Source organism: Aotus nancymaae, unplaced genomic scaffold (assembly GCF_030222135.1).
Source record: "Aotus nancymaae isolate 86718 unplaced genomic scaffold, 86718_ANA_hifiasm-v0.15.2.pri h1tg000046l, whole genome shotgun sequence".
In the NCBI taxonomy this organism is placed as follows: domain Eukaryota; kingdom Metazoa; phylum Chordata; class Mammalia; order Primates; family Aotidae; genus Aotus; species Aotus nancymaae.
Window position 1 is genome coordinate 20,238,666 of NW_026988460.1, and position 68,811 is coordinate 20,307,476.

The window sequence follows — 68,811 nt, forward strand, 5'->3', positions numbered from 1 at the left end:
ATCAGATCTTGTGAGATTTACTCACTACACAAGAACAGCATTCGGGGGAACCACCCCCATAATTCAATTATCTCCTACTGGGTCCCTCCCACAACAGGTGGAAATTATGGGAGTATAATTCAAGATGAGATTTGGATGGGGACACAGAGCCAAACCATATCAGGGGATATATCATTCTGCATTCTCATCAGAACATAGAAGTGGTCAATTGCCCCATATACTCATTAGAACTTGGAACTGTTGATTTTCTGTTTTTCACTTTTAGCCATTTTGATGAGTATCGCATTGTGATTAATTTGCAATTCTCTAATGACTACTGATATTCAGCATCTTTTCATGTGCTTATTGACCATTTGTCTATAGAGAAATATCTATTCGAGCTCTTTACATATTTTTTATTTTATTTTATTTTTGAGACAAGGTCTCACTGTGTCACCTGGGCTGGAATGTGGTGGTGTGATCTTAACTCACTATAACCTCAACCTCCCTGGCTCAAGCTATTCTCCTGTCTCAGCCTCCCAAGTAAATGGGACTACAGGAGAGTGCCACCATGCCTAGCTAATTTTTATCTTTTTGTAGTGACAGAGTTTTGCCATGTTGCCAGGACTGGTCTCAAACTCCTGAGCTCAAGTGATCCACTCACCTTAGCTTTTCAAAGTGCTGGGACTATGGGCATGAGCCACCACTCCTAGCCCCTTTGCACATTTATAAATTGTGGTTTTTTTTTGGTTTTGTTTTGTTTTAAATTCAGTTTATCTTTTTTGTTGTTGAGTTGTAAGTTTCCTTTCACAGTAATTTAACTTTTTTTGAGAAATAAAACTCTACACCCCTAAACTGATTGAACAGGCCCTCTTTTGGCCAAGAGGACCCCAGAAAAACCTTGGAGGCTAAGTTCCTGGTCATGACAGGATGGTAGGTTAGACACACCACTTTATAACCCCTCCCTCTATAATCACCATTAGTTTTTATTTTCTAAGGGTTAAACAGAAACCAGCCCTTTTGGAAGATTCACTCCACCAGCGTGATGCTGACCCTCCCATTTGCAGTTTCAACAGAACAACTGACCAGCATTCCTTCCTGATAAGAGACCACCCACCATCCAGGTAGTGGTTCTGGCCAGTCTACATAGTGCAGTGAGGGTTTTCACATCCCCTGTTTCACCTTTTGAAGTCTGAGGGCACAAAACTCCACCCCTGGATCATGCTATGGCCACCATTTTTTAAACATGGGATCCATGGAGAGGCATGAAGCTCAAATGCACATGCATAGGTTGCTCCTTTCATAAATATTCATGACCCCTCCTACAGTTTATTTAATATGTACATTTGGCTACTGTCCTTGGCATAAATCCTTGTCTTATTCTTCTGACTCTGGAAGTACCTGTGTTTGGCTTCTGACTGAAGGCTAGGCTTCCCAGTTTGTCAATATGGCTACCATACCCCGCCTCCAACCCTTTTTTTTTTTTTTTTTTTTTTTTTTTGAGACGGTATCTCGCTCCCAAACTAGAGTGCAGTGGCACGATCTTGGCTCCCTGCAACCTCTGCCTCCAGGGTTCAAGCAATTCTCCTGCCTCATCTTCCCAAGTAGCTGGGACTACAGGCATGGGCCACCACATTCTGCTAATTTTTGTATTTTTAGTAGAGATGGGGTTTTACCATGTTGGCCAAGCTGGTCTCAAACTCCTGACTTCAAGTGATCCACCCACCTCTGCCTCCCAAAGTGCTAGTATTACAGGCGTGAGCCACTGGGTCTGGGTAGATTCAACGCTTTATGAGAAACAAAGTTCGTCTGATTGGGCACAGTGGCTCATGCCTGTAATCCCATCACTTTGGGAGACCTAGACAGGAGGATCACTTGAGCCCAGGAGTTTAAGGCCACCTTAGGCAACATAGTAAGCCCCCTATTTCTATTTAAAAAAAATTTTTTTTAAACTAAAGAAAAATATTAAGTAAACAATACTAAAATAGTGATGGCAATACAGAAATCAGGAACTAGTGGCATGTCATTTTGGTAAAGATATTTAACTGAGCTGGAGAGACTCAGTTTCTCCAGCTTTAAAACAGAAATCAGCCTCTGCCAGTTCATAGGTGCTGGAACAAAACAGACTTGTTCCAAACGAGATGATGCATGTGAAGCGCTTACCCAGTGCTTGGCAACGGGCAGCACTCTCTAAACGTTAGCAAATACCACGATAGGGCACAAGGCCCTTGACTCTCCGCGTTCAGCTTGCAGAGGATCCTCAAGGCCAAGAGCACAGAGCTTCAAGCGCATGCTCCTTTCCTCACGACCTTGTGCGAGCGCCCGCCCCCTAGCGCGGAGCCACGGTGACCCGTAGCCTGACTTCCGCTTCCGGCGGCAGCTTCCGGCAGCGTGACCTGAGCGAGAGACGCCAATGGAGTGCAGGGGCTGAAAGAGTCTTCGCAGACGGCCGGTAACTGGCGGCGGTTGGGAATGGCTGAGTGTGGCTCCTCTAGTGTTTCAGCTTGGGGAGAGAGGGGTGGCCCTCCTCTTGCAGCCGAGGCCGGAGCCGGGCGGGACTTCAACCCAGTATCGTGGCGGAGCCCATCTTGCTGCCCCTCCCAGGCCTTTACCCGCTCCCTAGGATTCCCGGGGCTCAGTGGGTGTGAGGCGGCAGACGTGAGTTCTCTTCCATTCTGCGCCTCTCATTGGCTGTCTGACCTTGGGCGGAACGCGTCCTTTACCTGACCTCAGCTGCCTTTTTTAGAAGATGGAGATTGTATTCACAGTGACTGTGAGCTTCTTAACGGCGGGAACTGACTTAGTGGTAAACACTATCTTGTATCGCTGGCACAGCACAAGAACAGTATAGGTCTTCTCTATCCACTTAAGTTATTTGGAGTCACAGATCCTTTGAAAATCTGGTGTGAGCTACGGATCCTCCACCTCTCTAATACTTCCCCTGGCCCCCGCCCCAAACACAAATGCTCATGTATAGGAAGTTTGTTTTACTATTTCAGATTGCTTCCAAGATCTCTTTTCTGATGCCCATCTGTGGATCCTAGAGCCTGGCAAGTAGACAGAGTAGGCGTTTTAATATTTGTAATCATTAGATAGTAAGTGTTCAATCATTTTTATTTTTAATTATTATTATTTTTTTAGACCGGGTCTCACTGTGTCGCCCAGGCTGGAGTGTAGTGATAATATTCACTGCAGCCTTGACCTCTGGGCACAAGCAATACTCCCACCTCAGCCTCCCAAGTAGCTAAAATTACAGGTGCTCACCACCATGCCCAGCTAATTTTTGTATTTTTGGTAGAAATGAGATTTTGCCATGTTGCCCAGACTGGTCTCCAATTCTTGGCCTGAAGTGATCAACTTGCCTCAGCTCCCCAAGGTGCTGGGATTACAGGCATGAACCACTGTGCTTAGCCCAGTTAATCATTTTTTAATGCATGAATCTACTTCACAGGAGGGAAGCAGATAGATAACCTGTTAGTAAGGTTTAATTGTTGGCCTGGCCATGTGCTACTCTCACTTGTCTCCTGACAACTCTAGGAGAGAGGTTTACTTAATTCTCATTTGGAGGCTTGGGAGAATTAATTTGCCATAAGTCATTCAACCTATTATGGTGGAGGCAAGAATTCAAACATGTATCTATCTGAAACTCCAAAAGCTCCCCCCGCCTTTTTTTTTTTTGAGATGGAGTCTTGCTCTGTCACCCAGGCTGGAGTGCAGTGGGATGATCTCGGCTAGCTACAGTCACTGCCTCCTGGGTTCAATCAATTCTCCTCCCTCAGCCTCCCAAGTAGCTGGGATTACAGGCGCCCACCACCATGCCCAGCTAATTTTTGTATTTTTCATAGAGACAGGGTTTCACCGTGTTGCCCAGGCTGGTCTTGAACTCCTGACCTCTGGCGATCTGGCCACCTCAAAGTGCCAGGATTACAGGCAAAAGGCACCAAACCCAGCCAAGCCCTATATTCTTAACTAACGATGTTCTTAACATCTAGATGCAGCACTGTATTTGAATGTGATCTGCAGTCTCTATTGTAGTTGTGAAATGGCTTTTGTCAACGTGGGTGACCCCAAAGCAAACACTGCCTGCTATGGAAATACTTTTTGTCTCTTTTTCTCCCATGGTATCTGTATGCCTTGTTTAATAATAACATCATGTTTTACAACCTGCACTCTGTGCCCATGTTATTCAACCCTTTTTACTTTGGTGATTGCTTATCAGGTGTATTGACCTTTTATGGCTATCATTTGTGTTGCCTTGTTCTTCTTGACCTCCAGAGCCCATGTTTTTGATTATAACTGAAATATGAGATGACAATATTTGGACTTTATTTCTTTTTCTTTTAAAGGGACAGTACTGCTTTTAAAGGGACAGTGTTAGGAACCTCGGAAGCACAGCCAACATGTGTGACATTGAAGAAGCCACTAACCAACTCCTAGATGTGAACCTTCATGAGAACCAGAGGTCTGTACAAGTGACAGAAAGTGACCTCACAAGTGAATCTGAGCTTCTAGTCACTATTGGAGCCACTGTACCTACTGGCTTTGAACAAACAGCTGCAGATGAAGTGAGAGAGAAACTTGGGTCACCATGCAAAATAAGCAGAGACCGCGGCAAGATATATTTTGTCATTTCACTGGAAAGTCTGGCACAGGTTTGAATGGAGCAATATTTAAAGTAGTTTTCTAAGTTGATCATTTTATGATTACTTTTCATTTTATAGACCCCTTTGGAATCCTTTCTGATTTTCATTGCTTTGCCCCAAATCAGGTGATTTTAAAATATTACTGCATTTTCTATTGAATACTGATTTGTAATTTTGACTGTAGTTTCAGTATCCCTTTTCTGGAGTGCTTAGGACCAGAAATGTTTCAGATTTCAGATTTTTGGGGCATGGGGGAATTTTGGAGTATTGCCAATTGAGCGTTTCTTTTTTTTTTTTTTTTTTTTTTTTTGAGATGGAGTTTTGCTCTTGTTACCCAGGCTGGAGTGCAATGGTGCGACCTCGGCTCACCGGAACCTCCGCCTCCTGGGTTCAAGCAATTCTCCTGCCTCAGCTTCCCGAGTAGCTGGGACTACAGACGTGCGCCACCATGCCCAGCTAATTTTTGTATTTATTTAGTAGAGACAGGGTTTCACCTTGTTGACCAGGATAGTCTTGATCTCTTGACCTCGTGATCCACCTGCCTCGGCCTCCCAAAGTGCTGAGATTATAGGCATGAGCCACCGCATCTGGCCCCAGTTGAGCATTTCTAATCTGAAAATCTGAAATGCTGCATTGAGCATTTCCTTTGAGCATTGTGTTGGGGCTGAAAAAGTTTCAGATTTTTAGAATTGGGATGCTCAACCTGTAGTAGGATTGCTACATTTTTAGAGGTGATCCTAGTATTTCTTGAGGATTGAATTCACCAGAAAGAATACTGTTTAACTTAAGAAATTCTCTGAGTAGCACAGTATTTATTTATTTCAGCATCTAGCAGATGCTTAAACTTTGGTGATGAAACATAAAAGAGATTTTCCTTTTAATCTGTGTAGAAAATTCTTGCTCAGAAATAATTACCACTGAAGGTAAAAAGCGAAGATCACCAAACTTCAGTCTTGCTGCGATAAAGCTAAGATATATCTCATTACCACAAAAGCAGCAAGAGGGCAGAGACTGTTGTCTATTTTTTCTTTTCCACCAATATATCCCAAGCTCTTAGTGTCTGGCATATAGTAGGTACCCAGAAAATATCTGTGGGATGAATTGGTAAGCAAATATTTTCCATCCAGTATTTTAGCCAATACCCTCAGCAGCTTTGTGAAGATAAGACACTATTATTATCCTCATTAATCATTAGGCTTAGGACAAATAAATAATTTTCCCGGGATCACTTAGCTGGTAATCACAGAACTGGAGCTCAAATCCTCTGCCTTTAACCATTGCAGCATACAGTGTACCGTAAAAAGCCATCGGGGAAGTATGATAGAGCCTACTTGAGTGGCTTCACATTTCCCTTCTCCCCCAAAAGACATGTTGCCCACAAAACACTTCAAACTTCTCTCTTTCCATTGCCCTTTTTCCCTTTCTCTAGGGGAAAGCTGATTGGTAACCAAAGAGATGAGAAACTGGGGAAATGGGACATTTAAAAAATATAAAATATAGTTAGTAGCTGCTTTAAAACTATTATTCCTAGTTTTTTAAATACTTACTTATTGATAGCTTGTGCTGTTCAAAAGCTTTCTCAGAAATGTGTTTCTTTTTTTTTCTCCCAGGTTCATTGTCTGAGATCAGTTGATAACTTATTTGTGGTGGTTCAGGAGTTCCAAGATTACCAGTTCAAAAAAACAAAGGTGAGCTGTTCCAAACATGGTGGCTGATTTTTGGCCGTCTTCCCCAAAGAGATTATTTCCACTTTTCACAGTCTGAAAATTTAGCATTTGTAATAGAGAATACTGGGAGGCTTTTACAGTAAAATCCAGAATTCTGCTCACAGTCTATCCCAAAAGATGTTTTTTAAAAAATTAGTATTGAAAACCATTGAAGTTTTTGAGAAAGAAAACATTGTTTTACTTACAAAAGATATAAAGCTTAGATTAGCTTGCTCATATATATATATAGTTCCAAAATAGAATTGCTTGCAGAACATGAACTAAAGAACCAGCGACAGTTTGTGTCTTCTACAAATAACACTTCCTCACCGTCCTGATTTTGGTCTGCTTTCTTCTCTTTCTTCATTTTTTGAAATAACGCCAAAGTAATATCTAAATACTCCTTCAGTTGTTAGGACAACAGCTTTGTCTCCAATATGTATTTAGCGTCTGAATTCTAAATATTCAGCTGCTGCCTAAGCTGAAGGTTGAAAATAGATTGCCGCAAGGCTTTAGGTTTTTTCCACACTGCTTTTTGGTTAGGTTTCTAGAGTTAACTGCTTGCTTAAAAACATTTTTCTATCAGTTTTACCTATCTTAGAAATAATCTTTTTAAAAACAACTGTGATATGCTACCAGTTGTCTAACTTTTATTTATTGGCAACATGTTGACTTCCAAAACATTATTCAAAAACCGATCAAAGTTGTATGAACCCACAGGCTAGAAAAAAATAAGACCAGACCTAAAAGAAGTCAGACTGAAGATAGATAAAAATTTTATTAACTAAAAATCTTAACTTTTAAAAAAGTTTAAAGCATTCTAATGAGTTCTCTTATTTTTAAGTATTCAGATAATAATCATGAATTTATTAGCCCCCACCCCGCTCTTTAAAAAAAATACTGAGACAGGGTCTCACTATGTTGCCCAGGCTGGTCTCAAACTTCTGGGCTCAAGTGATCCTCCCACCTAGGCCTCCCAGAGTGCTGGTATTACAGGTGTGAGCCATTGCACCTGGCCCCCGTACCCTCCCACCCCTTTTTTTTTTGAGACAGAGTCTTGTTCTGTTGCCAAGCTGGAGTGCAGTCTTGGCTCACTACCACCTCTGCCACCGGGGTTCAAGTGATTCTCCTGCCTCATCCTCCCCAGTAGCTGGAACCACAGGAGCATGCCACCACACCTGGCCAATTTTTGCATTTTTAGTAGAGATGGGGTTTCAGCATGTTGGCCAGGCTGGTCTTGAACTCCTGACCTCGTGATCCATCCTTCTTGGCCTCCCAAAGTGCTGGGCTTACAGGCGTGAGCCACTGTGCCCAGCCTCCATCCCCCTTTTTAAAAGTGTGAACAAATCTGTGATTTATATGGGTTTTTAAAAACTGGTTAATACATGTATTTGGTGGAGCAAACTTGTAAAGACTAAAAGGATAAAGAGTGAAAAGTAAGTCTTTCTTCCTATATCCCCATGCTATGCAGCTCCCTCCCTGGAGGCAACAATTTCTACCAATTTCTTGGGTATTCTTGTAGAGATATTTTACGAATAAATGTATTTTATATACACAAATGAAAGCATGGCATACATACTGTTCTGTGCTGTGCTTTTTACATATACGAGTTGAGTATCCCTTGACTGAAATACTCGGGACCAAAAGTGCTTTGGATTTGTTTTGTTTTGTTTTTTGAAATATTCTGGGCCCGGCGCAGTGGCCCACGCCTGTAATCCCAGCACTTTGGGAGGCCGAGGCGGGTAGATCATGAGGTCAGGAGTTTGAGACCAATGTGCAAAATGGTGAAACCCTGTCTCTACTAAAAATAGAAAAAACAGCCAGTCGTGGTGACGGGCATCTGTAATCCCAGCTACTTGGGAGGCTGAGGCAGGAGAGTTGCTTGAACCTGGGAGGCAGAGGTTGCAGTGAGCTGAGATCATGCCACTGCACTCTAGCCTGAGCAACAGAGCAAGTAACTGTCTCAAAAAAAAAAAAAAAGAAAAATATTCTGAGGATGGAACCCATGTCTAAACACGATTCATTTGTTTCATATATACCTTACACGTATAGCTTGAAGGTAATTTTATATGATTTTTAAAATAATTTTATACATGAAACAAAGTTTGTTTACACTGAACCATCAGAAAGCACAGGTGCCACTATCAGCCACCTGTGTGGCATCATATTAGCACTCAAGTTTTAGGTTTTGGATCTGGCACATTGAGATTAGGAATACTCAGCCTATGCGTTGGAGATCCCAGCAGTATCATTGCTGGAGTTGACTGTGTATACTCCACTGTGTGGCTGTATCATAATTTAACCAGTCCCATTTTAGGACATGAGGTTTTTTCACACTCTTTTGCTACTACAGTGGTGCAACAAATATGTAAATTCTTGTACATATTCAAACTGTCATCTTTGTGTTTATCCTCATTGATATTTACTGATAATGACAACTGTTTAATTTTAGTTTTGTCATGCTTATACTTTTTTTTTTTTGAGACAGAGTCTCACTCTGTCGCCCAGGCTGGAGTGCAGTGGTGTGATCTCAGCTCACTGCAACCTCCGCCTCCTGGGTTCAAGCAGTTCTCCTGCCTCAGCCTCCTGAATAGCTAGGATTACAGGTGTGTGCCACCATGCATGGCTAATTTTTGTATTTTTAGTAGAGTCCGGGTTTCACCATGCTGATCAGGATGGTCTTGATCTCTTGACCTTGTGATCCTTCGACCTTGGCCTTCCAAAGTGCTGATATTACTGGAGTGAGCCATCACACCTGGCCTCATGCTCATACTTTTTGCTTTCTCTTATTTGAAAAGTCTCTACATTTATGTCGTCTTTTTTCATACGCCTGTGTTTTCTAATAGTTTGGAAGGGCTGTGTGTGTGTGTGCGTGTGTGAACACTGTTACCTTTATAACTACAATTTGATATTATCTACCTTATCTACCATATATACACAGTATTTTTTGAATCCCTGCTAAGAGCAATGATGAAATTGTCATATTTATACTTTTTTCCTTCATTTTAAAAATTATTTTTCTTAGTGTTCACGCTTAAGCCTTTAAATATATTTTATTTATCAGCTTTAACTTCTATCTTTTTACCTCTGGGTATAAGAGATGAGAGTATCAGTAAGCCCATTTACATGCCATGCCAGTTTGTAACATTCACCTTCTGCTTTATAGGCACATTATTTGTCCTTTTGTTATACTTTGTATCTGTTGAATGGCATGAGTTCAGAAATGTTTGTCTTTCACCTTTATATTTAACTGATAGTTTGGGTGTAAAATTTGGAGTTAGGCTTTCCTTCCTTAAGAATATTGTAGTCAGTGTTCATTCTCTTTTGTAAAAGATTTTTTTGAGACAGGATCTTGTTCTGCTGTCTAAGCTGGAGTGCAGTGGCATGATCATAGTTCATTGGAGCCTTGACCTCCCAGGCTCAAACAGTCCTCCCATCTCAGCTTCCTGAGTACCTGGGACTACAGGCATGTGCCACCATGCCCAGCTAATTTTTGTATTTTTTTGTAGAGACAGGACAGGGTTTTGCCATATTGCCCAGTCTGGTCTCAAATTCCTGAGCTCAACTGATCCACCTGCTTCAGCCTCCTAAAGTGTTGGGATTACAGGCATGAGCCACTGTATGCACACAGACTCTTTTTTTTTCTTGTCCTTATTTCCCAAACAATACAGTATAACAACTATTTACATAGCATTTACATTGTATCAGGTATTATAGATAAAATAAAAATGATTTAAAGTATTCTTGAGAGGATGTGTGTAGGTCATATGCAGATACTATACCATTTTATATGAGGGACTTTTCAGCATTCTTGGGTTTTGGTGTCCTTGGGGCGGGTCCTGGAACCAGTGTTCCCCATGGATACCAACTGTCTGTAGGCAAAAGTAGAGGTTTATTTGTTCAATTATGTGGTGAGAAATGAATGGATTTTTTTTTCTATCCTTTATAGGAAGAAGTTCTAAAGGATTTTGAAGACTTGGCTGGAAAACTTCCATGGTCAAACCCCTTAAAAGTGTGGAAAATTAATGACAGTATTAAAAAGAAAAAAGCAAAGCGCAAAAAGATAAATCAGAATTCAAGTAAAGGGAAGATTAATAATGGACAAGAAGTCAAAATCGATCAGAGAAATGATAAAAAAGACTTCACTAGCCATGCTTTAGATTATCATATCTTAGATTATTATGAAAATCCAGCCATCAAAGAGGAGGTATCAACATTAGTAGGTGATGATTTGGCATCTTGCAAAGATGAGACTGATGAAAGCTCAAAAGAAGAAATTGAACCTCAAGTGCTAAAGTTTAGAGTCACATGCAACAGGGCAGGAGAGAAACATTGCTTTACCTCAAATGAGGCTGCAAGAGATTTTGGGGGTGCTGTTCAAGATTATTTTAAGTGGAAGGCCGACATGACCAACTTTGATGTGGAGGTAGGTATAGGCTCTGACTATGATGATTGAAGAATGCCATCACAGATTTGTAGGATTTTCAGACTAACCCAATTTTATGCTGAATTTAATCGAGGAAATAGTAGAGGGTGGTTAAGAAGAGCATAGGCTATGGAGACAGATTTAGATCCAAATTTTGACTCCACAACTGTGTAACTTTGGACTGCTTAATCTCTAAGTCTCTGTTTCAAACGGAGCCAATAATAGTATGTACCTTTAAGATCCTGATGGATAAATGAGGTACATTTAAGATATTTTGTATAATACCTTGCATACACTAAGTGCTCTGTAGATGGAAGCTATCAAAGTTGAGTTGTCTGTTTTCTTTTCTTTTCTTTTCTTTTTTTTTTTTTGAGACAGAGTTTCGCTCTTGTTACCCAGGCTGGAGTGCAATGGAGCGATCTCGGCTCACCGCAACCTCCACCTCTTGGGTTCAGGCAATTCTCCTGCCTCAGCCTCCTGAGTAGCTGGGATTACAGGCACGCGCCACCATGCCTAGCTAATTTTTTGTATTTTTAGTAGAGACGGGGTTTCACCATGTTGACCGGGATGGTCTCGATCTCTTGACCTCGTGATCCACCTGCCTTGGCCTCCCAAAGTGCTGGGATTACAGGCGTGAGCCACCACGCCCGGCCCAAAAAGGACATTTTTTAAACAAACCCTGACCTTCTCAAATCAGGACATCATTGCTAACACTCATTCTAGAGTTAGGGAGAGTCAGCCATCCTCTTTCTTAAATTCTGCTAGATTTCCAAAGCCAGATACCTCATTTTAGCATGTTTACTTTCCTTGGTCTCAATCCTCTTCTACTTAGGTGATTGGCATGTAAGCCATAGGAACTAGAGTCTTGAAGTCGTCTCTGACATCTTAAAATGTCTCTAGCAGCTGATGTATTTACCAAGGAGCCAATTTCTGTTGCTTTTGGGACACTTGAATCTGGGGCAAGTCACTGATTCTTTCTAACTTTTGTGCATGTCAAATCAGACGAATAATTCCCCATTCTTTTTTGCCTCATATACTGCCATGAAAATGAGTAGGTGGCTCACACCTGTAATCCCAGCACTTTGGGAAGCTGAGGCAGGCAGATCGCTTGAACCCAAGAGTTCAAAACCAGCCTGGGCAAAATAGACCCTGTCTCTACTAAAAATAAAACAAATTTTTTTAAAAAGAAAATGAATAGGTTAATTAAAACAGTGATGTCTAAAAGTTAGTAAGGTAGTAAGGTGATTCAGAGGACAATTTCTGGAGCCGTGCTGCATAGTTTTAAATCCCAGAGGAGGCCGGGCATGGTGATGCCTGTAATCTTAGCACTATGGGAAGTCAAAGTTGGAGGATTGCTTGAGGCCAGGAGTTCAAGACCAGCCTAGGGAGACCCTGTCTCTACAAAAAAATTTAAAATATTAGCTGAGTATGGTGACACATGCCTGTAGTTCCAGCTACTTGGGAGGCTGACTTGGGAAGATTGCTTGAGCCCAGGAGGTCCAGGTCACAGTGAGCTGTGATCGTGCCACTACACTCCAACGTGGGTGACAGAGTGAAACCCTGTCTCAAAAAGAAGAAAAAAAAAAAAAGTGAATTCCAGATTAGCTCTCTTTGTGCCTCAGTATTCTCATTTATAAGGGGAATAATACCTAGCTTAGGGGATATGAATATGAGATGAGGCTATGTATATAAAGTGTGTAGAATAGTGCTTTGCATTAAGAAGTGCTATATGAGTGTCAGCTGTGCTTCTGCTGTTAAGCTCATGATGAGGAAATTTTTTGGTGAAAAATTGGGGATCATTTTAGTTTAGTTTAGTTCACTTTCGCGACAGGATCTCACTGTGTCACCCAAATTGGAGTGCAGTGGTGCAATCAGGGCTCATTGCAGCCTTGACCTCCCAGGCGCAACTATCCTCCCACCTCAGCCTCCTGAGTAGCTGGGACTACAGGCTTGTGCCACTGCACTCAGTGTAATAAGACTTTTTATTTGAGACTCTGCCAATTTTGAAAACTTTTTTGTTGAGATATACTTTGCATAAAGTGTACAGATCTTAAGTGTACAGCTCAGCAAGTTTTTACTTATATACACAATGTGTAACCATCCAGATAAAGATATAAAATATTTCTAGTACCTCAGCAGCTCCCCTTGCCCTTTCCCAATAAGTACCCACTCAAGGCAATCAATCACTAATCTGATTGCTACCATCATAAATTAGTTTTGCCAGTTTTTGAACTTCATATAGATGAAATCATATAGTATATACTTATTTGTTTCATTTTAACATCTATTTTCTTTTAATTCACTGTATTTATCAATTGGCTACAACCAGATTTCACCCCAATTTTTATAACAAACATAGTTTGAAGGCTTACAGGTTTTTAATATATATTTCTTTAAATGTCTAACTTTTTAGACAGTTCTGGGCTGTGGTGTGCTATGCTGATCAGGTGTCCGCCCTAAGTTTGGCATCAATTGGCGACCTCCCAGGAGTGGGGGACCACCATGTTGCCTAAGAAGGGGTGAAATGGCCCAGGTCGGAAAAAGTCTTACTACTAAGTGCAGTTTGAACAATCCTAAAACTATTTTCTCTTGTTCCACTTTACTATAGGTTCTTTTGAACATCCATGATAATGAAGTCATTGTGGGGATTGCATTGACTGAAGAGAGTCTCCACCGAAGAAATATCACACATTTTGGACCTACAACTCTTAGATCAACTCTTGCCTATGGGATGCTCAGGTAAGAAAATAGTGTGCTGTCCAGCGTAAAGTGGCACCTTGGTTTGAATTTTCCTTCAAAACACTGATTTGTGTATGTGTGTTTGAGGTGCAGTGGATCAAGAATAGGATGGAAAGCTAATGATCTATTTCTTTCCTTCCTATCTAGTAGTGACTCCTTATGTCCTGAAAATACTGCTTAATAGGTATCTCAGTTTTCTTTATCGTATTTATTTTTTTTAGACAAAGTCTCACTCTGTCGCCCAGGCTGGAGTGCAGTGGTGTGATCTCGGTTCACTGTAACCTCTGCCTCCCAGGTTCAAGCAGTTCTCCTGTCTCAGCCGAGTAGCTGGGATTACAGGCAGCTGTCACCATACCCACATAATATTCGTATTTTTTTTCTTTTTCTTTTTCTTTTTTTTCTTTTTGAAACAGTCTCACTCTGTCGCCAGGTGCCAGACTCGAGTGCAGTGGCGCGATCTCGGCTCACTGCAACCTCTGCCTCCTGGGTTCAAGCAGTTCTCCTGCCTCAGCCTCCCGAGTAGCTGGGATTACAGGCGTGCGCCACCACGCCCAGCTAATTTTTGTATTTTTAGTAGAGATGGGGTTTCACCATGTTGGCCAGGATGGTCTCGATCTCTTGACCTCAAGATCCGCCCACCTTGGCCTCCCAAAGTGCTGGGATTACAGGCGTGAGCCACCGTGTCCAGCCCATATTTTTTAATAGAGATGATGTTTCACCATGTTGGTGAGGCGGGTCTCAAATACCTGACCTCAGGTGACCCACCTGCCTCCACCTCCCAAAGTGTTGAGATTACAGGCATGAGCCACCTCACCAGCCAGTTTTCTTGATTTTAAAATGAGAGTGATAGTTTTTATCTGCCTCTTGAATGGGGTTACCCCATTTTTGTTTAGCAAGGATATGGATGTTGAAAGATAGAGCAAATTTTGCTGTTTCATTTCTGTGCAGTGAAAAAGATGAAAGCAGAGTTTTTTTGTATAATGTGTAAATGAACAGAAAGAGCTTTTACTTACATTCTTAAGCTTTATACTCACAGCAACCCAGGAATCGTCCTAGAATTTTTCACTTTTCAGAGTGCAAGACCTGTCTTTCCTTCTTCTTTGCCCTTCTGTCCTTTTTTTTTTAGGCAGAGTTTCGCTCTTGTTACCCAGACTGGAGTGCAATGGCGCGATCTCGGCTCACCACAACCTCCGCCTCCTGGGTTCAGGCAATTCTCCTGCCTCAGCCTCCCGAGTAGCTGGGATTACAGGCGTGCGCCACCACGCCCAGCTAATTTTTGTATTTTTAGTAGAGATGGGGTTTCACCATGTTGGCCAGGATGGTCTCGATCTCTTGACCTCAAGATCCGCCCACCTTGGCCTCCCAAAGTGCTGGGATTACAGGCGTGAGCCACCGTGTCCAGCCCATATTTTTTAATAGAGATGATGTTTCACCATGTTGGTGAGGCGGGTCTCAAATACCTGACCTCAGGTGACCCACCTGCCTCCACCTCCCAAAGTGTTGAGATTACAGGCATGAGCCACCTCACCAGCCAGTTTTCTTGATTTTAAAATGAGAGTGATAGTTTTTATCTGCCTCTTGAATGGGGTTACCCCATTTTTGTTTAGCAAGGATATGGATGTTGAAAGATAGAGCAAATTTTGCTGTTTCATTTCTGTGCAGTGAAAAAGATGAAAGCAGAGTTTTTTTGTATAATGTGTAAATGAACAGAAAGAGCTTTTACTTACATTCTTAAGCTTTATACTCACAGCAACCCAGGAATCGTCCTAGAATTTTTCACTTTTCAGAGTGCAAGACCTGTCTTTCCTTCTTCTTTGCCCTTCTGTCCTTTTTTTTTTAGGCAGAGTTTCGCTCTTGTTACCCAGACTGGAGTGCAATGGCGCGATCTCGGCTCACCACAACCTCCGCCTCCTGGGTTCAGGCAATTCTCCTGCCTCAGCCTCCCGAGTAGCTGGGATTACAGGCACGTGCCACCGTGCCCAGCTAATTTTTGTATTTTTAGTAGAGACGGGGTTTCACCATGTTGACCAGGATGGTCTCGATCTCTTGACCTTGTGATCCACCCGCCTCAGCCTCCCAAAGTGCTGGGATTATAGGCGTGAGCCACCGCGCCCGGCCTGCCCTTCTGTCTTTTATTGGGTGCTTCTTTTCACCACTAGAAAATGTTTATTTTCTCTTAAGCTTCTGTTTTCCAGATGGCAAAATGGGTTTCATGTGAGACTTAAAGGATTATTAGTGAGGATTAAGTGCTGAAGCATATACAAAATACATACTATATACATTTCCTGGTATGTCCTGGTACTTAAGTCCAGTAATGCATCACTTACCAGGGATATGTTCTGAAAATGTATCATTGTGCAATTTCATCATTGTATGAACATCATGGATTGTACTTATACAGATCTAGATGGTATAGCCTACTGTACACCTGGGCTATATGGTATCTCCTATTGCTTCTAGGCTTCAAATCTGTAAAGCATGTTATCGTACTGAATATTGTAGTCAGTTGTAGCGCAGTGATAAGTATTTGTGTATCTAAACATAGAAAGGGTAGGGTAAAAATATGATATAATTACTGCATTAATATATTTGGTCCATTGTTGATTGGAAGATTGTTATGCAGCGCATGACTGTATTCCTTCTCTTCTAATCTTTTATCTTCCTAACGTTAATTCAATGACAATAATAGAAAATTGGGCCCATTTGATAAAGGAAACTCTTCTAATCCTTCTAATCTTCATTAGTTTAACAAATACGTATTATCTACTGCCAGGCATATGGTAAAAACCAGGGATACAGAGAGGGAGTTATTTTAGGTACAAGTGTTAAAAACCTAAGTAATCAAGTTTCAGATAGAAAAGTGATGATTGTGCCAGAGTTGGGTTTATTGGAAAGATAAAGAGAAATCTTGGAGATTCTACAGAAAAACTGAATGTTGGTTCTCAAGTAGGGTAGGAACCACATCTTGGAAAACCACCAGAAATGTAAGCAGCCATTTTTGTCACCCTTAGGGCCTGTGGACTCTTGTCTCTTCTCATCTATATGCTGTCTCATCTGAATTTATGTATTTCCAATTTCAAATGACTAGGGCTTTTAGCTCTTTGTTCTAAATTCCTGGAAGAGAGCATCTGATTGACATTGTTTTGGTCAGGTGTTCACCCCTTACTCATCAGGAATGGCTTGGAGTACACGGTGTTTACCCCCTCAAGAAGGTTGCCAAGGATTCTGTTGCCATGTGTTGAGAAGTAGGAACAAGGAGATAGAACAGGACCAATGTTAAAATAAGAGCCCACTGTTAACCCCCAAGAATCTAACTTGTATGGGAGATAAATTATTCTCATACATGTGTAAGTCCCACACCAGCACATGAAAAGTTTAGAAGAGTAAGAGAAGGGAAGAAACCTACTGACCTGTTTCAGGATGGGATGCTTCATAAAGAGGGTAACACTTAAGCCACTAACAATAATGCCTCTAATCTTGAATCTGTTACCTACTGGTTTTGTGTCCCTGGGCAGGTAACTTCATGTTTCCTTGCATCAGCTTATCATTAAAATGAGAATGATGATAATTATCTAACCGAGTCTTACTGAGGATTCAGTGAAATAATACATGAAAAGAGCTTCAAATCCATGCCTGGCAAATACTAAGTGCTCAAAGTAAAGCATTTTTTTTTCCTTTTTTTATTACCTGGTTCCACAGAGCAATTTTTTTATGTCAAGATTATTATCTTTAAATTCAAAAGGAAAGCAATACTAAATATCTATTGCCAGTAACCTTATATTGATGCATATTTTACTTGAGACATTTTTGAGTATTTTTAATGTAATACAGGTTTCAGTTGAAAACAACACTATTGTCTTAAGGTATGCGAGAGAGAGAGAGAGAGAGAGAGAGAGAGAGTGTGTGTGTGTGTGTGTTTTAAGATGTCTGCAAACTAAATTTCATCTGAAAGTGAAATGGGATTTTGGAAGATAGTCAAAGGAGATCTGGTTATATGTAATGATTTTTTTTCCAAAGTAATAGAATATACAGTCAACACATCATTACAAATTGATTTTTTTTGAGATGGAATCTTACTCTGTCGCCTAGGCTGGATCTTGCATGATCTTGGCTCACTGCAACCCCTGCCTCCTGGGTTCAAGCAATTCTCACGTCTCAGCCTCCTGAGTAGCTGAAATTACAGGTGCCTGCCACCATGCTAATTTTTTTGTATTTTTAATGGAGATGGGATTTCACCATGTTGGCCAGGCTGGTCTGGAACTCCTGACGTCAGGTGATCTGCCTACCTCAGCCTCCCAAAGTGCTGGGATTACCAGTGTGAGCCACCACACCCAGCCACAAATTGATTTTTAAAATATTTGTAGGTTGGTGTTCCTTCATGCTAGTGTGATAGGTCCTCAATCTTATAGCTTCAGGAATCATTAGTATAAAGCCTCAGCTTTTGGTTGAGTGTTCACATAGGCTGTTTTCTTTTCTCTAGGCTGTGTGATCCTCTGCCTTATGATATAATAGTCGATCCAATGTGTGGAACAGGGGCAATACCAATAGAGGTAATCATATTTCCTTAGCTTTTAGATAAGAGTGATACATCCCGAATATTCCAGACCTAATGGGCAAATTAGACATAATGAAATCTCCGTGGTTAGATCAGTGTACCCAAGAGTTTTAAAATAATTAACAGTAGAAAAGTAGGAACTTTTTTGTAAAGAATGTAACTACTTATTTCAAATAGCCAGGTGCCACTGGACTAGATAGATTGTTGGTGATACCATTCACTAGATTACAGAGGAAGCTGAGAATTAGAAACTGGTATGAGTCCTCTTTGTGTAAAAGACAGGCTGGTAGACTTGAATGGGAAATAATTGAAGGCATAAGCATAAACTTGAGGAAGGTAATTTTCCCTCTGTAATCCACTTAAGTTCCTAGAGGGAATAAATATAGTTGTAAAAAGGAGAAACTTATGAACATTGCTTGGATTTTTTAGGAAGCCTGACAAGCTTAATACCAAATGCTCTTAAATAGTTTTCAAAATTACTGTGATATTAAGAGGGCTCATAAAAACTGTATAAAGCAAAGCAAGAAATGGAAAGGCATTTTCTAAATGGATAATATTTCACAGTAGAGTCCCCTTGAATAATCAGTATCATCTATATGTTTTTAAACAATTTAGAAAAGAGAGCTCCCAGTAAAATCACTGAAATTTGTGTAAAACATAGTCGTTCTTCCATATAGTATACTGAAAGCCAATTGGAATAAGCTGCAGGGAGATACTGCAGATTATATGATTGAGTAGAAACTGGACAAATGAGCAAGCCCACAAGGGGAGAAATAATTTAAACTGTAATTAGAAAATGATATCTGTGTTCTGGGAGTTAAAATCCAAGAATAAAATCATAGAAGTCTACCTGATGACTGTGTTCTCTGAGAGCTAGAGAAATTACTGTGGCTAAAGAGACTGCACAGTGAAAACCCAACTGTGGCCAAGAAGGATTCTGGGAACAAAACAGAGTGTTGTTTTCTAGAATGAAATCATGATATGTATATGAAATAGCAGGTAAGGTCACGACATGTCCAGAAATACCTAACAGAACTCTGAGTAAAAATAAAGGCCGAAAAAAATTAAAAGATGAAGTTTGAACCATTTCCATGTACAAGTAGACGTCAGATGTAGAAAAACCTAAGCTGATACATGATCAAAATGAATAAAATTAAGAGGAAATTGACAAGGTATATATAAAGATTTGTTCACCAGAGTTTAAAATACTTGATCTAGAATACTTTTTTTAAAATTTAGAAATACTATACTGTAAAACCTAACTCTTTCCAATGCTGAAAATCCAAATAGGTTTAGGAGGAAAAAAAGGAATATTGGGGAATCAGAATCACTGAGAGGCTTCCTAAAACTCTAGGTCCCCTCTAGATCCCCACCCACCTGAAATTCTGGCATACTTCGGCTTCCCTTTTGTTTGAAGTCATTGTAGGATTGTAGACAGGAGTATGTCATCACCTTCTAGTGTCTGGGCAAAAGAAAACTTATGAAGCATTGTATTCATGGATGAGAAGTATGTTACTGTTCACAAACAAAGAGGTGTTTGCTACTCATGCATAAGTAGAGGCAAGCCTTTCTCTGCTTTCATGTCAGAAGCCTTCTGTTAATCTGCATAGAATGTTGTTCAGGCCTAGGGTCACATGTCACCTCATTGCACAAATGATATATGACAGCTTGGTATTTATCTTCTGCTGACAGGTTTTTTTATTTAAAGTTACAAAATCCTTCCAGGGATATGGCGGTTACTATTCAAAAGCTTATCATACAAAGGAAATTGCATTATTATTATTATTATTATATAGTTATTATTATATAGGGTTCTGTGAGCCCCTCCGTGTTGGTGCAGAGACAAGAAACTGTAGAAATAAAAGACACAGACACAGAGATAGAGAAAAGGAAGTTTGGGCTCGGGGGTCCGCTGCCAACCAAAGCGCAGAGACCTGCAGTGGCACCGGGTGCCTGGACACTCTGACTTTTATTGAGTACAAAGCAGTGGGCAAGGAAGGTAAGGTGAGGTAATGGTGGTCAGTGATAGGGTCAGGTAAATCATGTGTCTTGGAGATAGGGGGCCCAATACTTTCAAGTAGCCAAGGCAAGGAAAAAACCTAATGCGTCAGCGTTCTTCGCATATTTGTTAAAAATGTCAAGGACATTAATTCTTATCTTCTGAGAAAAAGAAAAACCAGGTGCACAAGCAGGGCATGAGAGTAGACAGGGAATGTGACCACAGCATCACAGAGAGAGAGTTAAGCCCCGGGAAGTCTGTGTGCTTCCCTGACAGCTGTCAGGCCTTACCATGAGCTTGGAGAAGCAGAGTTTTCTTCAAACTTCCCCAGGAAGGAGATGTCTTCGTCATTTTGGACATCTCTTTCCCTAGCTGGCTAAACAGCAGGTGCTTTCACAGTGCTGGCGCTGCCACACAGCTAAGGCGCCCTCCAGCAGCTCTTATGCAGGTGTGACAGAGGGCTTAGAGCATCTTGCCTTAGGATCACTTTGTTCACAATGTCACCTCAGTTCCATGCTTCATAACCCCATAGGCATTAGTAAAATTAAAGCTTATATTGAGTATATATCTTTATGATTATAAGTGGGTTAACTATAAGATTTATGATTATATAAAGGAATAACTATGTGCCTACATTTCTAATTCTTTTCCAAATCATTATTTATATGGGAACAGGCTGAGGTTTCAGATCCTTGCCAGGGCACTTGGGGTTTTCCCCTACAATTATTAAATTTTTTGAGATAGGGTCTCACTCTGTTGACCAGTACGGTGGTGTGATCTAAGCTCCCTGCAACCTCTGCCTCCCTGGCTCAGGCCATCCTCCTACCTCAGCCTCTTGAGTAGTCGAGATTCAGGTGCACACCACTATACCCAGCTGATTTTTGTGTTTTTGTAGATAGGGGTTTTGCCATGTTCCCAGACTGGTTTTGAATTCCTGGGCTCAAGAAATCCTCCTGCCTTGGCCTCCCAAAGTGCTGGGATTTCAGGTTTAAGTCACTATGCCCAGCCGGAAATTGCAATTCTCAAATGTATCAGATTATGTAAACTCCCACAACCACAAAAGAGTATAGGTTTGGTCAGTTTGATTTGGTTAATATTTTCAAACCAAATTTACTTAAAATTTATTTAGGATTTATTTAGTGTACCAGACACTGCTGGATGAGGAACTGAATAAAATACTAGAACTTACCTCAAAGAGCTTCCAGATTAGTTGGGAGGCACAGAGGGGAAGAAATAATTAAAAGTGGAACAAGTACAGTGGCAGAGGTACTTACATACAAAGTGCCTTTGGGAGCGGCACATGAGATAGTTGGGAGAGTTGAGGTTGATGAGAGGGCATGAGGTTTGAGCTGGGTCTTAAGAGATGGGTAGAGGTTCAGCAAGCAGTGAAAGAATAAGAGGGCATTTTCAGCCAGGCAAATAGCACAGTTGACAGCATGCAATGTTTTACCATTCTAGAAAAGCACGGGATTGTCTTTGTTTGTTGACAATTTAAATAATCGTATTTTGCAGTTTACTGCTTTTAACACATTCTCTTATCTTTTAGGGGGCTACTGAATGGTCTGACTGTTTCCACATTGCTGGTGATAATAACCCACTGGCTGTGAATAGGGCAGCAAATAACATCGCATCTTTATTGACCAAGAGCCAAATTAAAGAAGGGTAAAAATTTAAAAGATTTCTTTTTTTTTTTAATTGCATTTTAGGTTTTGGGGTACATGTGAAAAACATGAAAGATTGTTGCATAAGTGCATACGTGGCAGTGTGATTTGCTGCCTTCCTCCCCCTCACCTATATGTGGCATTTCTCCCCATGCTATCTCTCCCCAACTCCCCACCCCCCGCTGTCCCCCCGCCACTCCCCCCAACAGACCCCAGTGTATAGTGCTCCCCTCGCTGTGTTCGTGTGTTCCCATTGTTCAACATCCGTCTGTGAGTGAGAACATGCCGTGTTTGATTTTGTGTTCTTGTGTCAGTTTGCTGAGAATGATGGTTTCCAGGTTCATCCATGTCCCTACAAAGGACGCGAACTCATCGTTTTTGATGGCTGCATAATATTCCATGGTGTATATGTGCCACATTTTTCCTGTACAGTCTATCATCGATGGGCATTTGGGTTGGTTCCAGGTCTTTGCTGTTGTAAACTGTGCTGCAATGAACATTCGTGTGTATGTGTCCTTATAGTAGAACGATTTATAATTTTTTGGATATATACCCAGTAATGGGATTGCTGGGTCAAATGGAATTTCTATTTCTAGGTCCTTGAGGAATCGCCACACTGTCTTCCACAATGGTTGACCTAATTTACACTCCCACCAACAGTGTAAAAGTGTTCCTATTTCTCCACATCCTCTCCAGCATCTGTCGTCTCCAGATTTTTTAATGATCGCCGTTCTAACTGGCGTGAGATGGTATCTCAATGTAGTTTTGATTTGCATTTCTCTAATGACCAGTGATGATGAGCATTTTTTCATATGCTTGTTGGCCTCATATATGTCTTCTTTTGTAAAGTATCTGTTCGTATCCTTCGCCCACTTTTGAATGGGCTTGTTTGTTTTTTTCTTGTAAATCTGTTTTAGTTCGTTGTAAATTCTGGATATCAGCCCTTTGTCAGATGGGTAGGCTGCAAAAATTTTGTCTCATTCTGTTGGTTGCCGATTCACTCTATTGACTGTTTCTTTTGCCGTGCAGAAGCTGTGGAGTTTGATTAGGTCCCATTTGTCTATTTTGTCTTTTGTTGCCAATGCTTTTGGTGTTTTGGCCATGAAGTCCTTGCCTATGCCTATGCACTGAATGGTTTTGCCTAGGTTTTCTTCTAGGGTTTTTATGGTGTTAGGTCTTATGTTTAAGTCTTTAATCCATCTGGACTCAATTTTAGTGTAAGGTGTCAGGAAGGGGTCGAGTTTCTGCTTTCTGCATATGGCTAGCCAGTTTTCCCAACACCACTTATTAAACAGGGAATCCTTTCCCCATTGCTTGTTTTTTTCAGGTTTGTCAAAGATCAGATGGTTGTAGATATGTTGTGTTGCCTCCGAGGCCTCTGTTCTGTTCCATTGGTCTATATCTCTGTTTTGGTACCAGTACCATGCTGTTTTGATTACTGTAGCCTTGTAGTATAGTTTGATGTCCGGTAGTGTGATGCCTCCCGCTTTGTTCTTTTTGCTTAGATTTTACTTGGCTATGCGGGCTCTCTTTTGGTTCCATATGAAGTTTAAGGTAGTTTTTTCCAGTTCTGTGAAGAAGGTCATTGGTAGCTTGATGGGGATAGCGTTGAATCTGTAAATTACTTTGGGCAGTATGGCCATTTTCATGATACTGATTCTTCCTAACCATGAACATGGAATGTTTCTCCATCTGTTTGTGTCCTCTCTTATTTCGTTGAGCAGTGGTTTGTAGTTCTCCTTGAAGAGGTCCTTTACGTTCCTTGTTAGTTGTATTCCTAGGTATTTTATTCTCTTTGTAGCAATTGTGAACGGCAGTTTATTCTTGATTTGGCTCTCTTTAAGTCTGTTATTGGTGTATAGGAATGCTTGTGATTTTTGCACATTGATTTTGTATCCTGAGACTTTGCTGAAGTTGCTTATCGGTTTCAGGAGATTTTGGGCTGAGATGATAGGGTCTTCTAGATATACAATCATGTCGTCTGCAAATAGAGACAATTTGACTTCCTCCTTTCCTAATTGAATACCCTTTATTTCTTTTTCTTGCCTGATTGCTCTGACTAGAACTTCCAGTACTATATTGAATAGGAGTGGTGAGAGAGGGCATCCTTGTCTAGTGCCAGATTTCAAAGGGAATGCTTCCAGTTTTTTCCCATTCAGTATGACATTGGCTGTTGGTTTGTCATAAATAGCTTTTATTATTTTGAGATAGTTCCGTCAATACCTAGTTTATTGAGGGTTTTTAGCATAAAGGGCTGTTGAATTTTGTCAAAGGCCTTCTTTGCATCAATTGAGATAATCATGTGGTTTTTGTCTTTGGTTCTGTTTATGTGGTGAATTATATTTATAGACTTGCGTATGTTGAACCAGCCTTGAATCCCCAGGATGAATCCTACTTGATCATGGTGGATAAGCTTTTTGATGTGCTGTTGCAGTCGGCTTGCCAATATTTTATTGAAGATTTTTGCATCTATGTTCATCATGGATATTGGCCTGTAGTTTTCTTTTCTTGTTGAGTCTCTGCCGGGTTTTGGTATCAGGATGATGTTGGTCTCATAAATTGATTTGGGAAGGATTCCCTCTTTTTGGATTATTTGGAATAGTTTCAGAAGGAATGGTACCAGTTCCTCTTTGTATATCTGGTAGAATTCAGCTGTGAACCCATCTGGACCTGGGCTTTTTTTGGGTGGTAGGCTCTTAATTGCTGCCTTGACTTCAGACCTTGTTATTGGTCTATTCAGGGTTTTGACTTCTTCCTGGTTTAGGCTTGGGAAGAGGCAACTGTCCAGGAATTTATCCATTTCTTCCAGGTTTTCTAGTTTATGTGCATAGAATTGTTTGTAATAATCTCTGATGATGGTTTGAATTTCTGTGGCATCGGTGGTGATATCCCCTTTATCATTTTTTATTGCATCTATTTGGCTATTCTCTCTTTTCTTTTTTATTAATCTGGCTAGTGGTCTGTCTATTTTGTTGATCTTTTCAAAAAACCAGCTCCTGGATTTATTGATTTTTTGAAGAGTTTTTCGTGTCTCTATCTCCTTCACTTCTGCTCTGATCTTAGTTATTACTTGTCTTCTGCTAGGTTTTGAGTTGTTTTGATCTTGCTCCTCTAGCTCTTTCAATTTTGATGATAGAGTGTCAATTTTAGATCTCTCCTTGCTTCTCATGTGGGCACTTATTGCTATATATTTTCCTCTAGAGACTGCTTTAAATGTGTCCCAGAGATTCTGGTATGTGGTGTCTTCGTTCTCGTTGGTTTCGAAGAACATCTTTATTTCTGCTTTCATTGTTTATCTAGTCAACATTCAAGAGAAAGTTGTTCAGTTTCCATGAAGCTGTGTGGTTCTGGGTTGGTTTCTGAATTCTGAGTTCTAACTTGATTGCACTGTGGTCTGAGAGACTGTTTGTTATGGTTTCCATTCTTTTGCATTTGCTGAGGAGTGATTTACTTCCAATTATGTGGTCAGTTTTAGAGTAGGTGTGATGTGGTGCTGAGAAGAATGTATATTCTGTGGATTTGGGGTGGAGAGTTCTGTAAATGTCTATTAGGTTTGCTTGGTCCAGGTCTGAGTTCAAGTCCTGGATCTCCTTGTTAATTTTCTGTCTCGTTGATCTGTCTAATATTGACAATGGTGTGTTGAAGTCTCCCACTATTACTGTGTGGGAGTCTAAGTCTCTTTGTAAGTCATTAAGAACTTGCCTTATGTATCTGGGTGCTCCTGTATTAGGTGCATATATATTTAGGATCGTTAGCTCTTCTTGTTGCATTGATCCTTTTACCATTATGTACTGTCCTTCTTTGTCTCTTTTGATCTTTGTTGCTTTAAAGTCGGTTTTATCAGAGATGAGAATTGCAACTCCTGCTTTTTTTTGCTCTCCATTTGCTTGGTAAATCTTCCTCCATCCCTTTATTTTGAGCCTTTGTGTATCCTTGCATGTGAGATGGGTTTCCTGGATACAGCACACTGATGGGTTTTGGCTTTTTATCCAATTTGCCAGTCTGTGTCTTTTGATTGGGGCATTTAGTCCATTTACTTTTAGGGTTAATATTGTTATGTGTGAATTTGATCCTGCCATTTTGATGCTAGCCGGCTGTTTTGCCCGTTGGTTGATGCAGATTCTTCATTGCGTTGATGCTCTTTACCATTTTATGTGTTTTTGGAGTGGCTGGTACTGGTTGTTCTTTTCTATGTGTAGTGCCTCTTTCAGGAGCTCTTGTAAAGCCGGTCTGGTGGTGATGAAATCTCTGAGTACTTGCTTGTTCACAAAGGATTTTATTTTTCCTTCACTTATGAAGCTTAGTTTGGCTGGATATGAAATTCTGGGTTGAAAGTTCTTTTCTTTAAGGATGTTGAATATCGGCCCCCACTGTCTTCTGGCTTGTAGGGTTTCTGCTGAGAGATCTGCTGTGAGTCTGATGGGCTTCCCTTTGTGGGTAACCTGACCTTTCTCTCTGGCTGCACTTAGTATTTTCTCCTTCATTTCAACCCTGGTGAATCTGACAATTATGTGCCTTGGGGTTGCTCTTCTTGAGGAATATTTTTGTGGTGTTCTCTGTATTTCCTGGACTTGAATATTGGCCCGCCTTGCTAGGTTGGGGAAGTTTTCCTGGATAATACCCTGAAGAGTATTTTCCAGCTTGGATTCATTCTCTTCATCACGTTCAGGTACACCTATCAAACGTAGATTAGGTCTTTTCACATAGTCCCATATTTCTTGTTGACTTTGTTAATTCCTTTTTACCCTGTTTTCTCTAATCTTGCCTTCTAATTTTATTTCATTGAGTTGATCTTCAACCTCTGATATCCTTTCTTCTGCTTGGTCAATTCGGCTGTTGAAACTTGTGCATGCTTCGCGAAGTTCTCGTGTTGTGTTTTTTAGCTCCATCAATTCACTTATATTTCTCTCTAAGTTGTCCATTCTCATTAGCATTTCGTCAAATATTTTTTCAAGGTTCTTAGTTTCTTTGCATTGGGTTAGAACATGTTCTTTTAGCTCATGGAAGTTTCTTATTATCCACTTTCTGAAGGCTGATTCTGTCATTTCATCACACTCATTCTCCATCCAGTCTTGTTCCCTTGCTGGTGAGGAGTTTGTGATCCCTTGTAGGAGGAGAGGTGTTCTGGTTTCGGGTGTTTTCATCCTTTTTGCGCTGGTTTCTTCCCATCTTTGTGGATTTATCCACCTGTCAGCTTTGTAGTTGTTGACTTTCTGATTGGGTCTCTGAGTGGACGTCCTGTTTGTTGTTGATGAAGTTATTTCTGTTTCTTAGTTTTCCTTTTAACTGTCTGGGCTCTCTGCTGTAGGACTGCTGAGGTCCACTCCAGGCCCTGTTTGCCTGGGGATCACTTGCAGCAGCTGCCGAACAGTAAAGGTTGCTACCAGTTTCTTCTTCTGCTTTGTCCCAGAAGGATACCTGCCAAATGTCAGTCTGAGCTCTCCTTTATGAGGTGACTCTTTGGATATATGGGGTTCAGGGAGCTGCTTGAGGAAACAGTCTGTCCTTTATGTTATATTAGGTGCTGAGCTGTGAGCCCTGTTGTTCATTCAGAGCTGCTGGGCCAGTAAATTTAAGTCTACAGCAGCAGGACTCATAGCCCCCCTTTTTTTTTCCCAGGTGTTCTGTCCCAGGGAGTTAGGGCTTTATGAGTTTCCACTGTACTGCTGCCTTTTTTTTTTCTTCAGGGCTGCCCTGCTCACAAGGAGGCAGCCTAGTCACTCTCAGCCTGCAGAGGCCTTGCTGAGCTGCTGTGGGCTCCGCCCAGCTGCCGTGTGAACTTCCCTGCAGTCCTGTTTATATGGGTGTAGTTAGAACTGCCTCAGGAACGGTCGCCCGCCTCTGTACTGATGGACTCTCTCTGTAATGGTGAGTTGCCTCGGCAACTGCAGGCTGCCCCAGGAATGGTGGACTGTCTCTGTAGTGGTAGAGTGCCTCCGTAATGGCAGACGCCCCTCCCCTACAGAGCTGGACCGTCCCAGGTTCAGCTGTGCTTGCTGTGAAAGTCTCAACCCAGAGCGTTTCTAATTGCTGTTTTTTTGTTTTTGTTTTTGTTTTTGTGGGGGTGGGACCAGCCGGGCCTGATCACCTGGCTCCCTGCCTCAGAGCCTTTTGTTTTTTAGTTGAACGGTCAGCTCTCTACCAGGTGACCTGGTCGCCTGTTCAATAGGCGCCAGGATCTGTGTGATTTCCCTTGCGGTGACCCACTGCGCCAGCTGAAACCGTGGCTCTGAGATTCGTGGTGCTTTTTTTGCCCGGGAATCTCCTGGCCTGGCTCCCTGTTTCAGCTCCCCTTGCTGGCTAAGAGGGGACACAGTCTTATTTACTGTGCACTGGGAACTGCTGCGCCAGGGCACAGGCAAAACAGCCGCGCCGGCCAAAACAGCCGCCCTGGCGACCCATGGTGCTCCTCCGCCTGGGAATCTCCTGATCTGTGGGCAGTAAAAATCCGTCTGGAAATGTGGCATCCACTCACCCTCTGCGCTTTCACTCAGACCTGGAATCCTGAGCTGCTCCTAACCGGCCATCTTAGATCTCTCTTAAAAGATTTCTTAGCATCTTTTTGGCTGCGAGAATCACTTTTTACATTGACTTTATGAAGTAATACTCCCAGTGCATTGTGACCTCATCATAACCCAAATGAATAAACTGTGAGACTCCATTTACATTTTTAAAGTTTATTGAAAAAAATTTATATTTTAAAAACATTAATTATAATTTCCCCACCATATGCAGCTTTTCATATCTGTCTTATTAATATCTTTCCCCCCACATATTGGAAGAATATTCTATAGATTCATTTTAATTTCACAAAATTTTAAACTTTATATTTTTACATAGTCTTCTTTTTTGCTGTGGGGACAGGGTCTCATTTTGTCACCCAGGCTAGAGTGCAGTGGCATAATCATGGCTCACTATTGTCTCAACCTACTGGCCTCAAGCAGTCCTCCTCCCTCGGCCTCCCTAGTAGCTAGGAATACAGGCAAGTGCTACCGTGCCCAGCTAATTTTTTAAACTCTGTAGAGATGGGGTTCTTGCTGTTTTGTCCAGGCTGATGTCAAACTGCTGGCCTTGAGATCCTCCCGCTTCAGCCTTCCAAAATGCTGGGATTAGAGGCATGAGTCACCACACCCAGACCATAGTCTTTTTAAGTCACTATATAAATTCCATCTTATAGAAATGCTACAATTTATATAGCCTCTTCTTTATTTTTGTTACTTTCTAAGTCATTGGTTATATATTTTTCTCTCTGATCTAATTTCTTAGGACAGTGCTTTTCAAACATTAGTGTACATATGAATCACCTGGGGGTACTGTTAACACAGATCTGATTCAGTAGTTTGGAATGGGACCCAAGAGTCTGCATCTTCCAGGAAACTCCTTTCAATTTTCTTAAATACTAATTTATTTTATTGTGATGAATTAATTTTGAATGGTTGTTTCATGGAGTTTCTTTGAGCTTAGTATATGGCCAGTCTTTTTTAATTCAAACTGATGAACATTTAAACTTTTCTAGCTTCTGAATATTTTATCTTGTTTGTACCTACACTTTTTGTCTGTTCAACCTATACATTTCTATCCATTTTACTTTTGTTTTTAATATGTTTTGCCTTATGCTTTGTTTTGTGCAGTTATTGATATGCGGTTATAATACATATTTTATACATACCTTTAAAAATTATGTATTGATTGCCTTTATTGCATTTTTTTCTTAAATTCTTCATTAAATGTCAATTAAATCCTTAATTTCTGCTGATAACCTTTGACTTACCTTCAGTTCCTAACCTGTGCATTATTTTGTTTTCTTAAACCGGTTGCTTTGCCTTAATGGGGAGGATTTAAATCCTTTGTATTTATTATTATTCATTGTCTTCTGTAATCTATATTTACCTTAACTGTTTTCTTAGTCTTGTTTTATATAGCATGGTCCATATATTTCCTTTTGTTTTTTCATCTTAAAACAATGATTTATATATTTACCAATTTTGCATATCTGTTTTTCTTTTAAGGTCTCCTGTTATTACTAAATAGTTTTACAAACTTTATTCTTCACATAAGTCACCCCATAATGTAATTTACTGCCTTGGCTGTTTTTTGTTTTTTTATTTTTGAGACAAAGAGTCTCACTCTGTCACTAGGCTGGAGTGCAGTGGGGTCATCTTGGCTCACTTGTAACCTCTGCCTCCTGGGTTCAAGCTCTTCTCCTGCCTCAGACTCCCAAGTAGCTGGGACTACAGCATGCTCCACCATGCCTGGCTAATATTTGTATTTTTAGTAGAGATGAGGTTTCCCCATGTTGGTCAGGCTGGTCTTGAACTCCTAACCTCATGATCTTCCTGCCTTGGCCTCCCAAAGTGCTGGGATTTCAGGCATGAGCCACCACGCCCGGTCTGCGACATCGTTTTTAAAGTTGCCTTTTGCAGTTCTCTTTGTATTACAATCATATATCCAGTTTGTTCTTTTTTCTTTTTTGAGATGGGGTCTTGCTCTGTCACCCAGGCTGGAGTACAGCAGCACAATCCTAGCTCACCACGGCTTTCAACTCCTGGGCCCAAGTGATCCTCCCACCTTAAGCCTCCTGAGTAGCTGGGATTATAGGCGTGTGTCACCATGCCTTGCTAACTTTTTTTAAAAAAGTTTTTTAGAGATGAAGTCTCACTATGTTGTTCAGCTGGTCTCAAATTCCTGGACTCCAATGATAATCCCGCTTCAGCCCCTCAAAGTGCTGAGATTATAGGCATGAACCACCGTGCCCAGCCTGACCTTCTGTTTTTTATCTTCATGCCACTTCTTAAATTTTGAATAGGTTGATGTTATCACTGATAGTCTTAGCATTTTATATTTTGCCGTAGCAATCTCTTTTCAAAAAAAAAAATTGTTTTAACAATTTTATGCTTCATAATATGTAGAAGCACCTTTCCTCTGTCCCCACAGCAAACCATCCTGGGGCTTGCCCATAGATGCTGTTCAATGGGATATCTGCAATCTGCCATTGAGAACTGGCTCTGTGGATATTATTGTAACAGATTTGCCATTTGGAAAAAGGTGAGAACTGGTTGGGTTTTTAAAATAAGTTTTACTTTCACTCGTTATACTAGTACCTGCTTGTCTTCTAAACACGTCATTATTTTCCTTGTTCTTATTCTAAGTCAGGAAAAAAAAAAAATTTAATTTTAGCAGACTTAGCAGAGGTATTTTTCACTAAACATTATGATGGATTCACCCATTATGTTTCTTCTGAGAACTCTCAGGAATGTATTAACTACATTTTGAATCCTGACCATCATAGGAGGTTCTTTTTGTTTGTTTTTTGAGACAGAGTCTTGCTCTATCGCCAGGCGCCAGGCTGGAGTGCAGTGGCGCGATCTCGACTCACTGCAACCTCCGCCTCCCAGGTTCAAGCAATTCTCCCGCCTCAGCCTCCCGAGTAGCTGAGACTACAGATGTGCGCCAACATACTCAGCTAATTTTTATATTTTTAGTAGAGACGAGGTTTCACTATGTTGGCCAAGATGGTCTCGATCTCTTGACCTCGTGATCTGCCCGCTTTAGCCTCCCAAAGTGCTGAGATTACAGGTGTGAGCCACCATGCCCGGCCTAGGAGGTTCATTTTTAAATTACCTGTAATTCACTTTTTAGCCCATTCTTGAATTACATATTTTACACAAAAAGGTGGTGGAAGACTTGATTCTGATTGTTTCTCAACATAATTTTTTTTTTTGAGACAGAGTCTCTTCTGTCACCCAGGCTAGAGTGCAGTGGCACGATCTTGGCTCACTGTAACCTCCACTTCCCAGGTTCAAGCGATTCTCCTGCCTCGGTCTCTTGAGTAGCTGGGATTACAGGCATGTGCCATCACGCCCGGCCAATTTTTGTATTTTTAGTAGTGATGGGTTTCACCATGTTGGCCAAGTTAGTCTCGAACTCCTGACCTCAGGTGATCCACCCACCTCAGCCTCCCAAACTGCTGGGATTACAGGCATGAGCCACCACACCGGGCCTAAATGATTGCTGATCACTTGTTTGGTTTATAGTTTGACTGCTTATTATACTCACTAAGAGGGCAATTTATATAACTGACATAGTTGTCCAAAAAAATTTTTGATTCAGCATTCTAAGCAGTTTACCAACTCAGCTCATTTCACTGACATGTAATGGCAAAGTTCTGGTTTCTAAAAATACAGCTATTTTTCAAGCCTCAGGATGCATGAAACTGTTTTAATATGGTCCTTCGATTTTGTATCTTTTGCAAGTGTTTGACTCATTAGATCTTCTATTATAGGATAGGATCCAAGAAGAGAAACTGGAACCTTTATCCAGCTTGCCTACGGGAGATGAGCCGTGTCTGCACACCTACCACAGGCCGAGCTGTACTACTTACTCAAGACACAAAGTGCTTTACCAAGGTGCTATACAATTAGCTCAAAATCTCAGCCTGTGACAACTTTCAGATCTTTTTTAGATTTGTGGATGTTGGTTTGGATAGGATTTTTCTCTTCCCCTGAGGTTTCTTACCTGGCAGCTAAGAATCCTGGTTGGTGTAAAAGTAGATTGTCAACCTAATTTTTATACTTTTTGTATGTACACAGGCATTATCTGGAATGCGACATGTATGGCGAAAGGTGGATACAGTCTGGGTGAACGTTGGTGGTCTTCGTGCTGCAGTTTATGTTCTGTTACGTACACCTGAAGCTTTTGTTCATCCTTCAGAACAAGATGGAGAAAGAGGAACTCTTTGGTAATGCAAAGAATGAAGATGACTAATAGTACTTGTACTTCCCACCACTGGAAATGTTAGCATAAAGAACTCAGAGAGAAAAATAGTATTAACAAAAGTGCAGTCTGCACTCTTTAAACTTGTTCAGGGCTCTTCGTTCTGGTTAGCAAAAGGTGTGAATGTAATGTGATGGAATTGAAAAGTTTTACATGCCAGGAACAGTGGCTCACGCCTGTAATCCCAGGCCTCTGTAGGCGCATCACCTGAGGTTGAGTTCGAGACCAGCCTGGACAACATCGCAAAACCCCGTCTCTACTAAAAATATAAAAATTAACCAGATGTGGTCGGCAGGCGCCTGTAATCCCAGCTACTCAGGAGACTGCAGCTGGAGAATCGCTGGAACCCAGGAGGCAGAAGTTGGAGGGAGCCGAGATCACTCCGACAAGAGCGAAACTCCGTCTCAAAAGTTTTATAAGAAAGCAAAGCTTCTCCTTGAAGCTCTTTTGAAATGATAGCTTAATTTTGCTTAAAATACTTTAATGATGCTTAGTGAAAAGCCCACAAAAGTTCTCTGAGATTGGGGTTTAGAACATTTTATTTTCAGGCTTTATAGCCTATTTTCCATTGTCAAGTGCAAAACCACCCTGGCCCAAAGGAAAGGCAAAGAACATAATTACATCTTAGGCCAATTTCACTGCCTTTTGCAGCTTTGCTAATCCAGTTGCTTAAGTTCTTTACCTCAAACTCAAGAAATGAAGCATTATTACATTTTGTGAATGGTGCTCAGCCTCTAGGACGAAATCTCGTAAGACCTATAGGAAAGTTTACTATCTGCCTTAAAGTATCCATCTATTATTCAGATTAATACATAGAACTAAAATAGAGGTCTAGGAATTATCAAAGGGACTGCAGATATTGTTAGTATAGAACATTTCTACTTGTATATAACACATACATTGATAGACGGGGTATGGGACCAACAAACCAAATTAAAATTTTTTTTCAGTATGCTAAGGTGTGTGTTGCTTTTCAAAACCAAGCACAAGCCTCTCAAAGTATTTATTTGTTGGCTAGTTTATTAAACAGCCAAGAGAAAAAAACTGATCTTTGAAAAACTTTAATTTGGGAGTTATGTGAGTTTGTTATTTTCTCCTGGATCACTATTCACATTTAATTGCTTTTCCATTTGCAACAAGCCCTTCTTGAGAGTTTTGTGGAAAATCGTGCTTCCCTGGGACAAAGAGTAGTTGATGGTTTATGTGAAACTCATCATAGTATTCAGTTGATTTTGGAGCATCTGGCTGCATTCAGCATAGATTTTCAGTATCCTATTAGTCTTTTAATAGTTCTACTCATAATACTTTTTGATACCTCCATTGCGAATAAAAGGACACAATACTTTCTTCCTTTGAAAGCAGAATTCACCTTAGCAGCACAGCCAGCAATCCTCATCCGGTTTCTCCGATCTACCCCATACTTCATAATGAATTGGAAATAAGATGTTTATGAAGGTTTTATGTCCTAGACTGGCCTTTTCAGCAGCATCAGAATTCACAGCTGCTTTACTTATGGGCCAAACACAAAACTTTTCACCTAATGAAAGAAACCATTTAAATCTGAAATTAAGTAACCCACAGAATCAGGAAGTTCAAGGACCATGTCTGTTTCCACCACGATGTATTTTTTTTTTTTTTTTTACTAAATGCCTGGTATCATATCTGCCAGAGTGGGCATTTGTTGAACAAATATTTTGGCATATTAGTTTTTAAGGAAGTAATTTTTTGCTTGACTCATCATAACTTTAATCCTTTTAAATACTAAAAAGTTTTGCAAGACTGATAGATACAAGTATGTAGGGGGCAATAGTTTGCCATCTTTTTTCCTAATATAGTGTTTTGCAATCTGGCAACTAGCATAGGCAATGGGCTGCGGGCAGGATTCAGAAGGCCTGGAGTTACATGTGACACTGCCACCTATTCATTGTGTGACCTTGGTTTTACCCTTCGAACTGTGTCTCCTGGACTAAAGGAATGTGAAAAGATGGAGAAAGGAATCTGTAATCTGAACATGGAATGGCTGAGTTACAGACCAGACATGTTGGGAATGAAAAATATATTCAAGGGGAAAAAATGTAAACATTGAAAAATATTTTACAAATCTAATTGGGTAAGAAAGATAGTTACCTCCCAATACTAGAGTGTACCAAAGTGCTCAAAAGGGGAACATTTGTTTACCCTTACTTTTCTTTAAAAAATGGGAGTTTAGGAAATTCTGCTGTAACTGTAGGCCCAATGTCAGATAGGACTGAGGTTAAGTTGAAGACTGAAAAAGGAAAGATTTGGAAATATCTTTGGGCCCTCAAGTACATTGAAGCCTGTAAGTCCTTCATATTCATTAATAAGGTAGGCATAGAAAAAAGATAGCAAAAAAGTATCACATTGCTTATGAAAGGCTTCCCTATCACCCCTTAATTCTTTTTATCCTAGGCGAACATGTTTGTTAATGAGTTAGTTAACAATGGTGAAGTTGAGGAAATCTGCTTCCTGTCCTAGCATGCCCACTATCCCAGCCATTCAGGTTTAATACCAAGAGTCACTTTAACTCCATGAGGTCATTTGACAGTTACTTATTTGTATGTGTGTTGTGCTAGAGTAGTCATTTCTTAAACTTTGTGGCCGCAGAGAATTCTTCACATTCTAAAAAACTGAGGGCCCCAGATCACTTTTTTACCATGTTAGAAACTTTATTACAGTTACAAATGCAATAATATTTTAGTGTTGTATTTTTAAAAAAAATAATTAGGTGGGCCTGGCACAGTGGCTCACACATGTAATCCTGGCACTTTGGGAGGCTGAGGCGGGCAGATCACCTGAGGTCAGGAGTTGAAGACCACCCTGGCCAACATGATGAAACCCTGGCTAACATGATGAAACCCTGTCTCTATTAAAAATATAAAAATTAGCCAGGCATGCTAGTGTGTGCCTGTAGTCCCAGCTACACGAGAGGCTGATGTAGGAGAACTGCCTGAACCCATGAGGCAGAGGTTGCAGTGAGCCAAGATCACGCCACTGCACTCTAGCCTGGGTGACAGAGCAAGACTCTGCCTCAAGAAAATACATATCACATTCAATATCACTATCTCATTAAGTATTGGGAAGCTGTCAAGTTCCTGATACTAGGCACAAATTTTCCCAAAATTCTGATTTTTGACTCAGAGTTTGGATTTTATTATTGAAAACAATTGCTGCCAGTTGTTAAGACTCCCAAGGAAATAATAGATAATTCAGCTTACATAACCATTTCAAAAAGTTAGATACTCAAAGGTCTAAATTTAACAACAAAATGTCACTGCTTTCACAAGGACATTTCATGAGTGCAGCTGTTTTTTTTTCTTTTGTGGGGGTCCACACCACAAATGCATGGCAGTGAAGAATAACTTATAGTTTGGTGCTGCCTCAGTTTCTGCCGGGGTGCCTGAAGTTTTACCTACTGTTGCCTTATCACCATTCTTACAAATGTCAACATATAGTTTAGGATACACCATGAGATTTTAAAAAGTTATTCCACACTCGCATTATTTCAGGACATGTGTTTCTTGCCAAGCTTTCACATAAAAGTATCTTTAGTTGATGCTGATGCCTGGCAAATACAAGCCAACTAACAAGTCCAGCCACGTTCACACACACATCCATTTATAAAATATAAGCATAGTCAGTCCATAGCCTCAGGTTCTCCATCTGCAGATTGAAACAAATGTGCTTGAAAATATTTGAGAAAAAAATATAACAATACAAACATAAATACGCAATGTAACAACTGTTTACACAGCATTTACACTGTATGAAGTATAAAAAATCTGGAAATGATTTAAAGTATATGGGAAGATGTGTTGTATGCAAACACAGTGCCATTTTATATAAGGGTTTTGGTGTTCTTGGCAAACAGCCGGCAAGGGACAAATGTATACTTCTATAGATATTAACTCAGAATCCATGTCTGCACACACATCTTTAATGACTTATTGCTGTATCACTCAACAGTAGCACTACTGTGATCTTTTACTTACACTTTCTCTAGCAGAGACAGCAATGTGAAACTTACAGTTTTTCAGCTATTGTGTATGTTTCTATAGTATTACAAAGTAACTTATCCTTTAAGATACTTAGGTAACTTGTTCAAACATTTCTAGCTTCAAACCTGGTTTTTCTTTTCAGTAGCAGCATACCTGCATTAAAAAATACTCAGTACCACCTAAAATGCAATTAAAAAAAAAAAAAAGGGTAAACTATTTGAAGAAGAAAAAAAAAAACTCAATACCTTACCAAAAAAAAGCCATCTGAAGGATTGGTTTCAAAATGATGCCACAACACACGTGGCACCAACACTATTTAAAATCATTCCATTCCCATCTCTAAAAAAATTTCTGGCTGGGTACGGTGGCTCATGCCTGTTAACCCAACATTTTGGGAGGCCCAAAGCAAGAGGACCACTCACGGCTAGGAGTTGAAGACTAGCCTGAACCACATGGCAAGATCCTGTCTCAAAAAAAATTTTTTTTTTCAATTTTTTTAAAAGCCCAGGCTTGGTGGTGCATGCCTATAGTTCCAGCTACTCAGGAGGTTGAGATAGGAGGATTGCTTGAGCCCAAGAGTTTCAGGATGTAGTTCACCATGAGGGCACCTGTGAACAGCTACTGCACTGCAGCCTGGGCAACATAGCAAAACCTCAATCTCCAGAAAGACAAAAGAACAAAATTATGCTACTACAGACATGGTAAGGTAAATATCTACAAAGCAGAAAGACAGGTTTCATATTTCTATTAGTTTTTTGTTAGTCCTTCCAAATCAATCTTGTTTTTCTAGCATTTAGTATACAGATGGTATAGCTGAGAAGTACTTTTTAAGCCAATTAGATTTATTTTAGCTAAAGTTATTAAATTCTAAAGTTGTAAAATTTTTAATTTTGGGTATTTTGGGAAAATATTTAAACCATTGCAAACAACACAACAAAAATATACTTCTTATATTCATGCTTAGGCACAAAGACTATAGTATTTTAAAATAACAATTGCACAATATTGAGGTTGCAAAGATTACTGAAGGCATAACCTAGTGAGTTATTTCTAAAAATGAGAAAAGGGGAAAAAACTAATTTCTAAAAAGTATGCATACCTAAACCTACCTAACCACACCTTAGAAAATTCAAGTATAGCACCATTCATTAACATCAATGAGGATGTCATCACACATCATGTAGCCTCTGAACACTGAGAGAATGAGTGAAAAAGGGAAGCATCTTGCTATCATGAAAACAGTTTTGACCTCGCAGACCTCTCTGAGCTTAGGCAACGGATAAAGCCATAAGCATTGTCCTGCTGTCAAGGAGCAACCTAAAGTAGGGAAAAAAACAAAATTACAATTATTATTTACAATTGTGAGAAGAGCTTTTGACAACATTCAAATGGAGGATACAGTATAGTAGGGGTGAGGGTATCAAGGAAGGTTTCCTTGAGAAGTGATGTTTTGAGACCATTTTCTCTACTCAATAATTGACATTTGGTTCCTGAATCCTTTAACCTCCTTCCATTTTTACAGTTAATCCAAATTTATTACCTCATGTCTACACTACTGTAAGAGTACCAACCACCTAAGTGGTCTCTCTGCTTTCAAATCTCTCCATCCCTACAATCCATCCGATATCCTACAGCCAGATTAAACTCCCTAAAAGAATGTTTCCATCAGATAAAGGTATACAAGCTAGTTAGGAATACAAATCATCACTCACAGCTGAGTTTGAATCCCTAGCCCTAAATTTACTGGTGTTATCTATGGGAAAATTGCTCAAACTCTGAGCCTTAGTTTCCTACTCTGTAAAATGGAGTTTTATATATAAGGAACATACTAAATACACAGGTATACCTCAGAAACACTGCAGGCTCAATCCCAGAGCACTACAATAAAGCAAGTCTCATGAATTTGTTGGTTTCCCAATGCTTCGTTTAAGTTATGGTTACACTATACCATAGTTTTAAAAGTAAACAATAGTATTATGTGTAATTGATAAATACTCCACTGCTAAAAAATGCTAACAATCTTTTTGCTGCTGGAGGGTCCTGCATCAATGTTAATGATGGCTACTGACTCATCAGGGTGGTGCTTGTTGAAGATTGGGATGGCTGTGGCAATTTCTTAAGACAATGAAGTTTGCTACACTGACTTCCTTTCACAAGACTTCATCTGTTTGATAGCATGATAGCATTTTACCCACAGAAGAACTTTTTTTTTCTTTTTTGTTTGTTTTTGAGACAAGGTCTCTGTCCCCCAGGCTGGAGTGCAGTGGCGACATCTTGGCTCACTCCAACCTATGCCTCCTGGGTTCAAGAGATTCTCCTGCCTCAGCCTCCCAAGTAGGTAGGACTACAGGAGTGCACTACCACACCTGGCTAATTTTGGTAGACACGGGGTTTCACCACGTTGGCCAGGCTGGTCTTGAACTCCTGACCTCAAGTGATCCATCCACCTGCCTCAGTCTCACAAAGTGCTAGGATTACAGGTGTGAACAACCACACCCAGCCAGTAGAACTTACTTAAAAATTGAAGTCAACTCTCTCACACCCTGGCACTGCTTTATCAACTAGGTTTCTGTTATATCCTATATCGTTTGTTGTCATTTTAACAATGTTCACAGCAACTTCACCAGTAGATTCCATATCAGGAAACCACTTTCTTTGCTCATCCCTAAGAAGCAACTCCTCATCCATTCAAACTTGATCATGAGATTGCAGCAATTCAGTCACTTCTTCAACCCTCTACTTCTAGTTCTCTTGCTATTTCCACCACACCTGCAGTTACAGGTGTCTTGTGCACAAAAGGCATTCAATAACTATTATTAGTTCATTTCTTCTATCTATGTTTCCATTAGCTTTTGCCTATAGTATTCACTAGAGTATGTTACCATTATTTGTTATAGTAGGCAATACCTCCATCTGAAATTCAATTTTAAATCAAGGTCAGTAAAAAGAGAAAAGGCTGTAAAGACTGTTGACTGAGTTTACCAAAATCCATAAACTAGAGGTGAGGTAAGTTAGGTGATTAAATAACAATTCTGTAAACATGATTTGAAACTATGTTAGTAGGAAAAGCCAGTTACATAAGTTTAAAAAAGAAAAAAAAAACCAAACCAGAAAACGAAAGGTGACTGATGACTGAGCTCTAGGAAAAAAGTTGGAAAGTAGGATTATTAAATGTAACCATGACTGAGATAAAAATCAGAGGCAGGAAGTCTTTCTTGTCACTAAGAAAGTACACTCCATAACAGAACAAAGAATTCATTAGGTTTAACCCTGGTCTAGATAAACCAAAACTATTTGATTCAACGCTCACTAACACTTCTCTAATAATCCAATATATTATCTAATCTCAAGAATAGAGAGTCATGGACAAGAAAAAAAGTCTTCTTGAGAAGTATGCCCTCTAATATAAACTAGTATGCCACTAAGTTAGCAACCTGCAAAGTCCAACACCACCAGACTTTTGGATTTGTGACCTAACAAGGTGCTCTACAACTAACTTAACAGTCATACTAGTGTTGCAAAACAGAATTATATAATTACACCAAGCCCCCATTCACAAAAAATATATGGAAGTAACCTATCTAGTTTAACTTTTGCAAATCTAACACACACACACATTAGCCCTCACAAAACCTTCACCACCTTTCTCATGCAAGTACAAGTGTGTAATATACCTAATAAATTTGCCTTACAAGTGTAGGAAGTAGTATGTAACTACTTGAAAAGGAGATAGGTAGCTGGTTAATTTAAACAAAAAGCCCAAGGAAGTAAAGCACAGGAAGAGGCTAATTGCAATGGTTAGTACAGGAAACCCAAAGAAGTGAATGATGGGATAGATGTATTCAGAGACCAGGAGGCATCAGTTTCTTCTATGAATAGAATATTAGGAGACTTGAGGTAGGTTAAATGTGACCCTGAAGTCTCTCCCGAAAAGGAGCCTTGTTGATATGTTTTGTGAGCTTAACTATTACATGAGAATCAATTTCACATATAAACCAACAAAACTAACATTTTTTGAGCTCCCAGCTCTGTGCTTAGGCACTGAGGAGTGAAAAATCGCTTTCCTTAAGGACTGCAATTAAGCAGGAGAAACTAAAAATAAGGTGAACTTCTCTTGTTTGAAAATGTATTTCAACATTCCTTGTTCAAAAAAAAAAAACCTGACCTGCAAGTTTCCAAAAATATTAATTACTATTCCTCTTTGCCTTTCAAAATGTTTTCCCATTTTATTTTTTAGGGGGAAGAAAAAACAGGTCATTTGAGAAAAAAATTGAGGGACACATACTGTACAATTGATAAGAATTTCTCTGAAAAAAAATTTTTTTTTTTTTTGAGACAGTTTCGCTCTTGTGACCCGGGCTGGAGTGCAATGGTGCGATCTCGGCTCACCAACCTCCGCCTCCTGGGTTCAGGCAATTATTCTGCTTCAGCCTCCTGAGTAGCTGAGATTATAGGCACGTGCCACCACGCCCAGCTAATTTTTGTATTTTTAGTAGAGACGGGGTTTCACCATGTTGACCAGGATGGTCTTGATCTCTTGACCTCGTGATCCGCCCACCTCGGCCTCCCAAAGTGCTGGGATTACAGGCGTGAGCCACCGCGCCCGGCCCTTCTCTAAAATTTTAATCATTTTTGGCATGTAAATAGGGATACTATAGCCCTAGGGTTCTATCTGAGTAAGCAAATGAACTTGAAAAGATACCGAATTACACTGCCTGCCCTGTGGGGTTCCACCTTCCCCAAAAGAATTCAGCATCTTCGGTGATCTGGGAATCTGCATTAAGTAAGACAACTCTCTCTGCACACAGGAGGTTTGAAGACCACTGACCCAAGGGTCTTATTTTCTAAAGAGAAACTTTAAATTAAAATGTATTTTTAAAAGGATACTCAATGGCCCAGGGCAGTGACTCACGCCTGTAATCCCAGGACCTTGGGAGGCTTAGGCAGGAAGATAACTTAAGCCCAGGAGTCCCAACCTGCACAGCACAAGAAAACCCATCTCTACAAAAAAACACACAAAAACTGGGCATGGAAGCATGTGCTTGTAGTCCCAGGTACTCAGGAGGCTGAGGCAGGAGGATCACTTGAGCCCAAGAAGTCAAGGCTGTGTGAGTCATGATCACACCATTGCACTCCAGACTGGGTGACAGCGTAAGACTCCGTCTCAAAAATAAATAATTAATTAATTAAAATGTGTAAGATACTGTATTAGCACATAAAAAGCATTTGGTGTTAAAATGTTGGTATTAATTTATAATTCCTCAGGATAAAACTTAGTACTGTTTTATATAACTGAAGACATGATGCTTAGGGCTCCTCCAATCCAGTGTTTCCCAGAAGTGAAAACGTATAGGACTGAAATTTAGGGCTGGGTTCATTTATATCAGAGAGACCTATTCCTCATTAAAGTTGTTATATTTAATTATGTAACTCCTATAACAGTTTAATGGAATCTCGCCCCCCTAAAATTCATTATGCTTTTTCTTTTTCTTTTTTTTGAAATCCAAACTCATTAACACTTGCTTTCTCAACACATTGTTGTCCAAGGCAGGCACATCTTAAAAAATGGTTGGATTTGGCATTCAGCTAAATTCATAAAAAGTAAAATGAAACAAGCAGTTAAATAAAATTTAATGGGCCAAAGAGCTTCAGGTTTTATTTCCTTACTGCTCAGTACAAAGAGAGAACAATCAATGTCCATGTATCCTGTAATCCACAGAACAAGTCTATGGCTACAGCTACACTGTCCATAGTTGCAATTTAAATTAGATAAAAAATAAAAATTCACTTCTTTATTCCTACCAGCCACTTTTCCAATGCTCAAGATGAATAAAATGTCAAACCATAAAGACATTTACATGTCGCTCACTCCATTTACTTAGGGTTGGCTAGACATTAGAGTATACCAGGAGCTCAGGAGTACAAGATACAAGAAACTGTCTCCTCATAAAGCTCAGAATAGTTAAGATAATTTAAATCATCAATGACAACAACCTGAGAAGTACTATGAGTCATGCAGTACAAACTGCTCAGAAGTCAGGAGAAAACTGCTTTTTTAATAGGGGAGGCTTGGCTCATAGGACAACAGACTGTGAAAGGCATGACCTAAGGGGAGACGGGATGACATTAGAATCTGCAGGATTAGAAGCAGCGAGGGTAGCATTCCAGAAAGAACCACCCCACTGACAATGCCTCTATGATTTGGGTAACTGCAATGTATTCCATGTGACTTCAGGAGAGAGGTAATGTTTGTGTAATACGTGGAAAACAGTAAAAAATGAAAAAGCTGTTAAATTGAGTTAAGTCTATCCAGGGGCTTTGTGCATCACATTCACAAGGGCAGAATTCATCCTATAAACCAGGGGTGTCCAATCTTTTGGCTTCCCTGGGCCACACTGCAAGAACTGTCTTGGGCCACACATAAAGGATGGCTGAAGAGCCCCCCCAAAAACAAAACGCTCGCAAAAAAATCTCTCTAACTTTAAGAAACTTTACGAATTTCTGTTGGGCCGCATTCAAAGCTGTCCTGGGTCCCATGCGGCCTGCGGCTTGGACAATTTGCTGTAAATTTCAGGTTTTTCTTTTACAAGGAATGTTGAAATATACAAGCAAGTAAAGGAGTTTACTCCATTACAATACAAACCAGTAATGGAGTTTCATCTGTCATTTTCATGCTCTAACTTCCTTCAAGACAATCTTCCTGGCAAGATGTAAGATGGATCAGAAGATAACACTAAACAGAGACAGCAATTTGGAAGCTATCGTACTGGCATCTGAGCTCAGTTACTAACTGATGAGACCAGAAATGAAGGGATGGCTCAAGAGGTATTTAGAGGAAGAGAAAAGGAGATGCTACCTAACCTCAGGTCCAATTCTCTGTAAAGCAGTAGTCAAGAGCACCTGGACTGTGAAGAGGGTCGGGGTAGAATCCCAGCAAAGGAAAAAGGATAAAATTTAAATCAAGGTAAACATTCAAGAACGTGAACTAGGGAGGAATAAAAGCGCTGATGGGTAAGAGTCAAGCCCCAGCTCAAGCTTTAATTTGTGGTGGAACCAATCTGTCTGGTTTCATGAATCACCAGGCTACCCAAGATCGAGAGAGAAAGCCAGCAATATGTCTGAATACTGGATAAGCAAGTACAACAAATGGAAAATGGGATCAATGTATGAGTGAGAGTTGCTAAGATGCCTGGTAGGGATGCAGAGGGGAGAGCCTGGGGAGAGAGGTGGAGGGAGGGAAGCACTCGTTTCTGAAGCAAAGGCTAAAATTTTTCCATTAAGATTTAATCTGATGCTATACTTTGGTAGTGCAGCAAGTGGTCTCAAATGGTGTAAAACTCAGGTGATCATGCCTTAATTTATCTCTATTTCTAGAAAAATATTCCAAAAACGATCTTAAGTAGTGATAATCTGCAGTCTCGTCGCGTAAAATCAGCCCCGGGTGAATGCCTAGGCTCCATTTCCCTACCCCACCCTTATTACAATAACCTCCACACCAACTCGAGTCCGTGGGAAGATAAGCCGCCTCGCCCCTCAAATCTTACACCTGCTCACTCTGCTGCAGGGCAACGCCCAGGTACCAAGCTAGCCCCTTTAAGCCTAGGCAAAAGAATCCCGCCCATAATCGAGAAGCGACTCGACATGGAGACGATGACGAGATCAAGGGGGGGCTGGAGGACGGAGGGAGGGATTCTTCCAGGCCCAGGGCGGTCCTTAGAAGACCGGAGGCAGCAGAGAACTCCCATAAAGGTATTGCGGCACTCCCCGCCCCCTGCCCAGAAGGGTGCGGCCTTCTCTCCGCCTCCTCCACCGCAGCTCCCTCAGGATTGCAGCTCGCGCCGGTATTTGGAAACCAAGCGCCTCCCACCTACAAACCAGCCGGACCGACCCCCGCTCCTCCCCTACCCCCACGAGTGCCCGTAGCAAGTTGGGCTTGTCTCGCCCTTCAGGCAGTGGGCATCAGGGGCGGAACTGCGGCCGCCGCCATCCATGAATCTCTGCCGGCAGCCCGCCCCCGCCTCCAGCGCGCGCTTCCTGCCACGTTGCGCAGGGGCGCGGGGCCAGACACTGCGGCGCTGGGCCTCGTGGAGGACCGTACCAATGCCCGCCTCCCCGCCACCCCCGCGCCCCGCGCAGTGGTTTCGCTCATGTGGGACTCGAGCCAGTAGCATGAGCCCGGTCCCCCAGCTTCGGCATCCAATCAGGTGTCGAAGGCAAGCAGGCGGCGGGTAAACCGACTCCCCCGAAGTTAGGGGAGGGTGAGAGAGGACGCCCACGCCGGAGCCACTTTCACTGACCCTCCCCTCCCGAAGCGGGAAGCCGGCCGCACCCGCACACCCAACGTCTCCCCACCCCATCTACCTACCCGCCCCACCCAGGGGGCAACGCGAGGGTCGCTAGGTGGCTGCGCACTCCCGACGCTGTAACTGACAGGCGCTTTACTCCAACCAGAATACGCCATTTGTGTTTTCACACACGGCGGGAGGAAAAGCGGCCAATCAGCGACAAGAGGCAAGCCGGAAGCGCCCCTCCCTCCGCGAGAATAATGGCTCCGTCCGGTTTTGAGCATGTTCCGCTCCCTTCTCCCTCCCCCTCCGGTTGCCACAGGGCGAGCCTCGCGCCCGCCCGCATCCAACCACCCCTTTCTCTCCCAGCGTAACAAACATTATGTTCCCAAACATTATGTTCCCGGGGGAAAAGCAACCCCCGCAAGCCACCAGTCGGTCACCCCAGCCACCCATCCCCCCCAGTCCACCGCACCTCCCCTCCCACCAGAGTTCCGCTCCCCTACCTAGCCGAGGCTCTCTGAGGAGCCGGAGCCCCAGAGCACAGCCTCTTCTCTAGGCGGCCCCGGCGGCTTCCCCTGATTGGCGGCGAGCGGACCAATGGGTGCGAGGCGGTGGGCGGAGAGGCCAATGGCGCGGCGGGAGGGGGCGTGTCCCGGGTGCCCCTGGCGCCGGCGCTGGGAATCCCCGTGCGGTCAGTGGCGTTTCCGCTCGGGCAGCGGGCTGAGTGAGCTGCCGCCGCCGCCGCCGCCGCCGCTGCCGGGGGAGGGGCGGCCGCCGCCCGCCTGCGCTCAGAGACTCACGCAGCCCCAGTCCCGCCAGTCCGCGAACACAGTAGTGCTGGCCCTCCTCTTTCCCTGGCCCTCCCCCCTCCCCGCCTTTGGTTCGCTCCGCCTTTCTGCCCCCCCCACCCCCACCTCACGGGTACGGGCCATTCCCGGCCAGGAAACGCCGTGGCGCCGCGTTGGGCCTAACTCGAGTCCTGCCGCCTCCCGGGAGTGCCGTGCGCCGCAGCCCGGGCGCAGGCCCCGGCAGCGCCTGGGACAAGGTAAGGGTCCGACAGAAAAGAGACCGACCCTCACGATCGGGCCCCAGGGGAGGGAAGGGTCACCTCCTCCGTCTCCCCGCGCTTGCTCTCCTTGGGTCATGGGCCTGGCCCTCCCCAAGCTCTTAGCAGGAGGATGCTGCCCCTTCTCATCCCCCTCGCCGCCTCGCACACACGGTTGCACCCCTTTTTCCTGGGGAGAGAGGCCCCTTCTAATCTAAGCGACCCCATTCCCTTTTTCATGTCTTTCCTGGGTCAGGACGCTTCCCCTCCCCCCACGCCTCTTCACCCCCTTTCTTGGGAACTGCCTACTCCACGTTTACCTTTCCCTTGAGGAGAGGCCTCTTGTTGCCCTCCGCTCGAAATACACAGGCATACTTTTTTTTCCTCTCCCCAGGCCCCCTACTCTCCACCCCCGTTCTCGTGGCCTTGTGACAGACAACTCTGATCGCTCTGGGGGCCGCGATCCTCCCCTCCGTAATCTTCCTGGACGCCTTCCCTCTCGTTTTCTGGCTTCCTACCTCAGATGGCTGCTTCCCAAAGGCATTACCTTCGCCACCCCCACCTTGCGTTCTCTGGCTTCCCGTGGCGTGTGCTCCAGCGTGTCTGAGATAGCCTCATTGAATGTGTAGGGTTAGAGCCTGGAGTTGAGCCAGATTGTGTCGTTTTACTTGCTTTGGGTGTGGAGAGCGATCTTGTGAGAATATCTTCAAAGGCAGAAAATTTTACCCTTTATGAATTCTCTTTTCCTCTGCGTGTAAGTCGGGGATGTGAAGAGGAGGGTGGGAAAGAGCCTTGGTTCAAGTAGGTGAATCGCGTGAGAGGGAAAGTTTAACTGTTGGGAAAGCCCCTTCTGTGCTAATTGATTCTGTAGAGCCCTTGCTTGTCTCACTTCTTGGGCGTCAGTGGTCTTTCTCTTGGATACGGATGCTGCAGCCAGCGTTGCTGGTCTGGGTAAGGGGTGCGTGTATGACCTGCATTTTCTGCTTTCTCATGTTACTTCTGCAATGTATTCACCAGTAACTCATTTCTTGCCCAGACCTCTGGGTTCCGCTGGGCTTTGTCTATATTTAAGTTCATTTCTCCAATTTTCTTCGTGCACATAGGTACTTAAACGAATTCCCAAGCTCTCTGCTAATTACTTTCATCACTTGACTAAACAAGTTGTTTTTAGATGACATATTTGTGACCAAGGTCATATTTACATTTCTTTGTTGGGCAGATGTTACATAGCTATACTTGTGACTGGGGAGGATCCAGCTGAGTGGAGTGTGCTGAGCTTTTCAGGAGAGTGTGTACTCCCTATTTGAAATTATTTTTTGGTTGTTAATTTTGTTTAGCGTTTTTAGGTCACAGAGAAAGTTATAAGTGGTAATTTTAGATGTGTGGGATCTGAGGTAGGACTAAAACAGAGAATACTCACATAATCAGAGGTTTCTGGGCTCCTTGGAGGACACAGGGCATTTTTTTTTCTGTTGGATTTCTTCCAGTTTTCTCAGGATCATTAGTTCTCTTCTGTAGCCAAAAATTCGGGCCTGTTATGGGATTGGAGTCTTTAAGGTTTACTCAGACTGTCATGTGTAGAAAAATGAATTATGCCCTTTGGTAGGACATGACACAAGGCTGTGTTTCTAGCTGCAAATTTAAATTCGACTGTAGAGTTCTTGGAAAATTGGCTTTCAAGAGACCAAAGCTTAATCTTCACTCCTAAACTGCTGGCTTAATTAAAATGGATATTTAGAATTCGGTAAATGTTGGTTTTTCTGATAAAAGGCCTTGGCTTAAAAGGGTGACCTTAGGATTGTTTCTTTCTAAAAGCATAATTCCAGCCCTTCTGGCTTGGAGCACTGGTCCAAAAAAAAAAAAAAAAAAAAGTGCGTGTAAGGAGTGGGGGTGGGGTAAAGAGAAGGTTGTTCCTTTGGGTTGGATCACTGGGGTGAGTATACAAGGCAGCAGCAGCTGCTGGCTCTGGAGCTCTGGTTGCTACGTGAGAAGCTTGAGTAGTGCTGGCTGCTGTCTCCAGGGAAGGACAGCAGTGCAGCGTCCATTAATGCTGCTGGCTGCAGGGAGCAGCACTTAGGCGATGGCTGCTTCAGGACTAAGAAGAAACCTTGCTTTCCTGGGAATTTTCACTGCTGAGCTGGTTTGCTTTTTATTGGTGGGGAGATGGGAATTAGCAATTCATAACCTACCCATTTATGGATATTGGCATCTGGAAACTGGATCATAGTTAAAGACTTTCTTTTTTTGTTTGTTTGGTTTTTGGTTTTTGGCAGATTTTTGTTTTTTATCTAGAGATTTTTGCTTGAATAGGACTGAAATTTCCATTAGAGTTTTAATTTTTGAATCAGTTTAAAAACCAAAGTAATAATTTTAAGGACCTTTCTGATAACCACAATGGGAAGAAAGTAACAGGAATTTTTTTCCTGCAACTAACATGTCATGTTTGCCTCCATCTCTTTAATCATTGAATCAATTTTGATTTTTTTGTTACGTGCATCCTTCCTTCCTGTCGATTAGACTATATTTACCTTATAGATGCTTTGCTAAACATTTTACTAAACTTGGACTCTTAAACTCTAAAAAGAGCTGCCATTTTGTAGTGGTTTCTAAATAAATACTTCTTAACTTGTGTATTAGTAATAAACTCCAGATTAGATATTTTATTTGGAGTTTAACTTGTAAGATGGATTCATTATAGGCATGTTGGATATAGCCTTCTGACATCACAAAGATATGTCTTTGGCTGTGATTCATCTGAAAAGTAGGACAGACCAAAAGAAATATGCAGAAATCGAATAAGTCTACTTCAGGATACTGAGAAGATGGCCTCTGAGCCCCTTAGGTGATCTCCCCTCCCCCACAACTTGAATATTAGAATGATCTCTGATTAAGCAAAACAATCTGAGCATGGAAATACTTGAAGGAGAACCACCACCAATTATATGCAATATTAGACATGCCTGTGTGCTGTTTTTCTCCCCTAAGACACTTGTTTCTTATACTTTTTTCCTCTCAGAATTTTGATTTGTTCATTTTTGTGTAAACGTACTTCAATCCCACAAACATCTATAATTCGTAGTATGACTCTGGCATTTGTGGCAGAGAACCAAAAAGAATGGAAATGAGTTTTGTCATTCACAAATGTGGCTCACATTGTTTTCCCAGTAATAAAAGCAGACCAATGAGAACCTTTAATGGATACTATTTTAGGTGGTTCCAGTTCTTTTTACTATCACATAGATAAGATGCAATATCAGATAAATACGATTTCATGTGTACTGGCCGTTTGACATACTTAGGGTTTAAGATAGAAATGTTTGTAGTTTTTTACTATGTGGCTTAAGTTACCATATAAAATAGTTGCTTTTTCACTCAAATTTCTGTTGTTTGGAACCTTTTGTGGTCTTGAGAAAATCATTTTCTGAAGGATCATACAGGCCCTTTTTTCATAAAAGGATTTACTTAAGTAATACGCTTGAAAACTTTTTTATATATTTTGATACTTTTTTGTGCCGAAGAACTGACTTTCTGAAATTATTCTGGCTTTTCTGGGGGGAATGACTATTTCATTTTTACCTTTGAATGGGGCATAATAAAGTGCAAAGTACAGATTTGCTCATAACCACTTTTGCTTTATCCTCTTCATATTAAAATAACCTGTGAAACATTAGGCCATAGTTGGCAGCAATCAATGACTGTTGGATACATATTATCAGAGAGAAACTGGATCATGTTAAAATAAAAATTTTTAAATATTTTTTGGCTAAACTCTTGTGATTCATCACTTTAATTTGAAATTAGAAGGTCTAGCAGTAAATTTTATTTATAAAAATTGTATTTCAAGTGTTGAAAACTGAAACTTCTTGGCCAATATAAAACTGCAAAATGTATAATGTGTGTTTGATAATATGACTGGTAGTCATTTGTAATTAAAAATATCCTTTTAAAGGCACACTTTAGAAAACAAGTGTAATGCACCTATGATGGGCAGGAATTGATACCATTCCTTACTGCCAAAAATTCCAAAATATGTAGTAGAATGATTGATTTCTCTTGTGGTTGGAATTCTGGGAACTTTGTGAAAGGTGGAGAGACTATAGTTTCCTTCACTTACCTATATACATTTTGTTAAATCAGCCTTATGAAACTGTCCTATTATATCTTTAATTATGAATTGGGTAAAAGATACCCAGTAACTTTAAGGGGAGGTTCTGTTAGAAAGCATTACCTTGGAGAATTCCCTTAGCCTGGGACAAAATGTGTTCAAAGTCTTTAACATTTAGTGAAGGGAACTATGGGATATAATAAAGAAACAATGAAGGTAAGCTCAGTCTGCTTTTTATGTGCCCTCACTGAGCAAGGAATTTGTAATCCCATCGTGCCTCACTCGGTTATTCCATGATATTGATTTTGTTTGCTGAATACCTGAGGGAATACCTTACTTAATGTAAGGTCACATTAAGTATGTTTGATATGAAGACAGGAATTTTCTGCTTATTGGAATAATGTCTTAGTATTTCTAAAACACTTAAGTTTTTACAACAGGTCAGTTTTGCCTGATGCTTAGGTCTGTTGCTTTGGTTGGGCTGCTGCTTTCTCTTCTGGATTCCTTGTGGTATAAGGATTCCCAGAGCTTTCATGGCGGTTTGAAGTAATACGAAGCATTGCCTTAGCCATGTTAGTTATGTGTACACACTTTTTGGCCTATGTTATGAATCACAAAAATCGGTAGCTATAGGAATGTATACAGAATAGGTTTCCGTCTGGGGAATCAAGTTTTTGATTTGTGCTACCTAATGGAGGGAAAAATGCCGAATTTATTGCTCCTCTGTTTGAGAAATAGATGGAAGCATGGGAGGAGCCAGAGACCTCTGCAGCAGGATTTGGTCTAAGTAGAAAAGGAAGATTTTTGTTTCAAATTGCCAGCTGCTTATGTCAGACTGACTCCCTTATTATGCCTCCAGTAGGCCTGTCAATATGGCCAAACAGCTAGATAAGTGCGGGGCAGGACAAAGGGCTCTTTGCACAGCAGGGAGGCAATGTTGGTGGGGGAGGGGCAGGAGGTAGGAAAGGCAGGAGGAGGAGGTTCTTTTCCCTGGGAGATTATTCAGTTTGGCATACAATTAAAGAAATCATTTTTAGTTCCCACTCAAGCATTGAATTTTTGCCAACCACATACTGTTAACCCCAAATTTGATACATTTCAGAATATCTTGTAGGGACCCATTCTCGCCAAGGGAAAACAAAAAACAAAAAAAACTAAAGCCCTGTATAGATTAAAATAAAATAAATCCCACCCTCTGCACCCTCCCAAGTACAAGTCACCTCCCGTACTGTTAACCCCAAATTTGATACATTTCAGAATATCTTGTAGGGACCCATTCTCGCCAAGGGGGAAAAAAAAAAACTAACTAAAGCTCTGTATAGGTAAAAATAAAATAAATCCCACCTTCTGCATCCTTCCAAGTACAAGTCACCTTCCAGTAAACCTGTTCTAGAGCTGAATTCTCAATAAGAAATGGAAAATAACATTTGTCTGAATAAAAACACATTGTAGTACAATGTATATATTTGGGTTGGGATTGAACCAGAACATGGAGAATAATTTATTTCCCTTTATGCAATAGTTGCATATTGTCGTCAACAGTTTTATTTCATTAAGATGGAGAGCACCTTACAGCATTCATGTGTTGGATTGCCATCATGTAAAATGCTAACTGAAGACAGGCTACTTTTTATTTCAGCCTCATCCTTAGTTCCTGGAGAACCTGATATTCCCTGGAGATTACTCCCTCCCCCACCTTTTAGTTTAGGCAACCTCCTTTGAAACATTTGTGCTTAGCTCCCATGCAAGTGGGATGGTTGCATCCAGTTTATTAGATTTAATATGAATCATAGAGTTGGAAAAGATCTTTCTGTTATCTGGTCCTTTGAAACGAAATCATAATGAAATATTTTGAAATTTGGGTCTCTGTTGAAGTTTTCATGTTAAAGGATCAGTGTTCTGAACAACATTTTAATTACTTTAAAAATAAATATTTTGTGCCAGTTCTTTTTAAAAAAATAATTTCATTTACAGGCAAATTAGCTGGTAATTACTTGAATTGTGATAGGATTTCTCTTTTATGAAGGAATATATGACAAGGTTTTTAAAAAATGTTTAATGTATTTTAAGATACTTTAATTTTTAGAAATAATTAGTTTGAACAGTTTTCCAAGAGCACATTTGTTGCTTGGGTTGAGGTACCACCTATATTGCAATATTACTAAACTAGCCTTAAAGTTTTCCCTTCTGTCTATACTCCATGCAACAATAAAGGGAACTGGAATGCTAATTGCTATTTATGGATCAGCAAAGCAGAGATGTTTTAACCTAATTAATAAGCAAAAAACTGCCTTTAGTACATGTTGTAATATTAAGCAAGCCTGACCAAGTTTTGTGTTATTTTCCTCTGTAAAAGAAAACTGGATGTGTTTCCACTTAACATTATATTTTTATGTGTAATGGTCTTGGCAGTAATGTAATATTTTGAACTAAAAAATAAATTTTGAGTAATTATTATTGCAATTAGTTAGAAGTTTCTCATCAGTAAAATAGCAACAGCATTAACACAAAATCTAGTGAGCTATATTTTATATCACTGCAGAAATTTAGTCATTTCTTTGTAATTTATCCACATGGATTATTTCCATAAATTTGTGGGACTAAAATAGAAGCCATCTAGTCAAGCCCCAGTCTCTATACCACACAGTTTTCTCTGCATGTGCTATGACCCATATTGCTAGTATTAAACATCCTTTGCACCCTCCCGCTTCCCAGGTAATTAGAAATCTCTTCAGTGTAACTTCCATTGGCCCTATTACCCGGGTCTTGCTAGAGGCCCTAAAAAGTTCCTGGCAAAAGTGAGAGAGTAAGGGACCACATTTTGATTCCAGAGATTTTGATAACTGTTAGGGCTCCCCAAACAGCTAATCTCATTTTCACTAGGCTGAGGCTTAAGGCTAGAATGGAGGTGAAACACAAGCACTGTACCTCATCTTGCCTGTGCAGCTGCTCCACCTTATTTCCTGCTATTATTATCTCACAACGCCTCTTCCAAGCAAAAAGAAACTAGGACAAAGGGGGAAATTGGATGGGCTAATGTGATTTTTACTATGCTTAAGTTGTGGACTTGTTTATATGTACTTAAATAGAAAGCTAATTTGGCCCATTCTTAAAAGTCTCTAGTGATAGAGATTTTATAACTTCTGTATCTTCTACTTTCTTTCTTGATAAACCGTTTCAGATTCTCAGCCTTATAAAAACAAAAATTTTAAGAATACTTAATTTTCATTGGCTGTTGTTCACACAGTCATTGTTACCACCAGGTGCCACTGTATTATTAGCTTGAAGAAAGGTGGAATCTCTTCTGTAGATAATATCTGCAATTTGTATTGGAAAGTACTAATTTGTGTAAATCAGATTTATGACTAAAATAAGGTCAAAAAAATTAGTCTTTTATGTATGTTTACCCTATTACCTTATTGGGGGTGAGATTAATTAGCTAATCAAATAAAAATTTTTCATGTTTCAAGAGTTCTTTTTTCAAGTTGCATAATTTATGTTCTTCAAGCCATTTTTATCCCATACCACTCCCATAAAGGGAGAAATTTTTTATCCTTTTTATTGTCTTTTGATTGTGGGATTTCCCCCTCCCCACTCCTGAACGGTGAAGACTCAAATAAAAGTCAGTAATCTACTAAGATATATGTGTTGCTGAATATAGTAAGACAGTTGTTTCATCATTCTTAGATATTATGATCTGGTTTGAATGTTCTAGTGTCATGTTAACATATTTAATAATGTTGACATGTTAATTTCAGTACATGCCCAGGTGGATCTTCTTGCTTTCTATTTGTGCCCATTTTCTGTCATTTTGTATGAGGGGGGTTGGGTTCCCCCCACCATCTCTATCGTATTTTTAATTCCTGTCCTGTTATGTTCTTTTGCTTACATTTCAAAAATTGTTTCCTACCACCAACCTCTGTAAATGACACAACACATACAATTTGAACTTTCACAGTTTCTGTGAAGGAAGATGATCTGCAGTTAATAATCAAATATTTGAGCATTCTTGGTATCCAGGGAAGGTTTTACTTGGAAGAACCTGGAAGGACCTATTGGCGATTAGATGACTTCTGCATTTATTTTACATTTTTTCTTAACATAGGCTGTTGAGAGTTGACTTGTTTTATAAGAGAAACCAGATTGATAGAGAAGAGCCCCAATCAGATAGTTATTTGAAAAATAAATGTGTTTATTATGACAACATTTGGGGAAGAATCAAAAGGCACATTTTAAAAAAACTTCTAGTTCTAAAGACAAGAGTCACTCCTAAAACAGAACAAAGAGAAGGGCCTTTGAAACACTACAATTGATTACATGCTGAATGTGGCATTAGGTGGTTGTATGAAAGCATAAATTTTTATTTTCTCAATTTCTATGGTGCAAACTGCTACAGCCATGAAGTATGTCTTTATGCCCACAGCCTGAAATCTATTCAGTGGAATGCCTTAAAAAAGAACAGATCTGAGGAAAAGGTAAGGGCAGGTCTAAAATTTTGAAGTCCTTTTTAAAATATTTTTTCCTAGACAAATTTAGTGTTTGTAGCAAATAGAACTTTAATGTCCTAACTTAGTAATAGAACAAAATAATCATGGGTTTACATGTCAATGCACATTTTAGGATAAAGCTAAAAATTACAGCGTCTACATACCAAATTGTTACACATTTTAATATTTGGGCTACTTTTATTGCAAAAGTTTACCCAATATATAAAAACCTTTAAAAACATAGTGGCATATTATGTAAGTATACTAAAGCCAGATATTTACTGATAATCAAAAAATATGAAAATTGTACTAACATCATATACAGAGCTCAGAAGTTACTATAGCCAGGTGTGGTGATTCACACTTGTAATCCCAGCACTTTGTGAAGCCAAGGCAGGCAGATCACCTGAGGTCAGGAGTTTGAGACCAGCCTGGCCAACATGGTGAAACCCCATCTCTACTAAAAATACAAAAATTAGCTGGGCATGGTGGTGTGAGCTTGTAACCCTAGCTACTTGGGAGGCTGAGGCACAAGAATCGGTTGACCTTGGGAGGCAGAGGTTACAGTGAGCCAAGATCATGCTGCTGGACTCCAGACTGGGAGAAAGAGCGAGACTGTGTCTCAAAGAAATAAAAAATAGAGAACTTACTATAGCCATAGTACTCTTACTTAAACCCTAGGCCACGTGTGGAGTCCCAGGGGAAGACATGTTATTTTTAGAGAAGCAAGGCTCTAGGAAGGTATAACCTTCCTCTTAGTTTCTGATGAACAGTTGCTATGAAAAGGAATGTCTGGAAGTTTGCAATAGTACACTGAGCAACAAGAAGAGAAATAAACATATCCTACTTCATGAAATAATCATGCCAGCCAAAGGAAATGAAAAATAATTTTTTTATAGCACACCTCATTTTTTAAAAATTCTTTAATACTAGGAGTATGTTTCTGTGGCAAATAGTTACCCCCAAAGGATTGTGTCAAATATCTGTTGTGAAAATTAATTTTAAAATTAATCTTTTGCCTGGGTGAGGTGGCCCATGCCTGTCGTCCCAGCACTTGGGAGGCTGAGGCAGGCAGGTTACCAGAGGTCAGGAGGTTGAGACCAGCCTGACCAACATGGAGAAACCCCATCTCTACTAAAAATACAAAATTAGCTGGGCATGGTGGTGCATGCCTGTAATCCCAGCTACTCGGGAGGCTGAGGCAGGAGAGTAGCTTGAACCCAGGAGGAGGTTGTGGTAAGCCAAAATTGCACCATTGCACTCCTGCCTGGGCAACAAGAGCGAAACTCTGTCTCAAAAAATAATAATTAATCTTTTACAGATAGTGACCATATGTTTTACTTTCTTTGAGATAGTCCTGGTTTATACCTGCTGTCCTAGCATAATTAGTAATAGTACCCCTTTCACTTTCGAAAATGGACCATAAATTATATGCTTACCATAATTGTAGAGGATTGTGAGACTTTTAGTCACTACCTAGCAACCTAGTTTTTCTTTATAGAGCTTTTCTGATTCTGGAGTCTCCTGTGCTGCAGTTTATCCGTTAACTTCTCTGAACCCCCATTTCCAAATGATTGCCTTTTTTAGAATGCCTTTTTTCTTTTCCCATTAGTTGGTAGTAAGGGAAGGTGTAGGTATAGATTTGCTTAATTTTTAAATTTTTTATTACAAAAAATTCCAAATACTAAAATAGAAAAATAGACTCCCTTTGTTTAGAGTTTATTAAACTATGAGTTTAAAAGTTCCATTTGATCGGGATAAAGTCCATACATTGCAACTGATTGTTAAGTTTGAGTTTTTATAGATTCTCTCTCTCTCTTTTTTCTATGTAGGATTCTTGTTGAAGAAATGTATTGTTTTGTAGAGTTCCTACTCTGGATTTTGAAGGTTTGATCATCATTTAGCACATTCCACTATTAAATAACCTTTCCCCACCTATATTTCGTGTAAATTAGTGATTAGATAGATTTCAAGCATATTTTATAATAGGACCATGTATTTCCATTAAAAGTTACATAATGTCTGCTTGTCTATGTAATGTTAAGCAGCTGTTGTTATTGCCTAGATGAAACTTTGTGGTCTTAAAAACTGAAGACCCCGAAGAGCTTTTGTTCGTGTGGATTATGTTGAGATTTACCATATTAGAAACTGAGAAAAATTTTATTTTATTTTATTTTTTTGAGACTGAGTTTTGCACTTGTTACCCAGGCTGGAGTGCAATGGCGCGATCTCGGCTCACCGCAACCTCCGCCTCCTGGGTTCAGGCAATTCTCCTGCCTCAGCCTCCTGAGTAGCTGGGATTACAGGCACGCACCACCGTGCCCAGCTAATTTTTTTGTATTTTTAGTAGAGACGGGGTTTCACCATGTTGACCAGGATGGTCTCGATCTCTTGACCTCGTGATCCACCCGCCTCGGCCTCCCAAAGTGCTGGGATTACAGGCGTGAGCCACTGCGCCTGGCCCAAATTTTAAATTATTTAAAATAATAAAGCCTGCTAATACAAGTAATGTGATTTTTATGAAAATAACTATATTTCTAATTTTTTAAGTGGCATTTTACATTTTTGCAAATCTCTTTAGTATCTGACTTAATAGAAGACAGCTGCTTTCTCGTAACTGCTTCTGCATTTAATTTGTTGTGATAAGTTGTTTTGGTAGACTGAAGAAAATCTGGCCTTGCCCAGATTAATTAGTTGGATAATGGAAGACCTCATATAACCCTCTGACAGGATCTAGAGGACTTCAGGCATTCTCAGACTACACTTTTTGAGAATCACTGGCTATCTTTATTATTTACTTCGTACCAGATGATATTTTATCACTTCTTCATTTATTGTCTGGAATATGCACCCTCATTTTTATTTGGCCATAGTAAGATAGTTTGTATACCGAAGGTAAGATAAGCAGTTGGATTTTTTACCCCCTCTGAAAAATTACCAGTTTTCAGAGTAATGAGTTGATAACTTAGCAATATGTAAAGATGTGCATGAAGTATTTTTTTTTCTTTTTTTAATAATACTTTAAGTTCTGGGGTACATGTGCAGAACATGCAAGTTTGTGACATAGGTATACACATGCCATGGTGGTTTGCTGCATCCATCCCCCAGTCATCTATATTAGGTATTTCTCCTAATGTTAGCCCTCCCCAATCCCCCCTACCCCCTGGTAAGGACACCGTAGGCTATCCATCCCCTAGCCCCTCCACCCTCCAATAGGCCCCAACATGTGATGTTTCCCTCCCTGTGTCCATGTGTTCTCATTGTTCAACACCCAGTTATGAGTGAGAACATGTAGTGTTTGGTTTTCTGTTTTTGTGTCAGTTTGCTGAGAATGATGGTTTCCAGCTTCATTCATGTCCCTGCAAAGGACATGAATGCATCCTTTTTTATGGCTGCATAGTATTCCATGGTGTATATGTGCCACATTTTCTTTATCCAATCTATCATTGATGGGCATTTGGATTGGTTCCAAGTCTTTACTATTGTAAACAGTGCCACAATAAACACATGTGTGCATGTGTCTTTATAATTGAATGTTTTATAATCCTTTGGACATATATCCAGTAATGGGATTGCTGGGTCAAATGGTATTACTAGTTCTAGATCCTTGAGAAATCACCACACTGTCTTCCACAATGGTTGACCTAATTTACATTCCCACCAACAGTGTAAAAGCATTCCTATTTCTCCACATCCTCTCCAGCATCTGTTGTCTCCTGGTTTTTTAATGATCACCATTCTAACTGGTGTGAGATGGTATCTCAGTGTGGTTTTGATTTGCGTTTCTCTAATGACCAGTGATGATGAGCTTTTTTTCATATGTTTGTTGGCTGCATAAATGTCGTCTTTTGAGAAGTGTCTGTTCATATCTTTTGCCCACTTTTTGAAGTATTACTATTGTGTACTCATGGCTTTAAACATATTTGATGTGTTACAGTCTGGCAGTTACTATTTTTGACATTCAGGTTGTCCTACCTTTGTCTGTCAGCTACTAAATTCTTTTGATTCATTCTTAATATTTTCCTCACTTGTCTCCTTGCTTCCTAGTGTTACTAGATGTTCTGAGATAATTTTGCACATTTTTTGCCCCAAACCTGGAATCAGCCATTTCTGCAAAAACCTCTTAATTTTTTTCATGAGAAATGGTACTTAGAAACCACAATGTGGATGGTAGGAGTGTTCATTGCTCTTGGATTGAGTCTTGTTTCTAGATTTTTCAATGGACAAAGTTTAAAAATATCAGTTATTTCTTTTTAAAAATATCAGTTGTTGGTATTTGAAAAGTTCTATTTCAAACTCAGTACTACGTGATATTTATGTAAACCTAATCTTTCTCCCTTTCCCCATGCCCAGAATCTCAGTTTTCACTAACACGAATGTAATTTCTCTTTGCTTTGTGTCATAATATATACACAACAGTTTTAGAGTGACAGAACAATACGATTACTGGAAAGTGTTTTTTTGTTTTGTTTTCTCACGTCTTTTTGCCCTTAGGGAATATCCCTTTAGAGATGGAGATAGTCATGCCTCACTTAATGATGAGGATATTTTCTGAGAAATGTGTTGTCAGGTGATTTCGTCATTGTGTGAACATCTAGAATATACTAACATAAACCTAGATGGTACACCTAAGCTATATGGTATACCCCATTGTTCTTAGGCTACAAATCTACAGTATGTGACCTCTGAATACTATATGCAGTTGTAACACAATGGCAAGCACTTGTGTATCTAAACATGGAAAAGAAAAAGTAAAAATATGGTATAAAAGATTAAAAAATGGTACCCCTGTGTAGGGCAGCACCATTACAGTCTTATGGGATCATTATCATATGTGGTCCAACCTTGACTGAAAAGTTGTTATGTGGCACATGACTGTATACAGTCAGATTACAGTATTTTGAAATCCCACCTAGAATAGTTCTTCTCTATGGATATGCCACCAGTTAGATACACAGTGAGGTTAATTTGTTACATTTTCAGGTTTTTCAGGGATTAGGTTTTTGTTTTATAATTATGTAAAATACTTGAATGGTTAGTAAGCGAAATTTATGAAGCTGGGTATAGTCAGAAAAATTGAGCTTCTATCCTAGTGTCTTCCAGCTGGTTCTCTCCCTGTCCCTATATGTTAGACTCAACAGGGTCATCATGAATTTTCAGAGTGATATTTTGTCATGATACTTCCCCTTTTAGTATAAGCATTTAAGTTCATTTACTAAAACTATCTCCTTCTAGATTTTTTCAGTAACTAATATTTTTACACTATAGAATAGGAACGTGGACATTTCTGTTCTTTTTTTGGAACCAGAATTGGCTTACTATAAGCAGTTTGAGATAAGAGACTTTCTCTAGTAATTCTCTCTCTCTTTTTTTTTTTGAGTCTCGCTTCATCGCCCAGGCTGGAATGCAGTGGTGTGATCTGGCTCACTGCAACCTCTGCCTTCCAGGTTCAAGCAGTTCTCCTGTCTCAGACTCCTGAGTAGCTGGGACTGCAGGCTCCTACCAGGCTAACTTTTGTATTTTTAGTAGAGACAGGGTTTCACCTTGTTGGTCAGGCTGGTGTGGAACTCCTGACCTCAGGTGATCCACCCACCTTGGTCTCCCAAAGTGCTGGGATTACAGGTGTGAGCCACTGTACCCAGTCAAAATTCTCTCCCTTGAAATGCCAGGCCATATTTGTCTCTGGGGATTTCAGGTACACTTGGGACACTGGTGCTACTTGAAGTAGAGAGCTCATCAATTAACATTTCTTGAATGGTTTGTCCTTAGACTTCAAATGTATGTTATTTAGAAAGGATGTTATCTATTTTTTAATTTTGTCATTTAAAATCCAAGTTATTTGATTTTACGTGTTTTAAATAAAATATTAAAACTTTAAAAGTCTTATACCTGTTAAATATGAAATCTGTTTTTTCCTTCCTAATTACAATATCTTAAAGTTATCTTATTTCATCAATACGTCGCTTTCTAATATTTATATAGATTTTTAAAATACTGGCCAGGCACAGTGGCTCATACTTGTAATCCCAGCACTTTGGGAGTCCGAAGCAGATGGATCACGAGGTCAGGAGTTTGAGACCAGCCTGGCCAGCATGGTGAAACCCTGTCTCTACCAAAGATACAAAAAATTAGCCGGGTATGGTGGCGCATGCCTGCAATCCCAGCTACTCAGCGGACTGAGGCAGGAGAATTGCTCCAACCTGGGAGGTGGAGGTTGCAGTGAGCCAAGATCGTGCCATTGCACTCCAGCCTGGGTGACCAGGTGAGACTGTCTCAGAAAAAAAAAAAAAAACTAAATCAAATTATACCAAATGGTGAAGAAATAGTGATTAAGAATGTAAGGATTCTAGCTGTGGTTTTTTTGCTTTGGCTTTAGCCAAGATCAGTTTAATTCTTTGGTCTAATAGGAATAATACTTTAACTTGTGAACATTATATAAGCTAATGCATGAAAAGTGGTTAAAGAAACAGTGACTGGTACAAAATAAGCATCCAGTAAATGCTGCCTTTATTTTGGAAGTGGTTATTATTGTTACAAGCATTTGATCAGTTCTCTAAACTCTGTCTGAACTTTACTTAGAATTAGTAACACCTGATTTTCATGACTTCATTGGTTTTATGAAAAGCAACAACTGTTAACAAAGGAATAATTGGTATCTAGCTAAAATTTGAGGCCTCTGACTTCACAAGTATACCAGTGCTTACCATATAAATATAATCACATTTAAAATTATTTGTTTAATAAAGAAAGCTTTAAGGAAACAAGCCTCCTGTTCAAGATCCAGTGTCCTTTTCAAACACTGGATCTTGAAATTGTATTATTTAATGTGGCTTTTGGGTATTGTGTATGCTGACCAGTCACAGGTGGTTTGTTTGTTTCTTTAACTCTAGAATTTTGAGATACATTTGCCTTTACATGCCCTCAATGTAAGTTGTATAATACCAGATTGTTCATTAGTTCAGGCTTTTTTTTTTCCTCTTTAATACGTTGGGATTAGAGTGAGGTTGTAGAGTGCTATAAGAAATTCAGATTAGAAGATAGTATTTTAGATATGGGAATTCTAGGAAAGGACAAAAAATGGTATACTAAAGTTATCTTCCTTCTTCCTCCACCACCAAAAAAAATAATAATAATAAGCTACAATGCACAGTTTTGGTTTTTATTTTTATGTTTTTTAGAGACAAGGTTCTACACTGTCACCCAGGCTAGAGTGTAGTGGCACAATCATAGCTCATTGTAATCTTGAACCCCTGGGCTCATTTCAACCTCCAGAGTAGCTAGGACTACAAGTGTGTCCTATCACACCCAGCTAATTTAAAAATATATATATATCATACAGGCGGGGGTCTCACTATGTTGCCGAGGCTGGTCTTGATTGAACTCCTGGCCTCAAGTGGTCTCATGTCTCAGCCTTCTGAAGTTCTGAGATTACAGTCATAAGCCACCATGCCTAGCCCACATTTTACTTTTTAAATTAGTCTTTATCTTTTGGAGATACCTGCTGAAATATTTATGGATGAAATGAAATGTTGTCTGGGGTTTGCTTTAGATAGAGAGGAGATAGTAGATGAAACAATCAACTATTAGCTGGTCATTGTTGGTACTGGATAATGAATAAATGGACTTCTTTATACCATTTTACTTTCATACTTTATTTGAAACGGTCTTGCTGTGTTGCCCAGCTGGCCTTGAACTCCTGGCCTCAAGAGATTCTCATGCCTCAGCCTCCCAAAACTCTGGGATTAGAGGTATGAGCCACCATACCCAGCCAATAACAGACAGTTTTAAATTTTAAAATAAAAGTATTCATATACTTGGCTATCATGAGTCCTGGTAAAACAGCCTAGTGAACATAATAAGATGTTTCCGTCTTTCCCTGTTGGCACTGCTTGCCCTCTGAGCCCATTTCCTCTCCTGATAATCACCTATTTCCAATCAACAGAAAAATAGAGTAACCTACATAGATACATAATGAGTTTGTACTAAATTTTAATATTAAAAAGAAGTCTATACAGATTCTGGAGAACATTCCTGAACAGAAGATTGAGGAAGCAAATGGATTAATATAATAGTATGTTCAGTATGCAATAGGTAACATTTTATGATATGGTTGAATTTCTTAAAAGATATCTTATAAATGTCAAACTTATTTAATTAGCCTTCCAGCTCTACTGATACAATCTGCCCTTCTCTCTCCTCCTGACTTTATTGCTGCCCATCTGTAGTTTTGATCTTTTTTCTCTGGGATTCTTTGCCTAGAATTGCATGGGCCTTCTGTATCTGGAATATGGATAAAGGAAGAGGATGGGTGTTTTTCAGATGTTACTGGAGTGATTATAAATTCTAGCTACTTTGGTACGTGTGTGTGTGTGTGTGTGTGTGTGTGTGTGTGTGTGTGTGTATTTTTAAGTTAATTGGACTCTTCCAAACATCAATACTTTGGCCTTTCAATCAGTATGGGGCTTCCTTTTTCCCAGACTGACTGCAGTTCAGGGAAGAATATACAACAGAGGCCTAGAAATTTTACATCAAATTTTGTGTCTGCAGTTTTCTGAGGAATGCGTATGTATGCTCAAATAATAGGTAAGTATTAAGTTTGAAACCTGCTAGAAAAACAATCACAAGGTAGTTAAGTAGTTATGCCCAGGATCAGTTTTTGAATATTGGTACTAGAGCAAATAGTATGCTACTTGATTTCCTTTTTACTTTCATATTCAGATGTAAGAAGAGTTGGAGTTCAAAATGTGAAAAGCAGTCTTGAATCTCAGTAGATTAAGAAACTCTAAATTCATTGAAGAGCCATTGGTTGTGTGTTTTGTTTTTTGATGTGGGTGTGTGTGGTTTTTAAGAATTCAAGGATGAGTAGGAGGTTGTCATTGCTTTTATAAGGAGCCTTAATGATAGTTTGCTGTTTGGCACAACAGGTGAAAGGAGGAGCCCTTTCTAGAGGGATCTTTGTTTCCCTTTTTCTCACTAGTAGTATCATTCCATGTATTCACCAGGATATAAATTGTTTATTCCTGTCTTGGCTAAACAGATAATGGTCCTTAAGGTCATAAAATGGAAGGATATTGTGCAGGCGAATTATTAGTTCTCTGTACTGTATTTTTTACTGTATTTTCCTCATCAACAGAAGGAAAATTTTTAAACTTAGAAGAAAAAACAAGCATTTTTCTCCAAAAGATTGGGAACTACTGCTTTTAAGTTTTTAACAGTGATCTACAATGGACTTGTTAAAAATCTGGGGCATAAATTTTTCATTAATGTTTTTACATTGTTTACTGAGTATTGGAAAAGGAAATACAGTATTCAAAAACAAAAAGGTTCAGGATTTGGAACTATTTTACTCAGGAAAAAATAAGTTTATAAATAGAAGATGTTTTAATGAAAAAGAAAATAGCAAATTTATGGAAATCCGAGATAGTCTGTGTTTTGCTTCACTCTGTTCAGTGCTAGAATTGTGGGCTTTGTTTGGGGTCAAACTCTGATATGACAGGAAGACTAACAGAGATGATTAAAGGAGACAGTAACATAAATGGGAAAGTTTGAACTTGGTGTATGGTTGTAACTATATTTTGTATAAGAATGAAAGCAGTTTATGCTAGTTGTATTCATAACTAAAAAGTACTATTTTATCAGTTTCCTGGGGGTAATTTATTGTAAAAACTTAGACATGAGCATTTTGACCTAAATACAGTTGAAATGTTTATTGAAACTCGATCAAAAATGAGCATATGTGTCAAGGCTTTAAAATCATTTTTCGTATTAAGATTTCCAGAGAAAGTTTTTGTAATCTGTAAGTTAGATATTTTTAATGTTTTAGATGACAGGAACTGTTGAAGGTCCTGGGTCTCATAACAAGCCACTAGCTAACTAATTCAAAGACACCTGGCCTCGGGCTTCTAGGGAGATAAATGTGCTCACTAGTCCAAAGATTTTATTTTGCTCAGTAACCTCCTAAATGTTTGTTTGAATTGGTTGTTGTCTTCCATTGTTGTTACTTTTTTTTTTTTTTAAGAGACAGGATCTCCTTGTCACCCAGACTGGCGTGCAGTGGCACAGCCATAGCTTACTGCAGTCTCAATTCTTAAGCTCAAGAGATCGGGATCCTCCTATCTCAGCCTCCTGAGCAGCTAGGACTACAGGTGTGCAACATCACTCCTGGCTGTCTCGTTGTGTGGCCCAGGGTGTGGCCACAAACTCCTTTTCTTTTTTCTTTTTCTTTTCTTTTCTTTTTTTTTTAAAGACAGGCTCTGGCTCTGTTGTCCAGGCTGGAGTGCAGTGGTGCAATCTTAACTCGCTGCAACCTCCACCTCCCGGGCTCAAGCCATCCTCCCGCCTCAGCCTCCTGAGAAGCTGGGACTACAGGTGTGAGCCACCATGCCTGGCTACTTTGTAATTTGTGTGTGTGTGTGTGGTTCAAATAGGAATCTTCCACATGCATCCAAAATATTTTTGGTTTGTGACACTCAGTGTTATTATGAGTCATTTTTCCGTTGGAAGGTGTGCCTCAGAGTGGGTGAGCCTTTTTGCCCTAAGTCTGTCAGCACTCTAAGACTACAAATACTCTAAGAGATTGCTCACTAAAAATAACAACAGCTGGTCATCTACCTCAATTGTGAGCCATAACTTTTGTGATACAATCAGTCCTTATCTTTAGTACACACATTTATGGAATATCACACTCACTGCCTGCTTTGGGGTGTTTCTCCTATGTCTTAGCCATTTTTGTATGTTGGCATATAGCAAATATAGGAATGCTATGTCATAGCTGTGGGTCATGTATATACTTGCAGTTAGCTCTGCTCTGAGGAGAAACTTGCATTCCCTTGAATTCAAGAAATTTATCAGCAAACTCATGTCATAAAAATAATAGTTTACAGTGATTTTTTCTTAAATTGTTTCAATGATTAAGACATTTTTAATAACCGAAGTATATAATTGTAAAACCTAAGCATTACTCAGCAAATCTGGCAATTGTTGAATTGCATAAGCTTTTTATTCATGGGAACTTTTGCTAAAGAATGATGACCTTTGATTTCCTATCACCATCACCTATCAGGATAAGCATGCCCCTCTTATGAATCCTTATACCTATTATAAGGATAAACAAGGGATAGCTCCACCCACCAGATGTCATAGACACAACTGGTATTTTTGGGTTTTGCTGTAAACTAATCCTGGGAGGAAGAGAGGTTATAGATAAAATAAGAATGGCCATAAATTGATTGTTGATTAAAGCTGGGTAGGGACTATGGACTTCATTATGGGGTTTTCTCTGATTTTATATTTATTTGAAGTTTTTCACCATAAGTTTTTTTTTTTATTTTTAAGATACAAAAAAGCATAGAGTAAATAGTGTAAACAGAATTTTAAAGGAAAAGGAAACGGGTTAGTAGCTAATTGACAAAAAAATTCTTGTTCTCGTTCAGGCAAAGGAATTTGGACTAACCAATAAGCATTAAGGAAACCATTATTTGCAGATTTCATATAATGGAATGATAGTGACCGAAGTTATGTTCTAGAAGGGATAACATCATGGAAGAATGTAGAGTAGATTGGAGGGTTCACACCCCAGAGGTAGTGAGACCAGATCACTGCTATTATGTAATGCTACCTTGAAATCATAGGGAGGTGGCTGATGTGGATTGCTAGAAGTCTGCAAAAATTTCAGAGGAGAATAACTCTTCACCCAGGCTCTCAGTCAGGTGCTAGTGCCAGCACAACAAAAAAGAGAAGGTTTTTTCCCCTCATTTGGCCATGGTATGGCTTTGGACCGTGTGTGTGTCATATGGAGTATACCAAGTGATTTTGTTCCTGTGGTGAAAATGAAGTCAATATTTTATCTCCTGTCTTTTAGTAAATCAATATAGATACGTTTTTAAATTATTTTCTTATTTTTTTCCCACATGTTCTAAGATACGTCTCTTACAGTGTCTAGGTTTCTTTTTTCCCCAAAAGTGATTAAAAATGATGCATCATATTTTATACTTCTGAGGCACAACTGCTACAACAGAGTTTTGATAATCTGTTTGAAATGAAGCACTCAAATCTTCTAGTGTACTTGCATATGCAGTCAGACCTCTACAGATGCCAGCTAGATTACAGATGGCTAGCATAAGTTTTTTCATTACTGAAAGAAGAAATACAGAGCTTAGTACAGTCTATTAAATGAATTAAAGGTTATGACAAAAGACAACTATAAGAAAATACTTTGGTTCTGAAATATTGCTTCAGCTAGGGTTTATTTTGAAGCTCCCAACCCAAATTTGTGGAAATGCAACTGAGATCTAATATTCAGTGTATAAGAACTTTACAAGACATCCAATCAGTAGTAGTCTTCAACATGAATCACACTGGCCAGGCTCAGGGCTCACACTTGTAATCCCAGCACTTTGGGAGGCTGAAGCAGGCAGATCACCTAAGGTCAGGAGTTCAAGACCACCCTGGCCAACATGGTAAAACCCTGTCTCTATTAAAAATACAAAAAAAATTTAGCCAGGCATGGTGGTGGGCACCTGTAAGCACAGCCACTGGGGAGGCTGAGGCAAGAGAATCACTTGAACCTGGGAGGCAGAGGATGCAGTGAGCCGAGATTGCACCATTGCACTCCAGACTGGGGAACAAGAGCGAAACTTCGTCTTAAAAAAAAAAAAAAAAGCAAATCACATAAACATTGAGAATTTGCAGATAACTTTTCACTTTAGGGCTTGCTTTCTTTTTCTTTTTTTTTTTTTTTTTAAGATGGAGTTTCACTCCATTATCCAGGCTAGAGTGCAGTAGTGTAATCTTGGCTCACTGCAACCTCCGCCTCCTGGGTTCAATCAGTTCTCCTGCCTCAGCCTCTCAAGTAGCTGGGATTACAGGTGCCCACCACCACGCCCAGTTGATTTTTGTGTATTTAGTAGAGATGGGGTTTCGCCATGTTGGCCAGACTGTCTTGAACACCTCAAGTGATCCACCCACCTCAGTCTCCCAGAGTTCTGAGATTACAGGCATGAGCCACCATGCCCAGCCCTAGGGTTTTCTTTTAGAATATAGAGAATCTTTTATAGAAAAGATTGTATGAGAAAAGTGAGAATTTAAGTTATTTTAAGACTGGGTGGGGTACTCACACCTGTAATCCCAGCACTTTGGGAGACCCAGGCAGCAGGACTGCTTGGATCCCAGAAGTTTGAGACCATTGCTAGCAACGTAGTGAGACCCCAATCGCTACAAAAAATTTAAAAATTAGCCGAGAGTGGTGATGTGTGCCTGTAGTCTCAGTTACTCAGGAGGTTGACATGGGAGGATCTCTTGACCCTGAGAGGTTGAGGTTGCAGTGAGCCATTGGTCATACCACTTCATTCCAGCTGGGCATCAGAGTAAGACACCATCTCAAAAAAAAAAGAAAAATTTTTTTAAGGAAATAATTTAAGGAAATTTAGCCTTCTACCATGTTTATCAAGAACCTAAATGTTTGTGGAAATGTAAAATGGTTTTAACTTTCTGGAGGGTGGTTTGTCATCACTAATAAATATGCCCATACCATTCTAGCAGTTTAATTTCTAGGAATTTGTCCTAAGAAATGTTTGTGCATATGTATAAAGAAAGGTATAAGTATATGACCATTCAACACAGCATTGCATATGTTATGGGAAAGCAGTGACAATCTAAACATCTACCAACAGAGGATTGATTTAAATTATAGTAGATGCATAGACTGGAATACTCACTTAAGAGAAAGTAATGGTTTTATACATACTCATAAAAACATATCTAAAACTTACTGCTAAATTTTAAAAAGCAGCTTACAGAGCAGTACGGTTATCACTTACATGAGAATTTAACTTTACTTTTTATGCTTTTGTAATATTTGCATATTTTTACAGGCATTTTTATTGATACAGCCATTCATAGGGGAGGGGAACCCTACTGTGCATATCAGAATTATTAAGCTTTAAGTTTTTGTTGGTGGTGGTGTTGGTTTTTCTGAAACAGAGTCTCGTTCTGTCACCCAGGCTGGAGTGCTGTGGCGCAATCTCGGCTCACTGCAACCTCCACCTCTCAGGGTCAAGCAATTCTTGTGCCTTGGCCTCCTTAGTAGTTGGGATTACAGGTGTGCACTACCACGCCCAACTAATTTTGTATTTTTAGGTAAAAGTGGCTTCCATTTTGGGGTTTGAAAATGAAAAATAGCTGAATTAACAGAGGAGACCTGTGTAGAGATTTGAGAAGTTCTTTTCCTACTCTTGTTTGGTACATTGGTCTCTAACACATGTTCTGAGCCTCAGAACACAGGAGGACAGAACCTTCAGAAAGTGTTGAGAATATAACTGTTTAAAGAGGTTAGTCAGTCTAAATTATTTGAGGGCATTATCTTTATTTGGTGCTTAGAAGTCCAAAATCT

At 40.2% G+C, this 68,811-nt stretch overlaps 1 protein-coding gene and 1 pseudogene across 1 annotated transcript; one reads left to right on the forward strand and one right to left on the reverse strand.

Annotated features, from left to right (window-relative positions):
- Positions 1-2,369: 2,369 nt before the first annotated feature.
- On the forward strand, positions 2,370-37,533 carry THUMPD3 (THUMP domain containing 3). The gene is made up of 10 exons (XM_012471220.2): positions 2,370-2,431; positions 4,326-4,631; positions 6,233-6,310; positions 10,278-10,754; positions 13,363-13,493; positions 17,974-18,043; positions 21,594-21,709; positions 30,643-30,753; positions 31,991-32,114; positions 32,298-37,533. The coding sequence occupies exons 2-10, from the start codon at positions 4,380-4,382 to the stop codon at positions 32,448-32,450; spliced, it is 1,512 nt and encodes a 503-aa protein (XP_012326643.2). The 5' UTR covers positions 2,370-2,431; positions 4,326-4,379; the 3' UTR covers positions 32,451-37,533.
- On the reverse strand, positions 36,421-45,066 carry LOC105730181 (uncharacterized; annotated as a pseudogene).
- Positions 45,067-68,811: the final 23,745 nt, after the last annotated feature.

Excerpts from the sequence above, each read along its gene's own strand:
- THUMPD3 (XM_012471220.2), top strand. The coding sequence starts at position 4,380 with ATGTGTGACATTGAAGAAGCCACTAACCAACTCCTAGATGTGAACCTT. Across the intron at positions 4,632-6,232 it reads CACTGGAAAGTCTGGCACAG|GTTCATTGTCTGAGATCAGT; the intron begins GTTTGAATGGAG and ends TTTTTCTCCCAG. Across the intron at positions 18,044-21,593 it reads CAGGGGCAATACCAATAGAG|GGGGCTACTGAATGGTCTGA; the intron begins GTAATCATATTT and ends CTTATCTTTTAG.